The sequence below is a fragment of the Medicago sativa genome, chromosome 6, assembly GCF_051527215.1.
Source record: "Medicago sativa cultivar Bolivia chromosome 6, Bolivia_mono, whole genome shotgun sequence".
NCBI lineage: Eukaryota > Viridiplantae > Streptophyta > Magnoliopsida > Fabales > Fabaceae > Medicago > Medicago sativa.
In genome coordinates, this window is record NC_140754.1 from 43,706,290 (window position 1) to 43,778,378 (window position 72,089).

Consider the following 72,089-nt stretch of genomic DNA (forward strand, 5'->3'; position numbering starts at 1 on the left):
TTTTTAACAAATTTGTGTCATATTTTGTATCAAACATATTAGAAAGTTTTGGTTAGGGCAAAATTGGGGTATAACAATGAGCCATTACCATATGCCAATTGATGATATAAAGATGATAAATCTCGGATCAAATAAGCAAAAATTAATTTGAGACTGAGATAATGAATCAGCACTACTCAAAAATTAACCACCCGTGTTGCTAAATTAACATATTCCAAAGCTAATTGTTAGTAGTTTAGGTAGTAGTGTTAGTTTAGAGTGTAGTTGAATAGTGTATAAAAGATGTTTCTCATAGTTATGTTGCTCCTTCTCACACTCTCGCTTTTCAACAAAATTTGCATGATGCTCATTTTTAATCTAGCTATTCTTCTCCACATATCCAACTTTGTTATAGTGTACATTTTGGTTTTTCATGCCACTGACATTTTTTCTCGACAAGATTTGTCTTCTGCATATGCTACATGGTGGATACTCATCTTGATTTTTCTATAAATAATTCTAAAGATTTATTTGTATCTAGAATTTTCTCCACTTTTTTGTTTCCTCTAAATCCTTTCTTTTGAGACCATAATTTAAGCTTTGATTAAAAGGGATTTTAAACTATTTCGTCATCATGCCTACTCGATCTTTGCTCATAAACTTCTAGTGAGCCTATTCATCCTCAAAAAATGTTATTTGTTGTAATTTCGGTGAGGGATTCTGCCTCAATCCAATTTGTCAAGTAGTCGACAACCAATACTAGGTATTTGACTTGTCCCGCATCTTTAGGGAAAAGACCTAGTAATTAAATCGATTTCCAACCATGTGAAAGGCCATGGAGAAGAGAACCTTGTTATCTCAATAGCAGGGGCGATATGTATATCTCATGCTTTTGGCATTTTTTACATTTGGCAACATACTGTTTATCATCTTGCTACATAGTTGATCACAAAAAATCTTCTTGCAATATTTTCTTTGCGAGGGCTTTTCCGCCTAGATGATGTCTACATATCCCTTAATGAGTCTCAATAGAGCATATTGGACTTATAATGGACCTAGACATTTTATCAGTGGGATAGTGAATCCTCGTTTGTAAAGGATGTCCTTGATTAGAGAGTAAGCACAACCTTTTCTATTTATCTTGGATGCTTACGCATATCTTGTGAAAACTCACCATTCACAATGTAGCAGATTATGGGAGTTCTCCAATTTGGGTCATTTATATGTTGTTTATATCTACGACCTCTTTATTCTTCCTAACACTTGGTTTTCTGAGGAACTCTAATATCACTGATTTGTTTCCATTTTTTGTTCGGGTATTAGCTAGTTTAGAAATAATGTCACCACGAGCATTATGTTGACACTTGGTTTCCAGAGGACCTCTTCTAGGCTCTCTTCTTTAACTTGGAATTCCCCTTGGACTTGGGAAGCCACCGGTTCAGAGTTAGTACATATTTTATGACCTTTGCTCCCAACTAGGAAGATTTCTATTCCGCTTTGTTGTTGTAATTATCAAAGATAGTCCGAGAGATACTTATATGATAAGGACATCCATGTTTTCTATGATTACCCCTACGTCACTGCCATTTGAATTAGAGGATCCATCGATGAATATTGTCTAGAAAGCTGTTTTCTCATCCTCATCAGGTGATGTCATTTCAGTATAAAGTATGAAAGAACTTAAGCTTTAAGTGCTTTTCTCGCTTCAAATTTGATGTCAAACGTAGATAGTTCTAACCATCATCTCATAATTTATCCCACAATGTCTGATCGGAGTATGATGTGCCTTATAGGCAGTAAGTTCGAACAACAATCACTTGGCCAAAGAAGTATTGCATATGTCTTCTGGCGGCCAAGATGATTTCAATAGCGATTTTTCTATTTTTTGGTACCTTATTTCTGGACATGTGAAGGCTTTGCTCGAGAAATAAGTTGGCTTCTGGCCTTCTCTAGGTTCCCTAACAAGTGCAGCACTAACAGCCTCAACAGAAACAAAAAGATACAGATAAAGGATCTTGCATTGTTTTAGACGATAGAGCACTGATGTTTGTGGCAGTGCTTGCTTGAGGTGTGTAAAAGTAGCTTCACATTGGTCGCTCCACTCAAAGAATGGTTATTTCTTGAGGAGTCTGATGAAAAGAAAATTTGGTTAGGCGGACTTGACGATGGAACGTGATAGTGTCGTTAACATTCCATTGAGAGTTTGTATACATTTTTTAGAAGTTGGATTTGCACATTGGTCCAATGCTTGGCATTTGTATGGATTATCCTCGATTACTCACTGTGTAAGGTAGAAACCTAAGAACTGGTTTGGTTAAACGCCAAAAGTGTGTTTTTCTAAGTTCATGCGCATACTGTAATTTCTTGCTTGCTCAAATACCTTTTTAAGGTGGATGGTATGATCAACCTCCTGTTAGGATTTTACGATCATGCCGTCCATGTAAACTTCAAGCATGCCACCTATCTGGTCTTTGAACACCTTGTTCATCATTACTTGATCGGTTGTACCTCTATTTTAGACCGATGATAATTACGTTGTAGTAATAGTCCCTTGATTCAATCACGAAGGTTGTTTTCTCTTTGTCGATTTCATCCATGGATATTTAGTTTTAAAACTAGATGAGTTTTCTACTAGTTTGTCTATACGTAGGGAAGGAGAGACACATCTTTGGGGAGGGCCGCATTAATATCAGTATATTCAACCCACATGTGCCACATTCCAATTGTTTTTTTTTTTAATTTGTACAACATTGGAGAGCCAAGTTGTGTACTTGACCTCATAAATTAAATTTTTCTCTAGAAGGTCTTTTACATCTTTTTTGCAGCCTCTTCTTTTCTAGGAGACTACTTCCTACGTCGTTGAGCCACACGACTACCACTAGGACTAACTATCGGCTGGAGACAAGCTACATTGTGATCTATTATAGCCATGTCATCATCACTGCACGCAAAAAGATCAACATTTTCTCGAAGACAAGCGGAATATAAGATGTACTCAAACAAGTTCTTGGACCTCCTTTTCGATCTCCACATTTTTCAAAAGATATTCACCAAAGGGGACAAACTCGAAATATCCATCAAGGGTGGGCCTTAGAATTTCTATGTCGAGCGGGTCCTTTTGTGCTCCTTCAGATCCATCTTGTTGAGGGCTAATCTCGACTAAATTTTAAGTTCAACAACAATCCATAAATTTTTGAAAATTTCTGTTTTGACATCAAAAAGTTCATAATAACACAAGTAAATGACCAAATTACCCCCAGCGGTAGTTAACTGCCGCTGGCTCCAGAGGCAGTTAACTGCCTCTGGCTTTGCTGCACTTAAGTACAGTTCAAGTTGTGATTTTAAGCGTTTCGGTCGAAAAATCAAAATAAATCGAAACTTATTTAGAATTCTACGAAACTTTATAGACCCTATATATATATATATATATATATATATATATATTTAGAGATGTCTGCAAAAAACCAGTTCAAAATTCAATTTCTAGGTCGACGTTTTGATGTTTTGGTTTCTTGAGTTATTGGCGCATTAAAAATTCATATTTAATCCATCCGTTGTCGAAAAATTCTAGTTTTTATCAGGAAATGTTTTTTTATGTTCTTAATTTGTGTGAAAAAAAATAATGAAAAAATTCAACCTCTATATAACTTTTTCGGACGCGCAGTTCGAAAAATATTGCAATTTTATGCGTTTCAATAAAAAATTCAAAATAAATTGAGGATTAGTCAAACTACTACGAACATTTACAGATCCTCTATATGTATTTTTATAGAGGTGTCTGCAAAAAAACAGCTCAAAATTCAATTTTTATGTTGATGTTTTGATGTTTTCGTGTCTTCAATTTTAGGCGCGTTATAAATTCATATTTAATCCGTCCCTTGTCGAAAAATTCAAATTTTTTGTGGGATATGTTATTTTTTTGTTCTAAATATGAGTGAAAAAAATCGTGAAAAATTTCAACCTCTAGGACACTTTTTCGGACTCGCACTTGGAAAAAAAATTGAGATTTTGCATGGTTCGGTCGAAAAATCAAAATAAATCGAGACTTAGTCGAAATGCTACGAAACTTTATATACACCTCTATAAAAATACATATAGATCCTTCAAAAAAAAATACATATAGATGATGTGAAAAGTTTCGTAACATTCCAAATAATTGTCAATGTTTTTATTTTTTCAATTGCGATTTTGCACGTTTCGGTCGAAAAAATAAAAAAAATCGAGACTTATTCGAAATTTTACGAAACTTTTCACATCATCTATAGGTATTTTTATAAAGGTGTCTGTAAAGTTTCGTAGAATTCTGAATAAGTTTCAATTTATTTTGATTTTTCGGCCGAAACGCGTAAAATCACAATTGGAACTGCACTTAAGTGCAGCAAAGCCAGAGGCAGTTAACTGCCTCTAGAGCCAGCGGCAGTTAACTGCTGCCGGATATGCCAGCGGCTGTTAACTACCGTTGGGGGTAATTTGGTCATTTACTTGTGTTATTATGAACTTTTTGATGTCAGAAAAGGAAGTTTCTAAATTTTTTTGGATTTCGCTAAGAGTTAACTCAAATCTTGATAATGGAATACATTAGTGGGCCGGGTTGTGTCTTGTACACCAGTATTTTGGTGGATGATACTCCCTTCGGTTTTATTTATAAGAAAAATTTGATTTTTTAGATTGATTGAGTAATTGATGTATTTTGTCAAGAATATTGATCAAATACATCATTTATGCAATGAATCAATTATTTATAAGAAAAATTTGATTTATTAGATTCATTGAGTAATTGATGTATTTTGTCAAGAATATAGATCAAATACATCATTTATGCAATGAATCAAAAAAGTCAAATGTTTTTTATAAGTAGTACCTTGAATTATCAATCTATATATAAAAGTTGCCCCAAGCAAACAATTTCGCCCTAATTTTTCAGAAGCCCTAATGTTTATAATTACTGTTTTACCCTATTCCAAACTTTAATTATGAAAAATAAAAAGAAAAATTTGGCTTTTCATCTTTTTGCGCTACAAACATGGTTGTTTCCGCTAAACCCTAACTGTTTTACCCTAATCCAAATTTTAATTATGAAAAACAAAAAGAAAAAGAGTTGTTTTCATCTGTTTCCCCTACCAATATGCCGCACATTTCTTCCAAAACCACAAACAGATAAACCACGCAAATAGCAAACAAATAAACAGATAAACATGAGAAATAAACCACGGAAATATCTCAAATTGTTGTTTTGGCTCAAAGTTGTTTCCTATCACACATAAAGCCGCAAATCAAACAAAAGACTTGCTTCCTATATTGTTTCCAACCCTAACAAAAATTCGTTCTCCTTTTCTTGACCTATGGCTGGAAGAAACATGGAAACTCTCCTCTCCTATCACTGCCTAACTGGTATTATTTTTGCTATTTTATGTAACTATTTTTTGCTGATGTTTATATTATTTTTGTTTCCTTGCAATTTATGCATAACCAATATTTCACTCTTAATCAATTTTGGTTGTGTGGTAGTTATCTCATGACAAATGTTTTGTATTGATTTTAATTTTGTACCTATTTTTGTTTGTGCTTTTATTTTGCTGAATTTTTAGAGTAAAATTGCGTTTGGACTCTATTATGTTTTTCATGCTTTATTGGCTGTTTTTGGATGTAGTTCTTGATTACTTCAATATTATTAGGGAGAAAAAAGAGTGGAGGGGACTGAGAATGTGGCAGGTATATAACTTTGATGTGAAGGATGGTGGTGTGGCTCGATTTGAGTTCATATGTTGAAGATGATGGAGAGTGGCACTTTGATGAGAAGGTGATGCTCTGTTAGTGTGTGTTATGCTGCGCCATGTGTTTTAGGTATTTAATTTTTTTTTCTTCTGCTACTTCAGTTTCAAGTTTGCCTTTGGTGTTATTGTTTAGCCGTTTTGTAGGATAGTGTTTGTTCATTCAGTTTTACTGTTTTCCCAATTGAATTCATTACCCTCTTCTTTAGGACTTCTCATGTATAAATAGGGACCGTTTGTTTTATTTTGATTCACATTATCTTAAAATTATTTATATCTTTCCTTTTTATTACTCTCTCTAACACTTATTTGTGTTTTTTCGCAGTCTATTTTCCCTGGATTGTGTGATAAAGGAAGGTTAAACCTGAATTGAGAATGGCAGGGTCCTCATAAATTAGTTTGCTTTTCTTCCTTTATTTTATACCTTCGTGGCTGTTATTGTTACTTGATTATTTTGTTATAAATCTTAGGCATTTAAAATTGAAATTATGTAGGTGTATATAGAATCATCCCCAAAGTTAGTCTATCACAATTGTTACAGTCTTTTTATATTGTTATAATTTATAGGCTGGTTCAGTGTTTATAGCCATCATAAGCTTCGATTTTAATTGAAGTTAGACACAAACACATCCATTGTCGGCTTCAGTGACTGTACAGAAGAAACTGACATATGCATCATAAGAAAGTATTCACAAACCTATTTTTGGAACTATTTTTTTATTTTTTTTGTATGTTTATGTTTGTGATGAACATATGATTAAGTAGAATGACTCTTTAAGGGGCAGTTCTTGCAAGTAAGAAATCAAACATTTTGCAGATAAGGGATCTTCAAATTGAGGGTTTATCTCCAACTGTTATTGGTAAATTAATCTTTCTTTAGTTGTTTTTTCATTTTGTTTTTTTTCTTTCATTGAAGACCACTGCTGTAGGTTTTTTTTATGGAACTGAGATACATTGAGCTTTTTAATTTTATTTTATTATTCTGCTTACTGGTAGTATTAAGTTGAACTAAGCTTTAACAATATGTCATGGCTTCATTTTGTAGTATAAATGCACAATTAGAGCTAAAGTTCTCTTTTTGTCTCTTACACTCATACAATAAAAAGAAAAACCATGACCATGTGTGTTAGACAAATTTCAAGTCTGCAATGTCAGGATCGATCAATTACTGAGATAAGTTCATGTTTAAGTTTGTAATGTTTGATTTGTGGCAGTTGGCAAATTTTGTTGCGGTTGGGGTTCTTAAGCAACTTTTTGTTTCATTCTCAACTCTGTTCTCACATTAACATCTTTTTCTGCAGTGTATTCTCAGCTATTTCTTTCTCTCCCATTCAAGCAAATATCAGGTGAGACATTAAAACAAAACCGAACATTGTCCCCCATTATAGTTGCAAATTTTAGTGATTATGAGCAGGTTAGGCATTGTGATAGTGAATGTGATTCGGAACATTGCAAGACAGATTGTTTATTCTTTCTCTCCCATTTAAGCAAATATCAGGTGAGGCATTAAAACAAAACCCAACATTGTCCCCCATTATAGTTGCAAATTTTAGTGATTATGAGCAGGTTAGGCATTGTGATAGTGAATGTGATTCTGAACATTGCAGGACAAATTATTTATAAAGAGATTGTCTGGTCTAATTTTGATTATGCAGGATGGTATGTAATTTTGTGTTTGATTGTGCAGGATGGTATGTAATTTTGTGTTTGCTAATCTGCTAATGTATACTAATATCATTTTTTGCAAACAGAAATTCTATACTGAACATGCCTTCATGATCTTCCTGTTATAGTGTAGTGCTTTTATAATTCTTTTTCTTCGGCGTATTTGCTAATATGCTTTTACGAGCTTCTGCGGTTATTTATTTTTCTCTATTTCTGTTAATCTTATTCTTCTTCTGCAACTTTTTTTTTTAAAATTCATTATAATGCTATCATTCAAATACATCTGCTAAAACTATCATCATATTTCCTTTAAGTTTGTGTGCTCTTTCAATTCGGCTGAGTTTTTTTTTTTAAAAAAAAGATCTATAAAAACCGCACATTCTATCGTTTTTTTTATAGTTCTTTTATTTTTTATGCTACCATGATAGAAGAATAAAAGGATTCATGGAATTAAGTGTTTTTTTCAATTCATATTTGTTAATGTGCAGCGCAACTGATTGGATGTCCTTGATCTCGATTGAAGTACCGTAATTTATGTGTTCACTTCAATCAAAATGAGGGAAACCATTTTATGCCTTTTCATTCAGTGTATCTATATAATATTATTAATATGATGTTTTATAAAACTTATGTGACTATATAATTATACATTTGCATTTCTCACGTGCTGTTGCTGTTGTTCCAAATCTGTTGATTGATATATTTAACAGTCACCTGAAACGATTTGTTGAACTAAGTGATCCTAATTATAATTAGTTTGAAATAATGATTGAAGTCAAAGACAATAGATATTGTTTCGCCCATGGATGGATTGAGCTTCATCGCATTTATAACCTGAAGTATGATGGTTAAATCACTTTAATATGTGTTCAACCTGATCGGTTCATTATCCAGGTGCAAGATAGTTATGGAGATGAAATTTCCTACCCAACCCATGTTCCTGTTTAAGTTTGAGATTGAGTCGTGTTCTTTACCCGGATCATATAAAAGCAGCAACTTTAAGTACTTTGTTGTCAAGTGGTTGAAGAAGAAGGACATAACCTCCTGTCTCCTGGTATTTGTCTTTAAAGTTACATTCATTTACATCAAATATTTAAAAAAAAATTATTACATTGCTATTATTTTAATAGTGTATCTTTCAAATTAATTTTTTTTTTTTTTTGCAGACATTGTCTTATGATAAGTTTATGGATTCGATGCTTTCAAAGGATTGCAAGACATTTAAGCTGATTGATGATACCGGACATGCTTGGAACTGTACGAATAATTTTGAACGGTCACCTTTGAGGCAATGTAAAATTGGTGGAGATTGGAAGCATTATTGCATAAGTTTAGGACTGTGTGAAGGAATGGTGATAAAGATTGGTGCTCCGTCCCTTGAATACAATGAAGTTTTCTTTATCACATTGAAATATTATGGATTGGATTGATTGAAAATTGATGTAATAGTTAAATCATTTCTGTTTGGATTTTTATTTTTTTAATTAATGCTTTGTATTTTGGTGGTATGTTGCGAACCTGTGGTATAATATCTATGGTACTGGCGCACAATTTTGTGTTATGATTAATTAATTGATTAAGAGTTCATCATGGTCTGAAAATTGTTACTATTATAATTTAAAAGTGGTCTGAAAATTCTCCTAACAGCGAGGACATTGTTTGCATTATCAGTACTTCAAACGTGGTTTACAAAGAAGTTTTACTAATGTATCAAAATGAATTCCGTGAAATACAATTGTCTTTATTATCTTAATGTGAATGTTTTGGTTAATGAGTTATGTAATATGTCAATTTGTTTTTGAATGTGAAATTTGCTATTTATATGACCCGTGCGGCAGCACGGGTGAAAAGTCTAGTTTGTCAAAAATATATACCTAGAATTAGGTTTTTGACTCAGCGACGCATATCACTATTTATTTTTTTAATTAAAGAAATCACTAGAGGATATATAAAAGTTTGGATGTTAATTAACTAATTAATATAATAGTGACAATAGAAACCTATAAATATATTTTTCCTTCGTTTCAAAACAAAACTTCGAAACATAACCCTAGATGAACTCACGCACTACTCTAGCCATGGAGTGGAACCCTCAAACTGTTGAATACCTCTGCCAATGCTTCCTCCAAACTCTTTCACCGGACCGGGAGTCTCGTTTCTGCGCCGAATCTCACCTATCGGAAGCCGCTAACCGTCACAACTTTGGCCTCTTCATTCTCCGCCTTGTTGCTGAACCATCCATCGACAACCAAATCCGTCTAGCCGCCGCTGTCAACTTCAAGAACCACCTACAACTTCGATGGTTATCCAAAGACAATCCGATCCTTGAATCCGAGAAGGAGCATATTAAAACCCTAATCGTCTCTCTCATGCTCTCTGCAACTGCCAAAATCCAATCTCAGCTTAGTGAAGCCCTAGCTATCATTGGTGACCATGATTTCCCAGAATATTGGCCTTCACTCCTCCCTGAACTCATCTCAAACCTTCACAAATCATCGCAGGCTTCGGATTACGTCACCATTAATGGTATTCTCACCACTGTTAATTCAATTTTCCGGAAATTTTGTGTGAATTGCAAAACCAATGATCTCTTGCATGATTTGAAATATTGTCTCGATAATTTCGCGGCTCCTTTGCTTGAAATTTTCCTCAAGACTGCGTCATTGATTGATGCCGCGGCAGTTTCAGTACCGGCACCAGCTTCCGCGATCATACGACCTCTTTTTGAGTCGCAGAAACTGTGCTGTTGGATATTTCACTCGCTGAATTCTCAAGATCTCCCTGAGTTCTTTGAGGATCACATGAAAGAATGGATGGCTGAGTTCGGAAAATACCTTACTAATGGCTACCCTTTTCTTGAGGGGTGTGGACCTGATGGTCTTGCTCTTGTAGACGAACTTAGGGTTGCTGTTTGTGAGAATATTAATCTCTATATGGTAAAGTATGAGGAGGAGTTTAAGGGGTTCTTGAGTGGTTTTGCACAAGATGTTTGGAATTTGTTGAGGAACGTGTCACAATCGAGTGGTCGTGATCAACTTGCTGTGACGGCTGTCAAGTTTTTGACCACGGTTAGCACCAGTGTTCACCATGCTTTATTCGCTGCTGATGCGACTATACTCCTGATTTGCCAAGGCATTGTGATCCCAAATGTTATGTTGAGGGAAGATGATGAAGAGCAGTTTGAGATGGACCCTATGGAGTATATTAGGAAGGATATGGAAGGTAGTGATCTTGATACACGGAGAAGGATTGCTTGTGATCTGCTTAAGGGGATTGCCATGCATTATGGAAATGCTGTAAGACAGATAGTTTCTACGCAAATACAGAGTTTGTTAATTTCCTTTGCTGAAAATCCGGTTGAAAATTGGAGGCACAAGGATTGTGCTATATACTTGGTAATCTCTCTTTCAACCAAGATAACTGGAACTAGTTTTGTCTCCACAGGTCTTGTTGATTTTCAAAGCTTTTTTGAATTCGTCGTTGTCCCTGAGCTGCAAAGTTTGGATGTGAATGGGTATTCAATGCTTAAGGCAGGTGCAGTCAAGTTTTTTACTATGTTCATGTCTCAGATATCAAAAGATATTGCATTGATGTTTTTAGGAGATTTGGTTCGTTTCCTTTCCGCTGAGTCAAATGTCGTTCATTCTTATGCTGCAATATGTATTGAGAAACTCTTATTGGTAAAAGAAGAGGGAGGTAGGCCACGCTATAGCTCGGCAGATATCGCCCCAATTTTCCCAATGCTGCTGAACAATCTTTTCAGTACCTTGAAGAACGCAGAGTCCGATGAAAATCAATATGTAATGAAATGTATTTTGACGGTTCTTGGTGTTGAAAATCTACCACTTGATCATTATGCTCTAATTTGCATTGAGGGGTTGGGATCACTTCTTTCTGAAGTTAGTAAAAATCCAAGAAATCCAATCTTCAATCAATATCTCTTTGAGTCCGTTGCCGTTCTTGTGAAGCGAGCTTCTGAGAGGGATCCATCTCTTGTGTCTGTTTTTGAAACAAGACTCTTTCCTAGGTTTGATATAATATTGAAAAATGACGTAACTGAGTTTTTGCCGTACACATTTCAGTTGCTTGCACTTCTAGTTGGATTAAACACACCACCTATCCCACCAATATACATGCAGATATTTGAATGTGTTTTGTCACCTCACTATTGGAAAAGTTCGTCAAATGTTCCTGCCCTCTTTCGTCTACTCCAAGTCTTCCTGCAAAAGGCACCTAATGAGATAAGCCAAGTGAATGGACTGAACAAATTACAAGTCATCAGTGAAAATGTTGATCCTGCGAATCAGGCAGCATTTCTTCAACTTTGCAACAATTTCATCTCTCATTAGTTTGAGTAAGTTCGTACTTTAGTTATTTTCTTCTGTTTTGATTGTGCGAATGGTTTACTGTTCATTACTCTTCATTGATTTACACTTGATATATTTTGAGATACTGATACATAATATTGTCCTTTTTTGTTTCAAATTGTTTGTTATTATTCTGTTTTCATCTCAGTTCTTTTCACCTAAATTACCATAAAGATTTTTATTTTGACGACCCTTTTATACCATGTTCACTTTATATAGGGATTCATCTAGGGGATCTTAAATTTTGTTATTGGACCATACTTTCGACAAATAAAAACTTTTCTAAATGCTAAAATGAAATATTGTAATATGGACCATACCTTAATCATGTATTCTCAATTCATTATTGCCCATCATTGCTTCCATACTAAACCATATTGTTGAGTATTTAAATCTGTTCAATTTGCTTTTCTCCTTCTTTTTTGTTTAACCTAATGCTTGATCAATCTTTATATGTTTGGTTTGTCTGAAGAGTAAAGAAAGTGTTTTCTTTTCCATCCCTTAGTTTGATGGGTTTGAAAGTGAGAAGAGACAAAATTATGTTACTTTTAAAACACATATATGCTTCTGAAGGGTATTACTATTGATGAAAAATTTAGAACTTTGTCATATCCTTTCAAGTTATGAGCGAAAGAAAGATGTTACTTTTAGGTCATGATTATTTATATAAGGGATCTCTCTAACATGATATTCATTCTACTTTTCAGGACTTTATGCGGGAATCTAATTAGACAATCTACTAGTGTCGATGTGTCAGGGTCATGTCTTGTGTTTGTGTCTATCTATCTATGTGCTTCATAGGTTTGAAGTGTGATTTGGTCTGTGCTATGCTGTCTATAAAGTCTCTATGGGAAGGTAATAGCGTAGTGGTTTAGGGGTTCGGCGCGACGCCGTCTCCCTTCAAACCGCCTTCAGAAATGATGATTGTCGCGGCCATCCTGCTATCTGCTATACTACGCCTATAGCAATCAAGCTCGCAACAGCTGGGCCTAATGGAGATGAGGAGTTGGAAGTGGAAGAACAACAGTTTGAATCAAGTGATGAACAAGATAATTTTGACGTGTTAGTATCATGTCAGGTGTTTGTGTCTATGTATGTGCTTCATAGGTTTGAAGTGTCACTTTCGTTGGTACTATTCTGTCTATAGCGTCTCTATGGAAATCTAATCGGGTAGCGGTTTAAGGGTTCGGTACGACATCATCTCCCTTTGAGCGGCCTTCAACACTGGCGGTTGTCGTGGTCGTTAATTGCGGCCATGCTCTATGGCTATAGCAATCTTGACTCACTACAAAGAGGAGATTGGTGGAACTTACATATGTGAAGATGAAACAGATGCCAATTTGGAAGCATGATTTTGAAAAAGATTCAAATTTGATTTTAAAAGCTTGTCACTTTTTTTACTTCCTGAACTTGATTTTGTCATTTTGATTATATATTCAACTGTTATAATTGTTTTGTAGTTGCAATTGGATATTTTGATAATCTGGTGTTTTTAGTTCTTTAGTAGAGTTTTATTCTACTACATTAATATAATGTTTTTATCTAATGTTTTGAGTTATCTAAGGTAGTTACTACTAGGTTTTTTGCTTTTACTTTAAGTACCAATAATACTCTAATCAAAAGTCAAAACACCAGGCATTGCTTGATATTTAGTTCTATAGTGGAGTTTTAACAAGTATTAGTTTTTTGCTTTGGCTTCTTATCATTCTATTTTTTAACTTCAAGCTTATACCGTCATCATTTTTTGGTCCGCGTAATAGGATATAGACATGATAGGATTAGAAGTTGGATAATAATGTGATATGATAGTGACATGATAGATACTACATCAGAGACCTCTCACTTGATACATCGTCGGTAGGATCACTACTACTGTACTCTCCACAAATACAAAGCCAATTACAAAAAAACAAAAGCATGACTCCAACAAAGGCAGCCAAGCATACAACATGGATAAAATAAGGAATCACAAAAATAATGCATCTTCTTTGCCTCTCAATCATCATTGGTAAACTATGAAGGACGGACTTTGTCACAAACATCTGACATGTCGATTTTGTTAATGTAAAAAAGATAGGAAATTATTACTGCTATTTATATTTATTTATTTTAGAAGAACTAAATCGAGAATCAGAATACATATATGTCCATCAAACTTGAACAATTTATTTCTTCAAAAGAAAATTATAAAACAAGATTCGATATTTGACCTTTATTTATCTATCAATTATCAAAAAAAGGTAAAAAAATTATTTATCTATCTATTATCAAAAAAGGTAAAAATGTGTTAGTCAACTTTAATGTCTATAAACCATCATTGATCAACATTTTTCAACACATATAGTCAAGTAAAAATTAATGTGATCGTCAACTTTAATGTCTATAAGACATCATTGATCAATATTTTTCAACAAATAATTTACTCTTAATCCACGGTGTGTGGAAGCAGAGAAAACAAAACTCAGACTTTCATCTGACTTGTCTGACATGCCTCGTGTAGGTGTCCAACACCGGTCCAAAAAGTGTTGAAGTAATGAAGAAACAATTTTTTTGAGACACTTGTTTGATTTGTCCGACACGTGTCGTACGAATGTCACAAGAATGTTGGACGCTGACGAATGTTCGACACCACAACACGTCTAGTTCTAGATAGGGGTGTTCGCGGTGCAGTTTGATTCGAGTTTGATGCTAAAACTCATCTGAACCGCAAGATAAAAAAGGCATGCAGTTTGGTTGGTTCGGTTGACTTTTAAATTAAAATTCGAACCAAATCAAACCAAACCAATGCGGTCTGGGTTGGATTGGTTGGTGCGGTGTTTTCGAGACCATATAATTTTTTGTTACCAACATTAAAATCGAGTTAAAAGGCTATAACAAAATATATTTTCAACAATGTTTTAAATTTCATTTGCAATTTTATTTTCACAAAACAAAATAGACAAAATTTAAAATGTGGCCAAAAAAGAATCCTATTATGTAAGAAATGTAAAAACCAAGATTTATCATTCTATAAAATTTCATTCTGCAAAAGTTTTAATTTTTTAAATAAAAAGTAAAGAAACTTAACGAGAGAAAAAAATATGACATAGGTTCAATAAGCGTTTTACTATGTTACAGTTTGGTTCGGTTTGATTTGGTAGATAAAATAAACACCGCAAACCAAACCATGCGGTTGAGTAAAAAAGTGATCCGAATACAGCCATAACAAAGACGGTTTTTTGCGGTTTCGTATTGAGTTGTTTCGGTTTACGGTTTTTCTATTGAACCGGTTCGGGTTTGAACACCCCTAGTTCTAGAAGTGCTCGTACTTCATAGATTGTCCCTCATGAATATTGTCTAATAAATTAATGTTTTTCTCCAATATATAGAGTATACATGAGATGCTTCAAGTTTCATGTTCCATCTTTGTTGACTCAATCCATTTCAAATGTTAAACTTTCCTTTTGTATTTTGTTATTATATATGCGTTTATTTAAATGAACTAATGAAATTATTTTTATTATTCAAACAAAAAAAAAAAGAACTAATGAAGTGTCCTCTGTTGGTTAGTTGTGACTAAGGTTGAAACGTTAAGCAAGAAAGCATGCAAAAATTTCTCAACTTCCCACCAAAACCTCCGCAGTCAACAACTTATAGAAAGAAACAGATCCCTCTTCCACCATCATCTTCTCCACCGCCATTTTCACGCTTCGCTTCTGTGACTGCTGATTTAGATGCAATGGCACCGTGGTCTGATATTCGTTCTTTGCTAAAATTCTCTGCAGTTTTCCGCGTGATTTTAATCATATACGGAGAATTGCAAGATTCTTTTATGGAAGTTAAATACACTGATGCTGATTACATTGTGATTTCTGATGCGGCTTCTCTTGTTGCTTCTGGTCATTCTCCTTATTACAGAACCGATTATCGACATTCCCCATTCCTCGCTTTTCTTCTGCTTCCTAATGAGTTATTTCATCGCTCTTGGGGAAAGTTTCTCTTCTCTTCGGCAGGTATAGCTTGTGTATGAACAAAATAGTTTATATTGTACATAACTTGTGTTTTTAGATTATTTTCGTAAGCTCTTCATGCTAACTTGTGAAAATAACTTACTTGAAAAGGAAAAAAATAGTAATAATTATGTTTTTTTTCTCTCTTTTTAGCTTGGGCTGTGAACACTTAATTAAATTGTTTATCCAAACATGACCATAGTTTATTCAAAAAAAATTATGTGATCACATGTTATTTAATATTTATCAAGTGTTCAATTATACTGGTTATGCAAAGGCATTCCAGTTTGTTGATTTTTTAGAGCTAATTGAATAGAAATGTGGCAGTGATTAAAGGGTTTTTTGTGGCAGTGATTATATATAATGTTCTTCCATAAGTATGAATTAATGTGGTTGGACAATGATTATGTTAAATGGTCTTCCAATCGTTACATCTAACCAAATGTTTATCGATTCTTAAATGCAGATCTACTTGTGGGATATTTTATCTATTATATTCAAAAAATGCAGCAGATTCCTGAAAACCTCTGCAACTACTCGGCAATGGCATGGCTTTTCAATCCATATACGTTCATCGTTGGGACACGCGGGAACTGTGAACCCATCGCTTGTGCCATCATCTTGTGGATTATTGTCTGCCTTATGAAAGGTACAATTTCTACAATTCTGTAATAGATTATATTGATGGTGTTTTTAGCTTGTTGTAGTAACGTTGGTGATTTCGTTGTCTGGAAAACATCGTAACATACCAAAATAAGCACAATTCAACATGAGATTTTGCATTCTGTAATATAGTGTAAAATAGTTAACCAAAATATAAATGTTTTCAGTATGTTAAAACATATTTTTTCATAAACACTTTAACAATAAGTAGCCAATTTTTCAGCGATGTTCCTTATTCAACTGAAATTATATTACAAGAAAGATGGACATGTGAAGAAATATTAAATTGTTTTAGTATATTGTTTTCGAAACTATGAAATAAGTATATTGTTTGAACTTGGAAGATTATGTTTCAATTAATTATTTGTCTTGTTGTTTCTTGCACACCAAAGAAAGCTTCTTTTTTTGCGAAAAATGTTAAATATTTGTATATATCTTCTTGTAGGTAATGTGCTACAGTCAGCATTTTGGTATGGACTTGTTGTCCATTTCAGGATTTATCCCATAATTTATTTTATTCCTATATTCCTTGTACTTGATCCAAACTTCATCCCATCTAGTCGGAAACCCGTCCTACGTAACTGGAGGGAAGTTCTCAGAGAGTTACCAGAAGATGGGAATGGTTGGTTCTCTCCATTTCATTTGTTAAAAACTTTGTTCGCAATGAACAGGGTGATGTTCACATTGGTATCAGGAATGGTTTCTCTCTTATGTACTGGTATGTTCTACTACTTCTATGGGTGGGAATTCATACAACAAGCACTACTGTGTCATCTTACTCGTACAGATCCAAGGCCCAACTTCTCCGTCTTTTTCAATGAAGTATTTAACGATTATATTCCAGTGAGAGATAAGCTTTACTCCTTTTCAGCACAGTTTTTGGTTCAGCCTTTACTTATTTTGAACTTTGCACGGGATTTGCCATTCTGCTTATTTGCGCAGACTGTTTCATTTGTGTTCTTAAATAAGGTTTGTTAAGTAAATACTACCTCCGTTTCTATATAATTATTGCTTTGTCGATAACACCCTTAACTATTTATCGCATATAGAAAAATACGTCCTAAAAATCAGACTTTCGCTTATCTTGCAGGTGGTTACAGCACAATCCTTCATTCGGTTCTTTTGCTTATTGCCTCTCATAGTCCCTTGGAGCGAAATGAAGCTTAAATGGGAAGGATTAGTTTTTACTCTTTTGTGGATCGGATTGCAGATCAATTGCTTAATATGGGGATTTCATAATCCTCTTGAGTTCGAGGGAGAATATATCCATATACATGCTTGGTTTGCAAACTTATTTTTTGTTTTGTCCAACATGATGCTCCTTTTGTTGTTAACTAGTCATCATAATGGTTCTTCTCTTTTTAAAGTTTTAGAGAATACCAACTCCAAAGATGTTGCTAAGCTTGAGTGAGTGACATTGACTCGTCAAGAATGAGTTTCACTTTTCATCCTCACAATTGTTACGCATGGCCGTTGACGCGCTTCAACTTTGGAAGGTTAACATGCAAGTTCATGACTATTGCAACTGATATTCATTTTGAAACCTCTGCTGTTTTCTGAAACTCAATAATGGATGAATCATTATATTATTATTGTTTTGTAACCTTGAAGGATTATTTTTTTGGGCAAATGAATTTATTTTGATTGCTTCCTTAGCTCTTCGTTCTTTATTTGAACGTTTAGAATTGAACTCAAGATCTTTCAAGAAAATATTTCCTTATTAGTTTCTTCACTAGATTTGATAACTTGTCAATTAACAAATTGACATTTAGTTTACTCCGATGTTATCTTTAGTCCCGACGTTATCATGTGACAGTTAATGTTAAAACCAGATGTGCATATTGAACATTATGTGTTATATCGAATGCACATTTGGTAAGGCTCAAAATTGACTTATTGTTGTTAGAGCTAACTTGGAAAATTTGTGGTTCTAACATTCACAAAAAAACCTAATTCTTGGTCTTTTCTACGTGTTCATCTGATCTTTGTGTATTGGCTTCTTTTCAAGTAACTAGTTGCATCTAGACATTATCATTTATCTTTAGTTCATCTGATCTTTGTCCCGGAAAGTCTCCTACTATACCTGTGCAATTCAACTTTAGATCTCTCCCTTGTTCACATCAAAAGAAATAATTGAAATTCAATCTTGATTTTTTTTTTCCTCAATTTGTGCATCAATTCAATTCTGGCTACTCTGTTGAGTTCTACTCTACTGCAACATAGGGTCGTCAACGATGGTTTCAATTTTCAAATACGATTTTGTTGCTTGAAAGTTGCACTTGTGCAATGTTGTGATTAACTCACATCACTGGCACCGCTATATTTAACTTAACATCTGTAACAGCCAAAATCACACGAGTATTTTGGTCCATCCAATGCGAAATTAGATGAGTCAAGGAGATTTAAACCCACTCATCAATGACACGTCAAGAAAAAAATGCGCCACATCAAAAGAAAAAATCAACGAAGAGACCAAATTAAAAATGATTAGTAATGACAGAGTCAAATTGAAAGGATGACTGAAGAGACCAACACTTTAAAATCCCTATATTTGGAGGGATGAATTTTAACTATGTTATATAAAGATGTGATATTTGAAGATGTGTTGATACAAAGATGTGTTATACATAGATGTACTATATAAAGATGTGTAGTTTTCGAGTCATATAAAGATGTGCAATGTTGAGTCATTACTTGGTATTCAAGTATTGAATTAAAGATGTGATTTAAAGTTTGGGATAAATCAGTAACATAACTCTAATATCCAAAACTGATACCACATGCATATAGAGTTGAGTTAGGGACATTGCATACATAACTGCAAGTCTATTTGAAGATGTGTAATTTAAAGATGTGTTATTCAAAGATGTGTTACAATATAAAGATGTGTTATTCAACGAAGTGTAACTATTTTAAGATGTGATATTCAATGATGTGCTTTTATATGATTATGTGTGAATGATCTGTATTTTACTAATGTCTACTTGACTTTCTTAAATGTTGTTGATGTTTATATGTTATTATAAGATGTGGATTGATACCTATTGATCTTTATTAAATGAACGTTTATATTTAAATGAGAATATTATTTGACTGTGACGTATACATGTTTAAATGTAATTGTTGTGATATTTTATCCAAAGCTATACATGTGCTTATGCATCTCTTGTGTTAGATATATATTCTCACCCTGTATTAGAATGTACCTTCACTTGGTACATATACGCAGGAAGAAGAAACTTAGTAGCAGTGAGTCTCGGAGGATGGTGTTGGAGTCTTCTCCTTTTTGTTTATCGCTTTTAGGAGTCTTTATCTAGTCGAAGCTCTGATCAGTAACACTAGGGATTGGGTATTCTTTTTATTTTAGATTTTGTTTTCAGAATTCGTCTTTGAATTTGGTTTTAATGTCGATACAAGGATGTGGCAATTACTTTGATGTTTTGAAAATTATTATGCTGCGACGTTTTTAATTTAAATCAAGTATTTTTGAAATGAAGAAGATGTGTGACACCCTTGCATGTTTAATTAATTATTGTGTTTTTATTAGAAAATAGTAAGTGGGGTTTAGGGTGTTGTGTTACACAACCAACCATACTAAAAGTACTAAATAGATTCCTAACTATTTTAAATCCAATCCTAACACAAGAGAGATTTTAATTACACATGGGTTGCATGACTAAAAATGGGGAGTTGTTGAATCTTTGAAAGCATCAACAAGCTTTGTTTGCCCTCTAATGGCTCCAACACCTACTTGGCCTCTCTCTCTCTCTCTCTCTCTATCTATATATATATATATATATATATATATATATAGTATTATGGGTTTACAATTGATTACATTTACAACTATAACTTGCAGTTCTATATATAGAGGCTTTGAAATAGAAGATTCGCTAAGCGCATAAATGCTTGCTTAGTTCACTAAACCAACTTTGCTTTCTAAGCGCATAATGGCGGTAAAACTAGATGTTCTTCGGATATTTTCCCTTAAACCGACTTTTCTCGCAAAGCAGAACTTTTGTGCTTAGGGAACTACCTTTTCTTTTCCTTCAAAAATCCTTAACCGTGTTTGCTTGATAAGCAAGACTTTCCTTCTTAGAGAATTAACTTCAGCATTTTCTTCTAGAATACTTTGTTTATGCTTGGTTTCACCTCAGCATGCATGCTTAGAGAATCATGATTGTCTCCAGATGTCTTTATTATGCTCTGACACAACTCTGACGCATGCCCTTTGTAACGCCCTCCTTGTTATTTAATTATTTTTCTTGAGATAGAGTCGAATTATATGATTTATTTAATTATGTGATATGTTGATATTTTATTGAGTGACTTTATTTTATTATTTATTAGAATATATTTAGTGGGAGAATATAATTCGTGGAAGAATATATTTAGTGGGGGAATATAATTAGTGGAAGAATATATTTAGTGGAAGAATATATTTAGTGGGAGAATATAATTAGTGGAAGAATATATTTAGTGGGAGAATATAATTAGTGGAAGAATATATTTAGTGGAAAAATATAATTATTTAGAATAATGAGGCTTTGAGGCAGAATTGGAGTTAAGAGAAAATAAATAGGTTAAGGTTTATATAAAGAGGAGAGTCAGAGTTAGAAAAGAAGGATTACGTGCAAACTGTTTTTTTTTTTTGGAGAAAGAGGAGAAACCTAGAGAAGAGAAGAACCAGAGAAGAGAAGTCTGTAGAATCCTTGCAATCAATCAATCTAAGGTAAGGGTGGGACTATCATTCAATAATCTTGAGTCTATGATTTTGGAAATTTCATTTAACATGTGGTAGGTTTAGTTTTTGAGAATTGGAGAATTAGGGTTAAAAGTGATAATTGATGGTTTATGTTATGTTGTTGTTGATTTATGGTTGTCGATGATTGTTGTTGTTAATGTCATATTATGAATTTGGTATGAATTATGTTGAGTTGGTGTTGTTAATTGTGATGATTTTGAATGAATGTGAAGTTTGAATAATATAAGTTCTGATTTTTTTTATCTCTGTCCCGAATTTTGAAATAGAAACTGGTATTGATCGGTACATAATTGGTCTTAGGTGTAAACACGAAAGTTGTAGGTATGGATGTTAGTTTTCCAATGTCGTTGGTATGATGTCAAAATGATTTATAGAACTTGAGTTATAGTCAAATTACTGCACATAGGTCACAGTGAATTTTTATGGACTTTCTGCACAACATTTTCTAATATGAAATGAAAATTGGTATTGATCGGTACAGAATTGGCCTTGGGTGTAAACATGAAAGTTTTAGATAATTTTGTTAGCTTTCCAGTGGCTTTGGTTTGACGTGAAAATGACTTTTAGTTTTTTAGTTATGATGAAAATACTCCGAGGAGGTCTTAGCGAAATTGTACGGTGACAACATTCTCTGTTTCATGTTTTTGTGTCTTTTTCACACGTCTCTGTTTTAAATTGGTCTTTAGTATAAACATGAAAGTTGTTGATAATTGTGATATCTTTCTAGTATCCTTGGTTTGACATGGAAATATGTTATGTATAATTTATTATGTTCTTACAAAATTGCATGATGAATTGTTGATGTTTGAATACGATGTTATATGATGAATTGTTGATGTGGATTGAAATTAGTAATTAGGATTCATTGCCAGCGGACTCAGGACATGGGGTTTCTTCCAGCACCGTTCTCCATTTCATTTTTGTCTCAAATCTCAATTGATTGAAGCTAGTTATCAATAAGGTGGATTGATTTCATTCACGTGTGCTAGTTGCTATTGAATCCACTTTTGCTTCCATTCATCTACACTTTGGTGGTTTTGTTTCAAACTCCAAAGCCACTCACTACAAGTGTTTGTTTTTTTGCCTCAATCAAAATTTAATTGTGTAGCTTTCATTTGCATCGCAAATTACAACAATTCTCTGAATTTGATTCTGTCAATTGAGGTCGTGCAACCGCGCTAATGTCATTGGGCATTACAAAGGTTGAGTCACGCGTGTATCAATATTAGAATCGTTCTGGTGAATTGTCAACGGACTACAGATGGCATACACGTGCCCTTGGTCGTGTGTGTCCGAAGCTGCACCATCCGTTTCAGCCATGGTGCAATCTGCTGCAGCACCGGTTTCAATGGCACCTAAGTCTTTTGCAGCAGCTCTATCGGGAGCATCAGAAATTGAAGAAGTGCCCTTACCCACACCGTGTATTAAGGGCGATGCTTTGAGCATTAAAATCGGTCAAGAAGAATACTATAAGGGTTTAGAAGATTGCAAGAATGCATTAAGGGCTCGTCTGACCCTTAACAAAGGAGACAAACCATATTCGGCACGTGATCTTAGCGCTAAAATTGATAAATTATGGAAGACATCAGCTGCTTGGAAAATGGTGCCTCTTGGTAAGGGGTATTATGACTTTCTTTTTGAATCGGTGGGTGATTATAGGAAAATATGGGCCCTAGGTACGGTTAACCTCAAGCCGGGTCTGTTACGGTTTTCACAATGGACAAAGGATTTCAAATATCAGACACAAAAACAGACTCATGTAACGGTTTGGATACGCTTGATGGAGTTACCTCAAGAGTATTGGAGGGAGAGAACGTTGAAGGAAATTGCTAGTGCGGTAGGGACTCCAATTGATATCGATGGACCAACTAGAAACCGTACTTTTGGACACTATGCGAGAATTCTTGTCGATATTGACCTCTCAAAGCGAATTTATGAAGAAATTCTTGTTGAAAGGGAGGGTTTTGCCTTCAAGGTTGAGGTGCAATATGAGAGGCTTCCTTTGTTTTGTCAGCACTGTTATTCTATAGGACACAGTGTCTCATCATGTCGGTGGTTACATCCGCAGCCACCAAAGGACAAGAATGACCGTGGGAAACAAATTGTTGTTGCCGAGGCTGCACCTAAGCATCCTCCTCGGCAAAACAAAAGTAGTAATGATGTGGGTGCTTCTTCTTTGGCCATTGGTAACAACGGGACATGGGTTCCTATCCCGGTTGTGTCGACTGTTCCTACCACACAGAGAGCTCAGGTTTCTTCTACACCTGTACCTACTTCATTGGTCTCAGTATCACTGGCTTTACCGGCTTCAATTGCTGCCCCTTCTTTGAATCGCAGTCCACAGTTAGAGCCAGCTGTTTCATCTATTGTGGCTACTACACAATTCGACAAGTCTAATAATTTCAGCATTCCTCTTCACAATGTGTTTGATTTAATTACTCCTAGAGAGTTGCCACTTAATAGGCCAGTGCTTGAGCTTGTTTCCCCTGATGCGCACATTGACGTGCAACCTGTAGAATCGACGAAGTTGATTCAGAAACCAAGGGAGGAGTTGGAGAACCCCTTGGTAACTGCAGATACAGAGTCGCTTCTGGATAGTGTGGAACACAATCATATGAGTCCTCGGGAGCTGGGGACGAGTCCCAAGGAATCTAATGAGCGTGGTACACACTCATCCCCTCTTGGGTGTGAGGACATACGACCTAACGGGGTGGAACAGACAACTCAGACGTCGTTGGTGACCCCAGTGACTGATGATGTTTCTGAACCACTTCAGGATGGTGTGGAACAAGATCATGTGAGCCCAAGGGAGCTGGAGGAGAGTCCCAAGGGTGCTCGTGAGATTGTTACAAGGCCATCCAATGATGAGCATGATGACATGCATGAGGTTCCGGTTCATACTTTGCAGGACGTGGTTGCAATGACTGATGACCCTACAGTCACGCAAATTTTTCCTCTGGAGGTAGCTTGTTTACCTCCAGAGGTGGTGGGTATGCAACGACAAGAGGTTCACCCTAGTAAAAATATCCAACATGGTCTTGATTTGTGGGAAAGAGTCCGAGAGTATGATGCAAGGACAGCAGCGGAAGCAGCTCAGTCTCAGTCCAAGTCTGACAAGTCCCTTCCGGTGCTTACAAGAAATCAGAAACAGAAAGTTAAGGTTCAACAGATAATGACAAAGCAGCCTCCTAAATCCCGTGCACGGGGAGATAACAAATCCACTGCTCAATGAATATCCTCTTTTGGAATGTTAGAGGTATCGGTAACTCCGAAACTCGAATTGCATTGAAAAATTTCTGTTTATCACACAAACCTTCCTTAATTTTTGTGGCGGAACCAATGGTTAATTTTGCACAAATTCCTGCTTGGTATTGGCCTACTATAGGAGTGTCTAAATATTGCATTAATAATAGAGGCCCTTTGCTTCCCAATCTTTAGGCTCTTTGGGGTAATGATTTATGTGCAACTGTTATTTTTTTGTCTGATCAATGCATTGCTCTGGAGATTTCTTGTTATCAGTCAACTGTATATATTGCTGCAATTTATGCTAGTACTTATTATGTGAAGCGTCGACAACGTTGGGCTGATCATACTCATTTACAAGGTTGTTTCCAAGGATATTTTTCGCGAAGGAAACAGTTGCGCAGATAAGTTGGCTAATATGGGTCACGCAATCACTGGTGCCATTTGTTAGACACTCTCCCCGTCGGTGTGGTCCTTGTTTTTTTTTTTAGGGATAGATGTGGACTTCCGAATTACAGATTTCCTTGATTGTTTGTTCGGGGTCTACTGTCTTTGATTATTTTTTCTGTTTTGTTTTTGCTGTTTCCTTTTGAGGGTTTTGGTCTAGTCCCCCCTCTTTTTGTAATTATTTTTCCCCCTTTTTTTAATAAATTTTTTTGAATGTGGTGGCATAGGATGGAGGTGTCTCGGGGTGCCAACCTAGTTGGGATGTCGATGATACCGCTTGATGTCTGTCCACATTCCTTGCTTATCAAAAAAAAAATTGTTGATGTTTGAACATAATATTAACGATGATCTGTGAAGTTGTTATAAGATGATTTAATGTTGTTACTGATGATATATATAATTGTATATGCATTATGTGAATTATAAGTGATGTTTTGAGACGATGATTACATTTTGATATTGTTATATCTTGAGATTATTGATGTGCTGCCATGTTGCTGTTTACTATTGATTAAAGCTGCATGTGTCGGTCTAAGATGTGAGATATTGATCCAAATTATTGGAGTCATATAATACGTCCATGTTAAGTTGTAAGATATTGAGTCCATGCATACTCATTTAAAGATGAGGGCTCATGCCCTACGAGCTTTTGCTCAATAAAGACGAGGGCTCATGCCCTAGGAGCTTTTGCTCAATAGCGACGAGGGCTCATGCCCTAGGAGTATATTTATGCTCAAAAGCGACGACGACTTATGCCCTAGAATGGTACCACATGCATGAGTAAAATGATAGAGTTTCATAGTCGACTTAAGTTGCATTGTCGAGTCAAGTTGTTAAGTTGATTTATGAAGTTGATATTGATGTTGATTATAAAGTTGATTATGATGATGATAATGATGCTACATGACCATTGTTATGATATGTTGATAATGTTTATGTTGTTAAATATAATTGTTGAATTATATGCTTAACATTATTGTTTGTGAATCTCACCCCTTCTGCTTGGAAATGTTGCTCTTCGTATGAGTAACTTGCAGGTAATCGAGAATAAGTAGCTGTTGTTTGCTGTCGTGAGTGGCTATCTCTCACTGTGTCTTTAGATGCTCTGATACGTAATGGGATGGGAACTTTTGTGGCTATTTTCTATTCCTTAAGTATTGCTTATGATTTTCCATGGCTATGATTTAGTTTTTGGATTATTACGAGATGTTTGATGAGGCCTTCGTGACAAGACTAATTATGTTGTTGAATTAAAATCCGCTGCGAAGTTTTTGAATATTTATGTTGACCAATTTATGAAGGATGAATTGTTATTTATTCCATTTATGATTTTTAAGAAGTGTAGCATTCCGTTTATGTTGAATGACTCTGATTTATATGTGAAATTTTTATGTTGGGAAAACGGGGTGTTACACCCTTGCCTTTGATTACTCTGCATGGGTGTAATCATTGTCTTAATCCTATAAAATTGTATATAAGCTAGACATAATAGCTTCGTTACACACTATACAAATCGATAAGTGCTATTGAAAATAACAGTAATTTAACATTTATTAAAGGTATCTTTATTTGTTTGGCATCATTTTCGCAACAGGCAACCCACCAAGGATAATTTACTTAGACGAGGCACAATAACTCATGATTCTCAGCTTTGTGTTAGTGGTTACACAACACTGAAGCAACAAATCTATTGTTTCTGGCTTGTAATGTTTTTAGTTCAATTTGTCATCATGTGCGTAGTTAGCTTGGTATTTTTCGGTAGATCATTTTGGTATTATGAAACAATTTCTTCAGTTTGGTCATTCAACAGGTGTTTCAAAAGTTTGGTGATCTATAATGCATTGAACTTGCCTCTCTTGTGCATAGGTAATTTGGAATGAACAGAATAGCAAGATTGTAACAATAACACATGCTCAACACATCAGCTTATGGATGAAATTAAGTTGTTTTACTTTTTTGTGGTTGAAGGAAAAATATGCTAATATTGCTTTTGATTATTGTAGTTGGTGGCTTTTTCCTTTTGTTTGTTTGGACATTGATTAATTTATTCCTTTTGTGTTTTTTGTCCGCTTTCTTTATTTTGACTTGCTTTTGTTGTTAAACATTTATGTTCTTCTCTGGTACGTCTTGTGGAAGAAATAATGCTTTTTCGATATTAATATGTTGGCTTAAATGCATTTTTTACCCCTTAAATTTTAAAAAATTACGATTTTGAACCCCTATTAAAAAATGTCATTTATCTTTAGGGAAATATGCTCTTTTGACCCTATAACTTAAGAGAAATATGTTATTTTAGCCCTCTGTATTCAAGAAAATAAGCTCTTTTGGCCCCTTATCTTTATAAAAAGTTGTGATTATGGCCCAAAATGGCAACTTTTAAAATGTTAAGGGTCATAAATGCCTTTAAACCTACTCCCTCCGTTTCAAAATGAGTGTCGTTTTAGATGTTTACACACATATTAAGAAATGCAATGATTAAAAGAAAGAGAATGGTTATTTTACCAAATTATCCTTATTTACTATTGGTTAGTTATAAAAGTAATACTTTGGAAGTAGTGTGAAGAGTATTAATTGGAGGGTACAATTGAAAAGAAAAAGTTATTATTGCATTGGAAACTGAAAGTGACATTCATTTTGAAACAATTTTTTTGGCTAAAGCGACACTCATTTTGAAACAGAGGGAGTGATATATTTCATTTTGTCTTGTTAGAAAAAACTAATGACTCCACTAAGAATATGAAAATTATCATAAATATATAAATTAGATAATCTAAAAAGGCATTTTTTTTTTAACAAGACATCCAAAATAAAAACTTCATGAGTTACCAATTGACTAACCGTTATAAAACGTAAGGATAAAATCACGAAACAAAAGTGGTAAAACTAAATGAATTTTTTTCACTGCTCTATGGAGGAGAAAATAAAAAAAATTGATAGTGACTTGTAAATAAAAAGAAGCAAAAAGAAAAAAGATTTTTTTTCAATTTCAACCCAACAAACCAACCTGTCATGTCTCATTATTTAGCAGGTTAGACGATTGGGAAGACACCGTACTTGCTGGATTCAAAATCTTGGCCCATCCTCACAAAAAAAAAAAAATTTGATTAAACGGGTCAACCGACGGGTTCAACCTATTTTACCATCCTTTTCACATACAACATCATACATGCGCTCGACGAAAAGTCCCTTAACCATTCATACGATAAGATAAGAAATAATGTGTCTATTTATTATGCTAATAGCAATATCCAAATGAAAATATAATAATTTCACAATAAGAAATTTACAAAAAATATTCAAACTTTTCTTATAAGATATGTAGTATGAATACAAGAAACTATGCTACTTAAAGCATTACCTCATTTACAATATAATTGAAGATCATTTATACATTCAATTTCTTAGGCTTTTTCACAAGAGTTGTACCATTTAGATGAGATGATAGATTCTGGCCAATCTTAATGTTATCTTTATCCTTTTAAACTTCGTTGCTTTTCTCAAGGACTTTTTTACGAGCGTGAATATTCCAAAGTCGTGAATCATGTATGTAATTTTGCTATATATTTTTTTAACAACTTTATAATTTTACTATGCTTCAAAAGAAAATGTATATTACTATTCAATTTTAAAGTGTTAAATAATGTTTATCCGTCCCCTATCATAATTTAGCCAAGTTTTGATTTACCCGCTGTAATTTTTTTTCTTCAAATTCCCCCTTACCAAATTGAAGATTATTTGCTTTTAGACCTTCATGAAGGCTGATTGTGCAAAATTGAAGAGGTGACGTGCTGACTAGAATATGACTGTGTAAAACTGATGATGTGGCGTGCTGACTTGACTTTTCAATTCTTTTTCCATTTAATATTTTCCACATGCCATTTCAATTAATTAAAAGTTATTTAAAACAACAATTACGTACTAAAAAAATCAAAAGCAAATCTTCATTAAGTCTGCTCAATAATTAAATAGGACGAATTATATATAGCTGAAAACCAACTTATTTCATCAACTAACATAATTTTCAACTCAAACTCATTTCATAGGGTGTATGAAACAAGTTCAATGACTTAAGTGTCAAGTTAAATCTCGAACTCTATTAAGAATTGGTTCACTGTTAGCTTTAATCCTAAATTATACATTACTAAGAAAAAGCTTGATCCAACTCCCACGCCTCTAAGGAAGGATATATACATTACTTTCTAACTTCCATTATTAGCTTTTTTTCTTTCTTGAGGTGAAATTTCAAGTATTAGGTGTTTAACAAAAGAGACGTATATCAATTAATTAACTCTTACTCAAGGAAAAAAAAAAATATATGTCATGTGCCATTTATTTTCTTGACATTATAGTTGAGACGTTTGAAAAAGAAAAAGGAAAACGATACAGTAATGTTATTGTCACTTTTCCATACGTACAATAAACTGCATGTTTAATGGTATAATATCATACATTGATAGATAGATGATACTTCTTCTACATGTAAGTCAAAAAATTGCCTCTTCCTTTCTCCCATCAAGTTTCTATAGTTTTTGGGAATATACTTAGTAGTCGTCTAGCATATATACGAGTGTTTCTATATTTAAATTTTCATATAAATTAATGATTTCTCTTTGCTACAGATGATTAATAGATAACTTTCCAAACAATAATTAATACGATTTAATTATAATATACGTATATCTACACTTGGAACTTCCCTAAAAAAAATATCTACACGTGGAACATTTTATGCAATTACTTTTTTTTTTGAAGGAGTTTTATGCAATTACTGAACTGCATACTGAACTATGCATATATCAATATTGTTGAAGTAAAAAAATCTATATAATCTGTATAAGCATAACTCAGTTAACAAAAACAATGCATGTTATATTTAGGGGTTGGGTTTGACATAAGCACCTATATATAAAATTACAGTTTTTTCAAGTTAGTTCTCATTAAATTTTCAAACATTTTTATTCATACACCAGTTTTTGTAAAAGGTGGAACTAAAAGTTAATAGTCTCATAAGTCCTAGCTCAACTGGCAAAATGCCGAAATTGTTAGACCGGACGTCATGACCGGAGTTCGAACCCCGGTACCTCTACTTTCTGTGTGTGAGTTTATGATGGCTTTGCCATCTCGTCTATCTACCAAAAAAAAAGAAGAACTAAAAGCTAATAAAAACATCTGACTTTAATCTTTTTTTTATCTATAGTTGAAATGAGTTTACGTTTCCTAAAAAAATGATGAGTCATGCTAACATATGCCCTTACGTCCTCATGAGCTTAGCTCATTTACTAGGGACAATGCATGATATATGCAAGGTTCGGGGTTCGAACCCCGGCCACCACAAAAAAAAAAAATGTGTCCTTAAGGAACATGTAAGGGATTCCATAAATGGTAAATACTTATTACAAAATATTTATTTTCAATTTCTGAAAAAATAAATTGGCACAATTTCGTAGACTAAATTCTGCTTTAGATTCCCTAACATGTGTCATAAGAGCACAGGTTAATATTTCCCAAACAAGATTAAGTCATACAAAGTTGGTTTGTAATTAATTAATTTTTTATTTTTTTTAGGGATGGTGTGTAATTAATTGACATTGGAAAGAAATTTGTATGTGTACCAAAATTAATCCAGACACATTGACACCTCCTTCCGTTTCACAATACTTGTCTCTTTTGAAAAAATTACACATATCTAAAAATCAATTAAATTTTATTATTTTTGATGAAATTCTTTGAATACGCTTACCCATTTATTATTACATTCTATTATTTCTCTCTACAATAAATAGGTAAGGGTATTATTGATAAATCAATAATTAATGTTGCTTTGAAACTTGAAAGTGACAACTAAAGTGAAACAAAATTATTCTCCAGAAACGACATGAACTGTGAAATGGATGGAGTAAATTAAAGATTTTAAGGCAAAAAAAATTAAATTTTGACATAAAAAGTGGAACACTTTGGAAGAAAGATTTGTCCCAAATTATACGTCGCTTTACAAATCAATGAAATATTAGTGTCACTTTTCTTATTTGTTTATCTATAACTATTTATTGCTTCTTCTTCTTCTTTTAATTCTTTCATTTATCTTTTCTGTACCATTTATTAATTAGGGTCAATTTGTAAAACAACTCGTAATATTTATTTCTCATACAAAATTAATTATATTTCTTAATACGTGTGAAATAGCCAAAACTTCGTACAATTTAGTAGAATATATCAAAGATAGAAATTGTGTATTAGAAATAGTGTCAATTTATTTCTTTTTTTTTGAAGAAGCTAAAATGAAATTTATTTAAAACAAAAAGAATCCTAGCAAGCACAAGGAATGCTAAGCTAGGAGACTTAAAAGCAACATACAAAGGAAAAAGGAAAAGTGTCCGTATATATGCGGAACACCCAAACAAACACTCATCTATCAAATACAAACTTCTACAAGCAAACCAAAAACACCCTCCACCGAAAGCCCTCGAAACCAATAAAAACTAAACACCAAACCAAAAAGTCATCTCCAAAAACCAAAGTCCAAACGTGCAATAGCAGGAACAAATCTTATACCAAACCATTAAAAAACCTCTCCAAAATAACCATCAAACTTACCAAAAACCCATGTAACCGCACCTTAAACAAGCCATACCATCTAACATTCGTGTATTTGAAAACCCCATCAACAACAAACTCATGGAAGAAAACCCACAAAAGCACCACCACCACTAGCCACCAAAAGCACCACCACCACCAAAAAATACCATTAACCACCAAAAAAACCACCATTAATCCTCACCAAAAACAGCACCAGCGACCACGAAAATCAATAAACCCCACTGAGCCTCCCATCAGCGACCACCACACAACCACCACGAAGACAACAACGAAAATAGCTCGATGCTCTCTATCACCACTTCATCACCACCACCACCACACAAATCCATCACCACACCGCAGATCCGCAACCACAGATTCTAGATCCGCCACAACACCACCACAAGTCGGACTCTTCTCTCCACCGATCCACCAAAACAACATCGTCGCCACCACTGCAAAACCACCACGTCATCACCACCTTCACCTCCTATCACTGCCAAAACCGTGACCTACTCCACCACAACACACCAACAGAAAATAGAACAAGCAACAATTCAAAACGAAAAAAAAATCGCCGTCATTTCGAAGAGGAACAAAAACAACCAAAACACACAAGACCATCGGAGAACAACAACCTTAACGCCGACGCCGATAGATCTCGCGTTTAGAGGTGGTGCGGAGGACTGGTGTCACTCGTCACACCACCACCCTAACCAGCTACATCTTGTAAATTGAGGGTTTGGATTGGGGTGGAAGAAGGTGTAAGCGGTGGGTTTTGTTTTTTTAGAGAGATGCAGCTATCCAATTTATTTCTCATAAATATTTAAATTACTTGTTCTCAATAAATATTTACTTTAATTCTTTTTTAATCCTTAACATGTTTCCTTTACGACATATAAATATGCGCATCATTGACAAAATAATAATTAATATTACATTATCTTTCAATAAAATAATAATTGATATTACATTAAACCTTAAAAACGACAAACAAATAAAAACAATAATTTTTATAAATACGATAATAAAAAAGATACATAGGAAAAATCATATCATGAGTACTATATAATGAACTTGAACTTTGTTATTCATATTGCGAGAACAAAAGATAATAGAGTTCTAAGATAAAATCGTAAAAAAAAAAAATGGCAAAACACATTTCCCAGTACTGTCTCTTGGCAATTTTATGCATTGCGTTGGTTCTAGCTTCAGGTTAGATACATATGAACTTTCAACCTTAAATTCTATTTCCTTTTCTTTCACTTCAATTTTTGTAAAATAAAATAATTAGGAAAATATTTGTTGAATTAGTTCAATTGTTTATTATATTTGATCCAAAAAAAATTGATATAATCTTTTACATTGTTGTAATGTAGTAAACAATATATAAATATAAATCTATAACTTAATGTTTCAAAAAAAAAAATTTGCTTAAATATGCGTTTTGATTATGTGAATTTTATTTTTGTGGTAGGACCAACACCATGTTTGAGTTTCTGCCATTCTCATACATATTGTGATAGCCAAGATAATTGCGACGCAAGGTGCCGTGATTTGAATTATGCACGAGGAAGATGTATTGGACTTCTTTGTTGCTGTGAGTTATTTATGAAATAAATCACATTATTATAAATATTTATATATGTTATAATAAACATCAACTAAATAAGAAACATCTTCCTCCAAAGCTTTTATTTATATATGTTTTAAACATATATATCAAGTATGTATTCAGAGCATAGAATAATGTGTTGGACCAATAAAAATTTGCTAGCCACAAATCAGATTTGGTGTGTCTTCGTCTTGTATCATTGAGCATTTTGCTTTATATATGTAAGACATGTGTATGTGTAAATCAGACAAGTTTATAAGCAATGAAGAGTTACTATTTCGCAATATTATTATATTTTAGTTAAAAACCAGATTGGTTTTAATGTTTTGTCTTGTGTCATATTAGGTATTTTTAAGTATCAAAAACTTGAACGTTTTGATCATTATGTTTAACTCCGTTGTTGCCACGCAACTCTAACACAACAAATTAATTTTTTTTTTCTTTCAATAAAATATAATTTCTATCAAATTTTATTAAATTATAAATCTCAAATTAGAGTTCATGTTTTTTAAACCTTTTGGGTTTCCTATTCAATTGAAAATTTTAAAGGAAAATATTGAAACTACGACGGTGCAGACTTGTTAGCTATTGTTTCAACCGGAAAAAGAAACTTAGAACAATTGTTTCAACTGCTACAACATGCTTCAACTTAAAGATGCAAACAGCCATATTCCAGAAACAATTCCTTTATTCTTTATTTTCTTTACTGTTTGATAAAAGAAAATGAAAACATGGAAAAGAAACTTTGAACAATTGTTTCAGCAAAAGCAAAACCTGGAACAATTGGGAGTTTTAAGTTATCAAAGAAAGATCGATAAATTTGAAACATTTATACTTAAAACAAGTGCTTTTGTTTCTCTCAATTTTATCACAGTTGACTGTATTCTACTACTACGACAATGGTGGTTTCGTCTACCATTAGCAAATTTAGAGTGAAATCAATTGAAAAACCAACGAGATGAACGTGGTATGTGACGTCGGCAATGAGAGGATGAGAGGTCACGATGTGATTGATTGGAAGGGTAGCGATGGGTGGTGCGACGGGAGCCATGGAGGTGTTGGGGAGGCGGTGAGAGATGCAAGATAGGAAGTGGATACGAGAGAGACATGGTGTTTTATTAAAAAATAAATGTTTTGTATATTTTTAAATCTCAACTATTGAATTATTTTTTGCCACGTGTCTTTCATCCAAGACTCTAAATAGATTAAATGGAGCAAGATATAAATGGAGCACCTGGACTCACCGAAAAGTATTAAGACGTATTAAGACGTGCACGTTTCAAGGTTAAAAAATACATAAAGGATTACTCCTAAAAGCGAGTCAAAACTAAAAAACCACGTATATAATTATTTAAAAAAAAACACGTATATAATTTGACCATTTTAAATTAGGACAGTTCTTTACAACGTTAAGGTTATTTTAATTTTTTTATATATTCACATTGACATCACGTTAATGAATACCGATACCAACAAAATTATAGACGAATATGAAATAAAAAAAATTATAGACGAATATCATGGTGTTAATTAATGGTATGTGATCAGAAAAATGAAATTATCTCATTAAATTTCACCAAAGAAATTATTAAAGTTGAAGTGTAAATTGAATCTCTACGAGATACTTCTAAGCGACATAGTGATTATGTTTTTATTTTAACAAGCTAAAACAAAATATATTAATCAAACAAAAGATTCTGCCCAGTAATAAACAAGAAAGGAACCAACAAAGCTAACAAGCTAAGTAAAAAAAAAATCTAAACACATAATAGGATTAAACCACACCAATAATTAAGATCACAAGCTAAATTTGGATTTTTAGCTTTTAACCACCAAAATTATACATCTTTACTTTATCGAACAAATGAGATATCGACTCCTCCATTTTCAAAAAAAAATAGTAACAATTTGTTTCCTTACGAATAACTGAGAACCAAACACATATGATAATGCTTCCCGTTGTCCTGCAACCACTAACACATGTATTTGAATTTATTTTTTTCTTAGTCTCACACGTATTTGAATTCGGTTGAATAATTTCACATCTCACTGGATATTGTCTTTGGTAGGAATCTGTTTTCTTAATAAGTGCCACACAAGAAGAGACATTCTTTGTGGAATTCTTTGTTCTAAAAAATATCATTTGTTTTAACCTGAGGAGTTGGCTCCATCTCAGTCTACATTTTTATTTTTTTTTAACAAATCAAAATGGAATATATTGTTCAAAAGAGGATAAAATCACCCCGCACAAGGTGTGCTAAAATGGTGAATTACCCAAAAATCTGTTACAAAACCAAACACCTATGAAAAGAGTGCCACCACCGAAACAAACAAAAACAATTACATGACACCCATACAAAGAAAAGGATGCCTCCACCAGTAAAACCAAAAGCTAAAGGAATAACATTCGAAGATAACCATAAAAAGGAAGTCCGCTTCACCTTGTCAAGAATAATATGAGGATCGATTACTGCATTTTCGAAGACACAGTTGTTTCTATCCTTCCATATTGCCCAAACTGAAGCGAGCAAGATAACCTTTAGATAATAGTTTGAAGCTCTCGGCATGCCCGCCAACTGAGTAAATTGAATATAAAATTCTTTAATACACCCTGGATAAACAAATGAGATTCCAAGCCAATGACATATTAAAGATCAAACATTCCTAAAAGGATTGCATTCAAGAAAAAGATGATCCGTCGTCTCGATGCTATCACAACCAGCAACACACATATTATCATTCGGTTAATGAACAAGCCGTCGCACCAAATTTGCTCTTGTCGGGATTTTGTCTTGAAGAAGACGCCAAGCAAAGATTGAAACTTTTGCGGGAACAAGCTTATGCCAGACAAATGGTAGTGGGAATGCATTGAAGTAGTACTTATCCCCAGGTACTAGGTTCGATTCCCACGGGAGGCAAAAACACTAGTATGGTGAGGGGGCTAGTGATTAAGCTTGTGAGTAACAGTGCAGTGCGGTGGGTGCAGTGCCTTGCGAGGGGCCCACCGGGCTGTTACAACCGAAGCTATCGTCGTTCCCACACATTCCTTTATCCATTTACGCCAAAGAGTTAGGAAATTCATGTTTTGCATCACCGCATTTAAATATTTTAAATCAACTGAGTCGTAAGCTTTCTCAAAATCTACTTTAAACAATAACAACTCCTTTTTCAACCGTTTAGCTTCACCCACCACCTCATTAGCAATAAGAACACTGTCAAGAATCTGTTTTCCACGAACAAAGGCTGATTGAGTGTTTGACACCACAAAATCCAGAACTGTTCGTAACCTGTTCGCGAGGACTTTAGCCAAAACCTTGAACATGCATCCAACTAAAGCTATGGGGCGGAAATCAGCTAGCTTTTGGGGACAATCCACCTTTGGAATCAATGCTTTTGGGGACGCACCAAACTACCTGCTTGAGAATGGGTTAATTTTCGGAAATTTAAACCCTCCACACCAGACCGATCAACTGTCGATGCACGGTAATGAGTTGCAAAATGATTATGGACCGCCGTCCGAATATTCTGAACCCCTTCTACAAGAACGCCATCAACTTGTATCAATTGAATAGAATTTCTTCTTTGTCTAATTGACATAATATTATGAAAGAACTATGAATTAACATCCCCTTCTTTAATCCGATTCATTCTTACCTTCTGCCAATCCATACTTGTATGTACACGAGACAAAGAGTGCAAATTAATCGACAAATCATGGAGTTCCCTAATTTCCTCTTCAACAAGCTCGGCTTCCTCCCCTTTAGAGTCTAGAGAATTCATTCGGTTCTTAGCATCCATAATCCTACCTTCAATGTATTTTGTATGTTACATGTGCCAATCTTTTAAACAAGCTTTAATCCTTTTTAACTTCATTCTCAAAACATGACATCCCCATCCATCCATGCTGAAAGAATTTAAATTAGCTCGGACAAACTCTACATAACCATGATATTTCGCCCAACATTTCATCAATCTCAAAGGACGACGTCCCCAATTTGTATCATCAATGTGCAGCAATAACGGAACATGATCAGATAATCCTCTCTGATGAGCCACCTGGATACAGTTTGGCCATGAATCACACCATTTAACAGAGCAGTGCACCCTTTTCAGATTAATTGCACTCACTCAGGATTGCTGATGTGCAAGAAGGAGAGGGTGTACCGTCATTTACCTGAGCGGGTAAAGAGGAAGTTTGGGTATATACAGGACGTCCCCAGACATCTGAAAGATGTCCCTGAGATTCCTGTAGAGATGGTGGCTACTGTGTTCAGAGATCCTCGTCCATGGTGCTACACTGATTGGGGAGAGAGGTGTGAGAGAGCATGGCAGCATGAGCCTGGCTTGGTATGCCAAAGTTTCTCACCCTTAGATTATTCCACTTGATGACGGATCTCCTCCTAGGCCGACGAACAGGGAACAACTTACAGTGAGATGTCGGATCGTCGAGATGACTATGAGCGTCGAGATGACTAAAGAGGAGTTGGTGTAGGAGATGATCTGGATTGGCAGTACTGCTCGCCTTTCCCTTATGTGTCGGATTGCCAGGCAGCGTAGGGGGCATAGGCATTGTAGGCAGCAGGGTTGATTAACATTAGGCTTTTTTCTGTACATTTTGACTATGGTGATGGTGATGTATTATTATGACATTTCCGTACCTTGTGATATTTCTATGACATTTTCGTACCTTTGATATTATTTCTTGTGTTTTACTTTTATCATATTAAAATTATTTTTACTTTTTATATGTTTTAGAATTGACGAATGTGAAATTGGATGAAAATAATGAAAAAATATGTTGAAAATGTTATGTATAAACAGGTTCAAATGTGGGGGAAAAGGGAAGGAGAAATCTACTGGTTGCATGAACATGGAACACAGCGGTAGTTAACTTCCGCTGGCCTTAGTGCTAGTTAACTACCATTGGGGGCATTTTGGCATTTTCCATGTGTTATTAGGAACTTATTGAATTCAGAAAAGCAATTTTCCATTCCAATTGTGTTGATTCTTGTGTCGGCCCTCCATGGAGTCCAATGGCTCATGGAGATGAGTAAATTGTTGGCTTATGCGCGTGACAATTTTATCAAGGACAAAACTTAGATGATGTTCTATGTGTGCTGTTTATGTGTGCTGTTTTTGTCGTTCCTCTTACAAAGAGGTAGTTTTTACTCCCTCCGTTCCCTTTTAAGTGTATTTTTAAAAATTAAAACTAAATTAGTGATGTGTATTTTTGCACATTTTCTTCCTATTATACCCTTATTTTAATCCACCAATAAATTCATATTTTTTTTTTGCACACACTTTATCTTACAATTAATTTAATATGTTATCTTTTTCTCGTAACAAACAATTGTAAGTTATTATATTTTTCTGCAACAAATTCCTATTTTTATGCTCTCTCTCTCTCTCTCTCTCTCTCTCTCTCTCTCTCTCTCTCTCTCTCTCTCTCTCGTAACCAACAATCGTTGATTTTCTAAATATTGTGCACATTTTTTAATAATTATTTAAGTCAATATAAAAATTATCTTGATGAAACTTCTTCTTCATTGTGATCTTGTTCTTAATCTTGTATCTTGTCAAATGAGTCTTCAATTATTGCTCCCTCTTCATTTTTCATTAGCACTTCCAATGATTTTTTCACTTTTTCTTCCTTTTGAACTTTCATGGAATCTTTAATTTTTTTTCTCTCTCAAATATGTTCTTTTACTTTGCACTTGAAATTTTTAACAATTGTTACTCATCTTATTTATAGAATTTTAACTCTTCTTGGAACCATTGTTTGTAACAAAATTTTCTTTAAATTTGAAGATAACAAGAAACAAACGTTGTTTAAAAAAAACTTTAGTTTTCCAAATAAATAGCATTAATTAGTTTTATTGAAAAAGATAAGAGTAGTTGACAAAGGTTATAATTGATAAATCATATTTTTAAAATACCAAAAAAATAGTTAAATAGTAACTAAAAATTCACTCTAAAAAGAGACTTACGAACGAGAGTAATTTTTAAAAGACGTTTTTCTGCACTTTAAAAAAAAAATTGCCTCTTCATGAAAGCAACAAGAAACTAATTGAAAATTTGTGAAGCAAGGTTGCCAAGGGGGGTCCTTGACATGACATGTTAGCACTACCGGCATGTCGAATAGTAACAACTCATACTGTTCACAATGGCTAACTTAAGTAACCTGTTAAAGATCAAAGTTTTTTGAAATTTTCATAATCTTAAAGGTTTAATTCATAATCTTAAAAGGTTTAATGGACACATCATTCAGTACACGGTGTTAGGGCACAAGCACTCACTCAAGGACGAATATGAGAAACAGTTTACAAGAGTCGAAGACCAATTTGAAATATTGATATTCTCATCGACTAAATTGAGAACGCCTCACGAAATCAGAGACCAATTTGATTGTTTAATCAAAAGGTAAATATGACATCAAATATGTAATTTCATCAAACTTGGAGAGAGATCAATTTAATTTACCCTTTTTTTAATATCTTCATCCGGATTATTTACCATGATGAAGGTGTTTGAATTAATCGGTTAATTTAATTTACCCTTTGATGAAGGTTGGTATAAAAAAAAAAAAAAAAAAGACAAATAATGGTGACAAATATCACTTAGAAAACAAGAATATTATTGGAAAATGAGGAGTTCATGTCCAAGCAAGAACAGACCTAGCTAACAGTACCCTTATTGGGGTCAACGGTTTCCTTGATGAAGCTCATAACAACTGAGGATAACACGTCTTGATGACTACTGTAGGCATGATTAGCTCGTTTAATGATATGCAACTTGTGATTTGGTATGACCTTAGCAAACTCGTGCGCACTTTGAACGGGGATAATTTTGTCAGAAGAACCATGAACTGTAAGGACCCTGCCATATATGATGTAATTTTGCATTAGCATATTTATGCATCAATGTAACTTGATAAGTTTATCAACGAAGAAATAGAGCCAAAAGTAAATGGAGAAGAGATCAAACAGCTTTTCCCCTAACCTGCATTCTTTGTCAATCTGCAGGCATGCTTCATGCATATTTGTACCGATGCGATCCATTAAACCTTCCTTAGTAACACAGTAATCCAAATTTCCTGCAACAGTAGATGTCATCAAATGATCATTTAATAAATAACATAGTAATTCAATGCGTATCTGTTTCATAGATTGAAACAAAGAACTTATAAATTTTCATTATCTGAATTCTAAACTTCTAAACTCAAGTAATTTTGCAAGCATTGAACAAGATAGTTCATGAGATAATGGATTGGTCAAAACTCAAGAGTTACATTGACAAGTCAATTTTTAAGAACTATAGATGAAAATATAATACTATGGAAAATATAATACTCAAGAGTTACATTGACAAGTCATATTTGTACGATAGTGTCTTAACAAGTAACAACTATCTTAAAATGAAATATAACGATCAAGTTCATAGATGGCACGGTTTTAGATGAAATATAACATCTGAAGGATGGGAGCATTTAGAGAAATTTACAGGTTTATCGTACTACAGAAAGGTATTCAAAATATAGTTTACATCAATTTAGTTTGCGAGCGTGTGGTCGCTGTGGAAAAGGTGCAGGTATATTGTTTAGTGTGTTATTCTGCTCCACATATCCAGATAAAAAAAATTGTGGTGCATAATGGAAAATGATCAATGAATGATTGTATAAATTTGCACATATCCAGATATACATTTTTTTTTTCTTCATATAAGCAAACAAATCAAGATACCTTTACTATGTCCAACGATTGCACGGATTACACGATTTGATTTGCGGAAATGTTGAACAACAGCGTGTAATTCATCCACCTCTCCCCAATAGTTACCATACTGGAACGAACCTTCGCTTTCCCTGGAAAGTAAACCCACAAGCTAAAGTTAAGAGAAAGCAAAGAATGAAGCATAGCTAACAATGAAGACAAGGTATCAGAATTCAGAAACTTCAGTACATGAAGAAAATACCACCCAATTTACACTAGGCAAAGAAATAGTGACAAAATCAAGTCACTCTTAGAATGTTACCATCTAATACCGAAATAAAATTATTTTAAGGAAATTGAGTTACTGAAGATAAATTAGTTGTACAACTAAAGTAACAATTCTAAACCAACGACCAATATTGTAAGAGTAATTTCTTCAACATTAGTTATTTATGAACACAATATTTCAATTATCATACAGTTATATGATTCATATTCATCCATCTAATGAATTTGAAGGCATGCTCAGACACCTGACACACGTTGTTATATTCAATAATTCAATTTTCTCAAATTATTACCCGTGTCAACAAGTCAATGTGAATGTCAACACAGGTATATGCTTTAAGCATGCCAATCATGCACACCAAACGGGCGCAAGTTCAGAGTTATAAACTACATGAAATCCCAACAATCCTAATAAGAATATATGGATCGTTCCAAAAGGGCAACCCAAACATACATGGCATGGTCCATCTTCTATATTTCTCGGCATTTAGCCTATCAATTTGTAGTATAGTTCAATTTTATAAACATTTTGACTGTGCATGGATCGATTAAAATCGACAAAATGGAATTAAATAACACATATTGCATCATCCATCACTATACATCCAAACATAGTATAAATGAATATTAACTCAATATGATTGTGTTATGCATCATCATAAATAAACATACCCATTTCCAGAAAAGTCAAAACGGAAAGAACTAATTTGTGCCTTTTCCAATGCAGCAACAAGGTTCAACATGAGATTGGTATCCTAACATACAAAAAAATAATAAAAATAATCAATGAAAACAATCTGGCAAAGGAACAAACTTTAGAATATATATTTAAGTAAAAATAAAAAAAGGAAAAAGAAACAAACTTTAGTGCAACGAAAACCATGACATAAAATAACAATGTCGTTGGTTGTTCCACATTCATTTACAGTAAAAACTCTTTAATTTAATACTCGGTAAATTAATAAACTCTCTAAAATAATAAATTTGTCCGGTCCCGACTTGGGCCAATGTAAAAAATTGAAAAACTCGATAAAATAATAAGATAATAATTTTTCGGGAGATCCCTTTATAATTTTCGGTCCCAAGAAAATCATAAATTAATAATTCATAGAAACTGAAAAAAAAATATATTAAGTATACATTGAACACATTTGTTCCTCTTATTTACATTTACTGTACTTCAAAAGTCATTATTGATTTCCAATGCATATGAACACAGTAGTTACTAATTTACGTTGAGTCCCAAGGTTCGCTGCAACGTAATTCTAAGAGGCACAGACTAATTTGTCTTTTTGTTTGGTATGTACAGTATAATTACTTAAAAACTCTTTAAATTAATAATTATTAATTTATCGATAAATTAATAACTCTCTAAATTAATAAATTTCTCCGGTCCTGACATTATTAATTTATAGAGTTTTAACTGTAATATGCCAACGAGTTTTTCGCCGCGCTTGTTGGGTATTATCACTCTCTGATGACACTGATCAGCTACAAAAACAAATGAGAGATTATGTAAACATATATAGATATACCTGTCATGTTATATCAAACAAGAATATAAATATACCTGTCATGATTGTAGAATCCATTGATTTTTGAGATAGTGTTCCTTAGAGTGTGTATTTGACCTAAACAACGGAATATTCAGAAGCATTAAATTACCACTTTTTATGGAACCAGAAAAAAGGTGCTGGTTTTTTTTTTTTTTGAGAGAAATAAAGTCATAGCATTTCATTCATCAAAATGTGTTCAATACAATATGGTATTTCTACCACCAATTGGGAACTAGCTGACAACAAGGCCGCCTTTGCTAAGGTATGGGCAACCTCGTTTGCTTGTCTCCGCACAAACTCGACACATGAGTTTACATAAAATTCGCTACAGGGAGATTTACAATGTTCAATAATATTCCCAAATTCAGTGACACCGCAATTTTGGGAATTGAAACCATCAACCACTCTCTTAGCATCCAGCTCAAAATCTACAGGCCCTAGGTTTAAATTATGCACCCAATCTAATGCGGACAAAAGTCCTAACGCTTCACCAATATGCACCTCACAAATAGGACTAAAGCATTCTTGTTTAGCTAGAACAAAAGTGCCATTTTCATCCCTGATACACATTCCTATCCCAACCATGTTTGAAGCCTCTGAAAAGGATGCATCAATATTACACTTAAAACGACCTGGACTCGGTTTCACCCATTTGGAAATACGCTCTGATTGTTGGTTGGTAGATGAAACTCCTCGAATTAATTTTGCTGAATTCCAGTCTTGTATCAATGCCTTTGCACGATCAAAAACCAAAGCCTGCGTGTCCGTCACTTCGTTCCATATTTTGTTATTACGTTGTTTCCAAATGCTCCATAAAATACAACAAAATACAGCTGCATCTTCTCTTGTTAATACCTGTAGGGAACTAAAAATAACGCCACTTACATCTTGATTTTGGCTAAAGAAAGCGCTGACAGAAGGAAATATGTTCCATCTATTCCAAATATGCAGACTGTTAGCGCACTGAAACAACAAGTGCAAACTATCTTCTTCTCTAAATTAATAAATTTCTCCGGTCCTGACATTATTAATTTATAGAGTTTTAACTGTAATATGCCAACGAGTTTTTCGCCGCGCTTGTTGGGTATTATCACTCTCTGATGACACTGATCAGCTACAAAAACAAATGAGAGATTATGTAAACATATATAGATATACCTGTCATGTTATATCAAACAAGAATATAAATATACCTGTCATGATTGTAGAATCCATTGATTTTTGAGATAGTGTTCCTTAGAGTGTGTATTTGACCTAAACAACGGAATATTCAGAAGCATTAAATTACCACTTTTTATGGAACCAGAAAAAAGGTGCTGGTTGAAACATGAATTCTTGTTGCTTTTTCTATCGCTAATTATGCAATCGTCTTGTTTTCTATCGCTAATCAACAAAATCAATTTTATCGTCTATTTTCAAAATCATCTCTTGATTCAGATAAGCACAAGAAACTAAAACTAACAATTTGAGTAAGATAGAAACGATTGATATATAATAGAAGAAAAAGGTGTTAACTGACCTGAAGTGTGAAGGAGCGATGAGAGAGTTCGTGTTTTGGCAATCAGGTCCAACTAAATATAATGATTGAAATTAGGGTTAAATATGTTTTTGATTTAACCCTTTTGTATATTTTGTAACAAAAAAACACGTTTTTAGATGAGAGAGAATGTAACTGTCGAAAAAAAGATTTAGGTACTTTTGTAACAAAATAGTTGCATCCAACAAATTAAATTACTTTAAAAAATAATAATTTTTATCATGATAAACAACACAAAATAGATAATGATTTTTATTATAATTAAACGGGCGCTATTATTTTATTTTTTTTAAAAAAGGTGGTTTTTATCATGATATATAATCACAAATTTTAGGGGAGGCTTAAAGGACAATCTTTATTTAAAAAAGTCTTGATGATTTTAAAAGACTGTCTAGATTTACAATTTGAATTTCAACGGATTTACATCATAATAGATAGTTGCTCTCACAAAAGACACATTTATTCATGGTTTTTAGCAATGTGCTTAGGCGATTATTTTGGCGATTTTAGTGTGTTACAACAATTAACTCTATACCTTTCTTTCCCACTACGTTTCCTTCCTCCACCACCTTTCCTCCAAAAAATCATGACCATTGCCACCAAAAACGACCAACCCTTCATCCTTTCTTGGCCATGTCTTCATCTAGATTCCCCACCACCATCCCCTCAACCCACGAAAGCTAACCCTAAGCCTTCTTCCCAGCAAAAAAACCTTTGCGCAAGATGTTAACAACATATCAGTATTCCGGTCAGCCAGCTACCCAAACCTTGCTTAAAGGGTGATCTCTTCTCTATTGAGATTCCTAATGATGAGTATAAAGCAGGATTGGCTGCATGCAAGCACAATCTTCATGGAAGGATCATCCTCCCAAAGGGTTCGAAACCTATCAATGTTGATGACTTGAGAGGGAAGCTAGCTAGCATCTGGAAATATATTGGCAGATGGGGAATTACTTCTATTGGTAAGGGTTATTTTGAACTTTCTTTTTCATCCATAGAAGATTTAAGAAGGGTTAGATCAGTTGGATCTTGGAATCTTCATCCTCGTATTTTGAAATTATTTACCTGGACACAAGATTTCAACCCTAGAACTCAAAATCAAACCTTTGTGCAAGTTTGGATGCGTATTTATGGATTATCTCAGAAGTATTGGAGAAAAAACATCTTGTTTGCCATTGCAAGTAGTGTTGGAACAAACGTTTTCACCATTTAGTATTACTCGTGAGAGCTGGTATATATATTAACTAGAATGAATGGTACAATACGTCTCTCAATTTAAAGAATATAACTTTGGTTTTGACCGAACACAATGGCATGTCTCCATAACAACTCTCAAATACACTTTCTAAAGAACAATGTCTCTTGCATTAGTTTTGATATAGATTTATTATTTGTTGAACACTTGAATGAACACTTGAATGTTCAACTTATTTGTTGAATTTCAATGTTAATGATTACAGTTGTAACATGTCATTTTTGTTGATTTGCACTTTGTACTTTTATTAATGTATCAAGTTATTTGTGCTATGGTAATTGATGTATCATTTTAGTTTTCCGAACGTTTTCCAAGCCTTGATAGATTGCTATAGGATTTTATCATCATTTTAGTTCCTATAGTTCCTTTTACATTTCTGCACTTAACAAATTCACAATTAAATATATATTTTTTATAATAATCAAAGATGGTTTTAAATATGTAATAAGCAAAGGATTTCTTTGATACATTTTTTGTTTGTTTTTGATTTAGTTAAGAAACAATTTTTCCGAGCACCGCACGGCTATATACGCTAGTTCAAGATTATTTCAAAGATACTTGCAGATAGGTTTGCTTCTATTATGCCAGCAATTACCTCAGTTCAACAAAGAGGCTTCATTAAGGGGAGAAACATTAAAGACTGCATTTGTCTTGCCTCTGAAGCAATAATTGTGCTACATAAGAAGACTTTTGGTGGCAACATGACACTTAAAGTAGACATTGCAAGGCATTTGATACTTTGGATTGACACTTAAAGTAGACTTTTGATTTACATAAATATGTCAATTTTTTGTTTTAATCCCTCTAAAAAAATTCTTCAACTTTTTGTCCCTCAAAAGTTTTTCATCTTCACTTTTGAAGAAAAATTTACAATATGATAAGAACCTCTCCCTAAAACAAAATTAGAGTTTTTTAACAAAACATGAATTAAATATGAATTTTTATATTATTGGAGGTTTAAAATTCATATTTAATTTATGTTTTGTTAAGAAAATCTATTTTTTTTGAATTTTTTTTTACAATATTCTACACAATTTCATAAAAAAAAATACAAAAAATAACTTAAAAATATGGACCAAAAGTAGTGATTAAAAATTTAAAAATTGAAGTAAAATTTTATAGGGATTAAAACGAAAAGTTGATATATTTATAGGGATAAAAAACATATTAAATTATGAAAAGTGACTAGGATATGATTAGGAAAGGTTTAATTTATCCCTTTTCTATTGTTGCACCACACAAGGGATTTGAGTAGAATATGATATTTTTATCACTAGTATGGGCACCCGTTCCAAGCACGGGCTAGAATTTCGTCATCCTCAATAGAGATAATATTGTGATGTATTAAGTGTCAGTTAAATCTCAACATTGGATAAAATCTTGGAGGTTGACGAACAAATAAGTGAATAATAAATCATATACTTAAGTCTTAAAATTTTGGATGAAGATGTAACATCATTCTCACTTGTGTGATTGCTCTTTCTGCAATGTGTCGATTCACATAAGTGTTGGCTCCTCATAAGTCCAAATGGTGATATCATATCCACTTCAACATTTTTGGGGAGCAGAAGTGGTTCGTGGTGGTGGATTTCAGACACAGAGAGTCTCATACTTAATGGAGAAATGTTAATGTGTCAAGTGCGAGTTAAAATACACATTGAATACAATAGTAGATGTTGAACAACATATAATTGAGATGACTCATATATCTAATGTCTTAAGATTTTGGGTGAAGATGTGATGTCAATCTTAATTGTGTGCTTGCTTTTAACCTAATGTTATGACAACCGAATAAAGGTCCCCACAAAAGTCTCAACATTATGATGATTTGTTTTGTTACACATTTGAAATTGATGTCACATTTTTTTTAATGGATCTATTATTTTGGTAGCATAATTACCCAGTAATTTTCAACTCCTTCAACAAATTCATAAAATTACCAGCAAATCATTATATTCCCTATACCCTCACAAATAAAGCACACACTCCTTAGTTTTTCCCTTATCATTTGTCTCGTGGACAATTTTTTTTCTTCTTTTTATTTCTTTTTCTAATTTACTTCTCTTTTCTATTAAAAAAACGGACAAATTGACACCCTTCTATGACACCGCCACCAACCATATTTTTTTACCTTGTCATGCCTTTGAACTTATTTGATTATCTCATCATATCACAAATACATATAGTCTCACACTTGAGGGAAAGACGTTAATGTGTCATGTGTGATTTAAACTTCTACATTATATGAAAAGTAGATATTGAGCAACATATAAATGAGAGGACTAATATAGCCAAAATCTCAAGATTTTGAGTTTAGATGTGGTGTGAATTTCACATGTGGGGTTTCTCTTGATCAAATATGATGATCAAACTCATCGTAGGCACTCTTAGAACTCCGAACATCTTGACGAATTGTTTTGTCAGTTTTTGGATTTCGTTTGCTTGATTTTTTATATTAATTATACGTTTTTGGAAGTCGCCTAATTTTTTTATATTAAATATACATTTTTGGAAGTCATTCACTTTTATCCAACCTTTGTTATATTAAATATACGTTTGTGTTATGCTAAGCTGACAAAGCGACATTTTAAAATTATGTGACATTTTTTTATTGAGTTTATTTTTTTTGGGTAGAATAATCAATTGTAAATCTCCAACTCCTACAACTAAATCATAAAATTACCAATAACTCGCTCTATTTACAATACTTCCACGGACCAAACACTCACTACTTTTTTCCTATCATTTCTCTCATTTTCAAATTACTTTTTCATATTCTTTCTTTTTCTAATTTCATTTCTCTTTTTTCGTGAAAGTTAGAATTATAAACTTCTCCATGAAATTACCATCAATCCACTTGTTTAACCATGTTATGCCTCCTTATGACCTTATTTGGTTATGTCACCATATTAGATACAATAGTAGATGTTGAGACACATATAAATGAGATGACCAATATAAGAGTATATTTTTAATATTTATATTAAATTTAAATTTTTGGCTGTTGTTTATTTCCATGCAATTTTTTTTATTAATCCCTATTATTTTAAATTTCTCCACTTTATGTCTTTGGTCGGATTTAACCATAGAAAAACTCTAACATGTTATATATGCTGAATTAATAAACTATGTGCTTAATTATTAGAATTTCTTAAATGTTATTGTGTTTTTTTAATTAAGTCTAATTTTTGGGAATTTAATTACTCAAAAATCTCCAACTCATTTGACTCACTTTATTCTTTATAACCTCGTGGACAAAACACACTTTTTTTTTACCATTTTCATTTATCTCAATCTCAAATTTCTTTTACATCTTCTTTCTTTTTCTAATTTTCTTTTTCTATTCTCATGAAAGAAAGTAATGTACACCCCCCTTAATTAAATCACCACCAACCCATCTTTTTTATATGTTGTGCCTCCATTTGACCTTATTTGATTATGTCATATAATTATGGACACAAAGAGTCGCACATTTGAGGGATAGATATTAATATGTCAAGTATGAGTTAAAGTTCTACAATTGATGGAATAGTAGATGTTGAATAACATATATGTGAGATGACCCATATATACGTGCCTAGATATTTTGAATGAAGATGTAATATTAATCTCACTTGTGTGGTTCCTGATATAGTTTAATACAAGATACAACCCAATGTAAGCTTCATGAGATGACTCATATTCCAAGAACAAAAGATGAATTGTTGTGATTGCTAGCTACTCTATTTATAGTCTTATGTCGACTTAAAACCTAAGCAACTATTAAGTAGAATGTTCCACAAGAAACTAATATGTAGCTTGTCTTTAAAGCAAAAGCAGCAAAAGGCAAATTGAGGGCGTGTCAAGCTTCTATTGGTTGGCTTCATATTTTTGTATCAAATCTTCATATTTTGGTGAAGGATCTTCAGATTCTTTGCATAAGATATTTTTGTATGAGATTGATAGAAAATTAGCAAGTGTACTAATTTATATCGAAGTAATAATTTAATTCGTATCCACAGGGACTGTTCTAATCTCTACTTGGCAATTCTATTAATATTCAAGATGTATGTAAATAGGGTGGGGGTTGCCTTAGGCAAATTGGTTTTGGTTGCAATGATAAATAAATAACTGAAAAAAATAAACTTGGTTTTTAAAATACGTTAAGGGAAAGGATTAGATCTTTCGAATCATCTGTCCATTACTAATTAGTAATCTGCACCTAAATCATACAAATGCTATTCAGTTTACGACAATTAACAAAATAGCTCAGGTCAATCCCTTGACTCAGAGCCCTCTTCTCTGATTATAATTCCCTAATTCCTTAGGTGAACCTATAATCATCAAAGGTTTTAAGTCCGTTAATTTTAGAATCACAACCTAACAATTTTCTATCCCTAGATCATCCGTTAAGTTGAACAATATAAATATGTCTGAGTTATATAAGCTGGTGTCAGCAGTCCTATAATCTCTAAGATCAATTATACTGGGTCAGAATCATAAAAGCATTACACACAATTTATACTGAATAAACTAAAATAACATTCATGATAATTCAGAGTTGCAGATTACATAGTCATTAGCTAGAACAAAATCATCTATGACCTAATCAATGGAAATTAGTCACTCATGATAAAAGAATTAAACAACATGAATAAAAAAAAGAAAAGAAATTACAACAGAGACGTTACGGTACTCATGAAGTTTTCTTTAATCATAGATGCTTGCATGATGTAGCTTCCGTTCCCAATTAGTCCTCATCCCAAAACGTGATTCTGCTCCTTTTAGGTTCCTGTACCAAAGCGTGAATGTCCTTGTCGTGTGTGGCTTCCACTTATATATAGTTCCTGTAACCTCGTTTCTCTTTTAATCCAAGTGACCTAAGTGTAACAAGTTTTCATCCTCGGCCAACCCTAACAAAATTTAGCCAAAAGCCCAATTGCTTTTTAATTCATGCGCCCCATGCTTCACTTGCTGTCTTTTTTTCTTGTTTCAACTTCTTTGGCCAATCACATTTACTCATAATACCATACCATGTTTTTGTTTTATTCACTTTCCTAACTATACTAATTGACCAATAATAACAATAACATACAATTTGACTCAATAAATCAAAAACTACAATTTATTTAAATTGACTATAAATTAAATACTAAACTAATAAAAATAGACCAAAAACTTAACTAAAAAGACTCTAAAAATAGTGAATGACTGACTGTCATCAGAGATCTTCATATTTTTGGCATGAATTCTTGCACAAGATATTTTTATATGAGATCTTCATATTTTTGGCATGAATCAGCTCCAATTCTCCTTTCTTTTGCTCCAAGACTCCATCTTTCAAATATTTGTTCCTAAAATAAAATAACTTGCAATTGAAGTAAAATAGTTCTAGAATGAAATAAAAACATATTAAATCTAAATAAAATAAACTTAAATATTAATTAAAAGACACTAATTAATGACTCATTATTGATTCATCAAACTCCCCCACACTTGAATCTTTGCTTGTCCTCAAGAAAAGGCATAAACACAACAGCATAAACAAGACTAACATATGACAATTCAATTAAAAACTTATGTCTCCTCAAAGGCTTTTATTTCAAGCGTACCCTAATCACAAACTCAAGCATTTCTTGCAATCTTTATTCAACCCAACAATCAAGTTTCAAGTGAGTGTGTGTGTAGTCCAACCATTTTCTTGCTCCTGTATAAGATAGATATTATGAGGAACAAATTCTAATTTTAGCACTGAACCAACCGTGAAAAATCCTTTCTTCATTTCATATAAGAGAGATGGGAATTAGCTAGATTTATTTGACAATTTAAATGCATTGGGGGCTGCAGATTGCTTAAGGGATACCATATTCTCATAGGAAGTCAGCAAGAGGGTATCCTTTCCTCCTAGATTCAATGATCACCCTAGTGCTGCAAGATTTATAAGTTAAAAGACACCATCTTCACGTAGGAAGTCAGGGAGGGGGTATCCTTTCCTCCATGTGTTAATGATGCCTCCTAATTATGCATTTTGGTTCTTTTCCTCTTTTAGAAGGATTTTTGGAAGCTACTTAGTTATTAGAGAAACATCACCTTCACATAGTAAGTCAGTGAGCGGGTATCCTTTCCTCCATGATCCAGTGACGTCTCCTTGTTTTATCTTGGTTTTCGGGTGTCAAACATTGATTACGTTTGAACCTTTTGAATCTTTGATATCTCATTTTTTCTTGGGAAGGGAAAAAATAAGCAAAACCCTTGAGAATCGAGGTCCGGGAGTTGTTTTCGCTACGGGAAGGTGTTAGGCACCCATAACGACTATAGTATCCTATAGGAACCGTCTTTATTTTCTACGCGCGCGCTTTATTTTTAAATGCTATTTGAAAATTGATATTTACACCTAAGGTTTACTAAGTGAAGAATTGGAGGGAGAAGAATGTGTTTGAATTTCTATTTTATTTGAATTGAAGGAATTTTGTCCTTGCCTACGTACCCGTTTAAGGGATCAAATCCACCGTAGTTCTCTTCCAAAAAATGTTTTTGTTTTTGTTGGTTGATTTTAAGTTTGAAAATTGGAGTTTGAAGAATGAGAGAGAGGCCTTAAAGGCATGAGAATTTAAGAAAAGGTGAGGTTTGATTTGTTATTTTGAAAAAAAGTCGAGTATGATTAATTTTCATTGAAATTTGATTAAGAAAATAAAAGAGAAAATGCAATGGGATTTTGATCCCAAGGTTTATTTGGAAAAAGGTTTTCAAGTGATGTTGTTCAAGTTTTTTGGAAAATTGATTTTTTTTAAATGTAAATCCTAAACATTCACCTAAACATGCAATCCTAAACATACATCTAAACATGCATATCCTAAGCATATATCTAAAGTAACCATGTGAGGTGTGTGCTAGTGTCGGTGCTCGTGTCGGTGTACATCATTAGAGTCCATTGTCCTTATTACATCATACCCTAGATACATTCTATGGTCTTGCAAGAATTTAAATTGCATGAAAGTAAAGTACAAGAGTTCCTAAATGTTACATTCTAAGTCTCGGTAAAACTTAAAGTGCAAGAAATAAGATGAAGGAGGAAATGAAGTATGGAATGCTTATGAATGAATGAAACATGAAATGAAATGGTTAGTAGCATAATATGTAAGAGGGTAAGAAAGTTCAAGCAAGTAAACCTCACAAAATTCCAAGGTACACCAACAACAAAGGCAAAATATGCCTAAAACTTGACCACAAAAGCAAAGCCAATACATGACTCATAATCCTCACATCTCAACCAATCTTTAAAGGTTTCATTTCAGTTTTAACAATGAGGATTAGAGAAAAATATCAAGCCAAGCAATTATGGAACATTCTAGGCCTATTTTACACTTTTCTTTCACACACAAATATTTACATGACTTAAAAAGCAAGCAACTAACTCCACATACTCATATGCAACAAAGAACACACACAAACAGTAGCTAAAACCTCACAAAGTCACATGGTATAGGTCACAAACATTTATCAAGAAATTGGAATTAGAATCAAGCAAATTTTCATCAATTTTTAATACAAAACATCACAAAATAGCAAGAAGACTACCACATTATCTTTTACCAATTTTTTAATATGCAAAAATGATTCCAAAAACACTACAAAATTATCAAGAAATGTATATGAACTCTTTAGAATTTTTTAAAGGATTTTTAGACACAAGAACATACAAAACTTCACAATTTTTAACAAAAATAGTAGACAATTAACAAGAAAATACCACACATTTTTTAATCAAGATTTAACACATGATAACATCACAAAAATATCAAGAAAATGATCAAGAACACATAGAAATTTTTTAGGAATTTTTCCAAGAGTTTTTTGAACATACAGGGGTGCAAACAGCAAGGTACAGTGTCAAAATAGCTAGAAAATAAAGAAACAACGAAGTCCAGTACAACAAAAGGCCCAAACCCACGCACCCATGGATCCTGGATCCTCAGGAAGCAACAAGAGCCACAGGATTGATCCAGGTGGATCAAACCTGGATCAAACGGCCAGGACACAAGAGGAATGGACCGGTATCAGACCGGTCCGGTTCAGTTGGTTATATAAGGACAGGGCGGCCGGTCCAAATCATTTCCCTCACTCGTTTCTCTCTCTAGGTTAAACCTTAGAGAGAGAAGCTCTCTTCTCTCACCTTATGATCTTCATCTTCTCCGATGGACACAACGACGGAGGTGTGGTGGTTCGCCGGCGGCGCCGCCACACCTGAACGTTTTCTGGAATTTTTTTACATCATTGTGTTCATCTGAGTCTCCTCTTCATGATTCTGGGATTGGTTTTTCGAATTGAAGCTTAGGTTTGAGCAGATCTACACTCGAAACCTTCGGCTTCTAGGTTTTCAAACTTTTTCAAAACTTCTTGAAACGAACCCTAAACTACTCTACTTTCTACGCTAAATCTGGATTTGAACTCTATTTTTGAAAATAAACGGTGAGTCTTCATGGATTTACGCTTTAGGGTTTCGGTTTTCAAGCTTGTTGATCTGTTTTCAAACCTTTCGAACGAACAAGTCTTAGGACTTGTTAATCCACCTTGTTTCACCGTTTATTTTCGATTGTGAACTTTCGATGAAGATTAGAACGAAAAAATGAGAAAGTTCCTCGAGTTATACCTGGATTTGAACGGAGATTCGAACAAAGATCCTTAAGAGAGCCTTTGATTCTTCTGGTAAACCCTTCGTTGTTGTTCGTCTTCCTCTTCTCTGGTTCACTTCGAACTCAATCTCTCCTCTTCTCTCTTTCACCAAATCCTTCGTGATCGCAAGGAATTCGTCCTTGCAATTGATGAATACTTGCTTGAATTGCGAGGGTGAGGATTCAATGATGATGATTTTCACAGAAAATCACTGAGAATCTTCTGCAAATTCGAACTAGGTTTCCTGAATTGAACACATTTTGCTTTGATCTTCTGGAAGTTTGTACTGATTTTGTATGTATTATGATGAATTTGATGGATAATTCGTATGAATTTTGGAGTTTGTGGTGGTTTATAATTCTGTTACGGTGGAGGAAGTGGTGGTGGAAGGTTTGTTACGGTGGTTAGGGTTTGGAGAAGAGAGAGAAAGTTTGTTAGAACTTTCTGTGATGATGTGTCACTGAGTGAATGGTACCGTCCCTGCACTTGATGAGTTGGCCTCTATTTATAGGCCAAGTGTGATACTCTGGACCAATATTCTTGTGACACCTGTGTTTGGACCTGTTTGATTCGAAACTGGACTGAATTTGAGCTTGGAGGACCACTTTGCAATTTTGAGACTTTAAAGGGCTGACCTGCAATTTTCAAAAAGGACTAGACTGCAAAAAGAAAAAAATTTAAAGACTGGAGGACTTAATTGAAATTGACTTAAAATGGACTTAAAATAAAAATTTGACCTAAAAAGGACTAAAATTTATATTGGGCAAAAAAAACTTTAAGAGAAAATTAATAAAAGGACTAAAGTGCAATTTTTAGGGATTTTAAGGACTTAAAATGAAAATTAAAATAAAATGAATTAAAATTGGTAACCGGAAAATAACGTAAAGTGAAACGATTAAAATTGACAAAACGGACTAAAATGAACCAATTACCTAAATGAGGTACTTTAAAGTAACCTCTCTCTGCCGAAATTTCGTGTGAAATGACCAAAATGCCCCTAGGGACTAAACTGACTTAAAATGACTTAGATGCAATTTTAAAATGGATTTTTAACAGGGAATTGAAGCAAGAGGTTATTTAAACCAATTTTAAAGACTCAGAGACAATTTTTTTAAAATTTGAACAGAGTTTTGACACATAAAAAGACAAAATGCCCCTAGGGGCTAAACTGACTCAAAATGACTTCAAATACAATTTTTGAAATGGATTTTGACATAGAATTGAAATGAAGACTTATTCAAACTATTTGAAAGGACTAAAACAAATTTTTAAAAGACTGAAAGAAATTTTAACATAGGAAATGACTAAAATACCCTTCTATGTGAACTTTGCAAGTAATATTGAAATAAAATGCAGAGAAAGATGTAATTGATCAGAGACATATCAAATGACTTGAAATGCAAGAAAAGAAGAATGGAGCTAGTATTTTTAGGTCCAAAATTAGGGTATAACACTCCTATGTAAATATATTTGCTTCCGCCCCATTTTGATTTATCTTTTTATTCCCCACACAAACTTATACTACTTTTACTCTGAAGACTTTTAAGGGTCAATGTACCACTAAAATTAGAACGTGTTCTTTAAAATACATATTCATACACTTGCTCAAGGGATGCAACTTGTGCTTTTCTCATTGGAGAATTTATTCACAATAAAACAAGATGTGGGTACATCAAGAATACTTAAAACACAAGAATTCACTTTCATGTACAAGAAATAACCAATTTAGAGGAGACAACAAAAAATTTAGGAGGAGATCTCTCTAATCCACTATCAAAGAGTTTCTTACAAAGATATAAAAGTTACAAAAAATTAGGCTTCGACTATAAATAATAATTTCTACATTTTACCCGAATATCTTCTCATGGACAAGATACTCAATGATTTATTCCCAAGGTGTTTTGAAGTGTTTCTCAACCCTAGAAATTTCCCCCAAAAGGCACTTATATTTATCACTCCGTAAAGGATTTCTCTTTTGGTATCTCTAAGGTTGTCTTTTGCAGTATGTCAAACCTTAAACTCGATCTCCATATTGCTTAGCCCTTACAACTTGACGAGTAAGAAAACTAAAAAAGCGTGTATGTCCGCATTGCACAAGTCATAAGAAAACTAAAAAACGTGTATATCCGCATTGCACAAGTCATAACAACGGCAACTATTCAAAAAACAAAATTCATATGCCTTGTGTAGAATGATTTGAATAGTTGCCAAAACTTTATAACCTCAAAAACATGATTTTAAGGCATGTACACCAAAAAAAAATTACAAAGGGAACCCATAATCAAATATAACTAGTAGCTAGAATAACTACAACCAAGACAGAAATGACTTGCTAAATTCTATTTGCATAGACACAATTAGTAGATAAACTCTTCGTTCATCAACAGTTTTGTTATCATCAAAACATACTATAGAGATATTGTATTTTTGAACTTACAGGGTTCTAACACACACCTCCCACATACCAACTTCCCCCACCATACATTCTTTTTTTATTTGAAACATTGAACAAGCGAGGAAAACACATCCATAAAGAAAGATTAAATATCCACACGAATTAGCACTCATTAGGGCTGGAAATATTTCACACTGAACTGATCTAAGATCGACTCGAATCGATAAGAATTCGTTCGGCTCGAAACTCGACTCGAGTTCGATACAAACTTTTTTTTAGCTCGACTTCGACTCACTTATAGTTCGCGAACAACTTGGTTCGGCTCGTTAGGTTCAATTAATTAAATTTGAAGGCCTTTTTTGCACAGAACCTAAAGATTTATTGGCTAAACAATACATCCTCCGGTCACAAATATAAACAAAATTTCATATTGTAGATTCATTCAATAAATGATGTATGTTGTCTACAGTAAAGACCACATACATCATTTTTTGAATGAATCTAAAACATGGATTTTTGCTTATATTTGTGACCGGAGGGTGTATAACGTAATTTGCTTCAAGTTCCGAAAAAAAATATATTAATTACATTTGGTTGTGGGAAGTTGGTCATTACAAGACCAACCATACGCTACACAAGTGCACTGCCCTAACTTCTTTTCCTTTTATTTATAACCAATTTCCATCTCTTTACTCTCTAAACTTCCGATGTGGGACATCATAGTGAAGACTACACTGTCATTTTTTATTTTTTTACTTTCAGTCTCTATTTTAATGGTTTTGTAGGAATATGATTTTTTAAAACAAAGTTACTGAGATAGTAAAAGAAAACGTAATTATGATGTGGATAGAAATTCTTCATCAGTGGCCAAACTAGCATGGCTCATCCTATTACCAAATTCATATCAATTGTCATGCAAATGTTGGGAAATTCAAGAAAATATTGACAGAAGCTACATGATTGCATGTTGAGGATTAAAAGTTGATTTAAAAAAGAGAGAGATTCAAAGTCATATCCTGATGTTGAGAGAGTAAAAAATGGATTAAAATTGGTTCTAATAAAAGACGTTTTGAGTAAAAAAAGAAGGATATTGGAGAATTTAAAAATTACACGACAACTAGAACAAATAACATAAACAAAAATCAACTCATGAATCAAACGAGTCGAACTATATATAGTTCAAGTTCAGCTTGTTTACTTTACGGACTTCATTTTGAACTCAAGTTCAGCTCATTTGGTTCATGAACCAAATTCAACGAATTAATTGTCGTGTCGAGTTTCGAATTATTTTCGAGTTGACTCGATTCATTGTCAATCCTAGCACTCATCCAAAGGGCGCATATCCTTCCACCTCAAAGACTTCGCTCTTGCCACCACCTCGTTATTGATTTTTAAATTTTCAGCAATACGAGATGCATATTTTGAAAGAAGAAATTTTTTCCACAATTTCAGTTCATGCAACAATAATCTCCACTTTCATTTTGGCAGAAGACTAATATTCACCATTCGTAAATCCATCACCTCAAACAGATCCCCCACCCCACCAACCACCCCCTACCCCCAAATTAAGCTTCTAATTGGATATGAATAACTAAAAAAATATGTAAATTATATAATTTGTACTCAAATTATATTATAATGTTGATTTATATAATTAATTTTGTTTGAGTAAGGTTAACGTGAGAATTTCATTATAATTAGATGTCAAGACCAACCTTCACACACTTTCATTTAAAGCTTCTTCATCTGCGTAGGTTTCCCAAAGAGAAACGTTATTTTGACAACAAAGTTGTTGTCCAACACTGTATTTATAAATAGTGTATATACAATTTATTTTTTTATCTCACTCAAAGTCAAATCAATTGTGATACATTATGTATTTTTATACGGTATCAAATACATTTTCAAATTTTTTATGTTCAAATAACACCCTTTTTTCTCAAAATAAGTAAATAAGTTGCTCCTAACAAAAAAAAAGTATTGTATTAAAGTTAAATTATGCATGATTTAACTTTTGTCCCTCTTACAATGAGTTTTCACTCTTCAAATTAAAAATTATAATTGGATGCAAACTTTGCCACACTAAAAGCTATAAACTTTTTCTCTCAAAAAAAAAAGCTATAAACTTTTATAGACCATCCATGTTGTCAAAATTCAATGATTAAATTTGAATTTTTGTCACTTTACTTGATATCAACTTATGTTCCATCTTTCAAAAAAAAAAACTTATGTTCCATTATTCTAAAATTTTACGAAATTATTAAAATATATCATACTTCAATTTAACATCAAGAGACCAACATAAAATTACATTGATTATTATTATCATAAAGAAACAACAACCCATTTCAGGAATCAAGAATACAATAATGGTGTCTCATGCTGATGCGAATAAGTTTAACAAGGATTGATCGTTTTTTTCAAAAATAGTTCCACAGGCAAGAAGCGATTTGCACACACACTTCATTCGTATCAGAGGTCTCATCGGAGACTTCATGAGGATCTCTTCGATCAATTCATCTGGTAAAATGGGTGATAGGTTAATGGTGGAGGTTTCAGACACCGATTGAGTCAAAATAGTGTCATTTTGACTGTGGTTGATGTTAACCCCATCACTCATTGGACGTTCGCTCATTGGACTTGGAACACAACTCTTATGACATCAACTTTTGTTTATACTAAGGGTAATATTTATAAATGTTTATCCAGGACACCCTTTAAATAATAGCTTAAATTAAATAATATATTAATTATTATTGTTGTATTAATTATTATTTCTATATATATAACATTTAATAGCTGGATTAATTATTAATTTATATGACCCCGTGAGCTTAGCTCAATTGGTAAGAACAATGTATAATATATGCAAGGTCCGATGTTCGAATCCCGGACACCACCAAAAAAATTATTAATTTATATATATTGTGACAGTCAACAACACTAATCTTATAATAATATTAAATAATTTAATCTGAATAATGTTATATAATTTAAATGTTCTATAATTTTAAATATAATATTATATTTATTCCCTTATAAACAATAAAGTAAATACATAGTGTTGGACTATCTTTTTCACTTTCAATTATACTCTTAAACAAATTTAACAATAAGAATGATATTTTGTTGGTGTAATTTAAAATGATAAGAATTTATATTTTATTTGTTATATTTTTAATATCATTGAAAAATATAAGTATAGTTTTTTTGGTTACAACATAAAAGTGGAAAATATCTATTATCTATAGGCATAATTTTAATCAAAATCAAAATAATTTTGATCATAGTTTTATAAAAAATATTATCCGTGATTTATATGCATCAGTGCAATAAAAAGTACAGACAGGCTGCCACATTGGTTTTAAATAATTTTCATTTGATCAAAGAAACAACTAAAACATCAAATGAAATATTTAGAGGATATTATCAAATTATATTCACATTTTTCTGAGATATTTATGGCAAATAGAAAATAAATATTAAACAAATAGAAATAAAGAGAAAACATTAAAATTCACATGTGACTGACACACGTATATAAAAAACAATATATATATATATATATATATATATATATATATATATATATATATATATATATATATTTAGAGAGAGAGAGAGAGAGAGAGAGAGATAATATCATTTAAATTTGAATTATGTTTTGTTTTGAGAGAAAATTTGAATTATGTTTAAATAGCTTAAGTTATTAAAAAATATGTTCAAATAAAATTATAAAATATAATAAGTAGTTTTTTGAGTTTTTTTTCTCTCTTTCAGTCAAGCTTTGTTGAGATATTTATGCTACATGAAATACAATATATTAATTATAACTTAAATAAAATATTTAGTAGATAAGATCAAAGTAATATATGAGGTATGTTGAGATATTTCTGTCACATAAAAAACCTTTATATATATTAGCGAAAAAAGGGCACGTGAGTGCACGTCTTTCCACTCTTTTTATTGCGCTAACATTTGAGAATTATGAACTACGTTTTTTATGTAATTTTGATTTTGATTAAAAGTATAAATATAAATGTTTGTTACTTTCAAATTATAACAAACTAACTAATCATGTTTATCTATTTCAATGACACTGGTAATATAAGAAAAAATATAATATAAATTCTTATATTTTTATTGACCCCAACATCAATTATTATTATAGGAAAGTTGTTTAAGGGTATAATTGGGTAGAAAATTATGACAATATTTTTCGAAAAAAAATTAGAATTTTTTGACTAAACATGAATTTATTATATTTTTTTAATACAAAAAACATCAAAATTCATATTTGTTTCACGTTTTGTTAAAAAATTCTAATTTTTTTGGGAGAGATTGTGATAATATTTTATCCATTTCTGGAAAATTTTATTAAAAAAATATGAAGGTTAGACATGAGATAACTAAAAAGTGTTGAAACAAAAATCTTTTTGATGAATGTTTTAATGATAACAAACCTTATGGAAGAAGCATTAAGTTTTATGAATGGTGATCTACTGATGTTTGCACTTGAGTCTTTTTACAGAAGTTGAAAAGAAAGAAGTCTCTTACAAGTGCATATATATACTCATTGAAAGAATACCAAAACAGTTGTATCACAAGCTCAAAGAAGATATAAAAAGAATATTGTTTGAATCAAATAAGTGTTGAGTGAAGATTCAACAAGAAGATGAATTTTGTGAGTAATTGATTCATCATCATTACTGCATGGGTTTCAACAATGCCTTAAAGATTCAAGGAAGAAAAGACATGTCTAAACTAAAACATCTCAAAGATACTAAATGGACAAGAAACATTGTGTGTAATCACCGAGAGGAATTATGAGATAAATTATATCATCAACAAAATAATTCAAGGTTCATTATCCAAGAAGGTATTGTCATATCATATAGAAGAGAACATCATCAACTCTGATGAAAGAATGTTCTCATGATAAGGATGCCTATTACACTCAAAATTATTCTCATCATTTCATCAAAATGATTAGAATCAACTTTGAAGAGAAACCAATTCATGAATGAATTATTTATTAATTCACTCATTAATGATATTGGTTGGAGAAATATCAAAGAAGAAAATTCATGATCATATGCTTGGAGATTTTATCATAAAAGACTTATGATGGTCCAAGAATCTTCCATCACTATTCAAGATATGATTTGGAGAATAGAAATCAATCAAAAGAATTTTGATTTTGAGAAAGGTTTCTCATGTTTCTACAAATATCATTCTGGTCATGCAAAGTGAAGAAAACATCTTAATTTGATGTTTTAAAAGATGACAAAAATATTACAATTATTATTTTGTTATCCACTAATGTGTTTTGTGAGAATGTTTCAGAAAGAACGAACTGAGAACGTTCTGGGATATACGAAGCAAATAAAACAGTACATTGAAAGTATACAAGTGAGCACAAGAAGAAAGCATGGCAAAATATTTAATTGAAAGTTGGTGTCTTGGGGCCAAAGAAAGGTTCGACCCATTTGGAGCAAAAAAGCCCATTAAGGAATATGTCCACAAAGTTACTACCATGTGACATCGTCAAAGACATCATCTTATGACATCATGCACTGACATCAAGGTTACATCATCATAAGTGGCCTCCAAGCTTCTACAATCAAAGAAAGCTCTTAAAGTTGTTTCTTGTGATAAAATCATATGACATCAAGATGACATCAACACATCTTATCAAGTGCCTAGAAAGCTTATCAACACATCTTTATATTATGGAACATGTCTGTGTGTATGAATTTTTAAAGTCTAAGTGGTTTGTGTGACCTTTGATAGGTCCGCTAGCATGTATTTGCTGATAGGTTTGCTAGTTAGTAAATATTCCTTGAATGTCTTATGCCCAGATCCTGAATTTATTCTATCTATGCATTTTGCATGTATTCAGGGGGAGTAATGAAATATTCCTGTAAGTAGTCACTCATAAGTTCATATATTCAGGGGGAGTGATACTTCTATGTGTGCTTGTGCTAAGTCCAAGCTGGGTGAAGGATGTTGAGTCAGAAGTTCAGACATCTGTGTCTGTCACTTGTAAGTATGGGAATTTATTTTTCCCTTGCTTCTATATGCTGTTGGTGACAGTACTCTGAAGGCATCCAAGTCTGTCACGTGTAAGCATAGGAATTTATTTTTCTGTGCTTCTATGGTTGGTTGGTGACAGCACTCTGTAGGTATGAGAAATTTATTTTTTTCCTTGTCTCTATGTGTGGTAGGTACTCCTGTCTGACGTTCTGAAGGATGTTGGAACATCCTATATCTATGTGGGAATTCTCTTTCCCTGTTTGTAGCATTGGAACTTAGTTTTCCTCTGCTCTTGAGAGAACTTGCATCTCTCTACATCTGTGTGGGAATTTGTTTTCCCTGAATGTAGCATAGGAATTTATTTTTCCTCTGCTATTATAGTGAAGGATGTTGGAACATCCTCTGTACAGGAACTTATGTTCCCGAGTTGTAGCTTAGGAATTTATATTTCCTTTGCTATTAAGACTATGCTATTAATCTGATCCGCTGCTGCATGTCTTTGATCTAGTGTAATACCTCTACCAGCTGAAGCTGTGATTGAAGACTCGTGAGGTATTCTATGTATGCACACTCTTGCTATCTCTATGGTGATACTGCTTGCTTCTCCTTCTTCTTGAATATGTGTTCGTGATGACTTGAGGAAGTGCATCTAAGGTATCTCTTTAGATTCTATGTGCTAGCTGTTTCTTCATAGGTATGAGTTCATGCTCTTGGAGAAATGGTCTTCTGTATCCCTCTGTTTTATAAGTATTGGCCTTAAAATTTGTCAAAGGGGGAGATTGTTGGGTATTTGTGTTGGCTGCATTATTGCTAAAACAAATATCCTTTTTCTGTAAGTTGGAACCAAAGTGCCAACATGTGGTTAGGCAACTCTGTAAGATGTTGGATACAATGTTCCAACATCCTGGCACGTGTAGGTCCTAAAACCCTAAAAATAAAAGAGACCATTAGGATAGTGAGATGTGATCTCAGATCTAGGAGTTCCTAGGTTGAAGTCTATACGGGTAGGTCCTAGGTCATATAGTGTAAACGAGGAGTTTGCTGAGAGCTATTGAATAAGGACTACACTAGTAGATTTCCTTTCTGGCTTGGTAGCCCCCAGATGTAGGTGAGTTGTGCCGAACTGGGTTAACAAACTCATTGTGTTCTTTACTTTCCTGTCATTTATTTTCTTGTTTTTATTTCTGTTTATCACGTGATGTTGGAACATTAAACGGGACATTGCAAACATTAAAACATCTGACATAACATATTAAAACAAGTGCGCTAGAATTTTAGCTTCCCACCTTATAACCAGCAAAGAAATTATTAACCGATAAAGATTCCATCAACACGTAGAATCCATTTACAGCTAAAAGAAACAAAAAAGGCGAGAGAGGGTCACCTTGCCTCAGACCCCTCCTCAAAGAGAACTCATCAGTTGGAGACCCATTAACCAAAACTGAAGATGTGGCCGTTCCAATGCACTCTTTTATCCCTTTATGCCAGAGAGTTGGGAATCCCATTTTCAACATCACCTCATCTAGGTAACCCCAATCAATTGAGTCATAGGTTTTCTAAAAATCCACCTTAAAAAGGACCAATTCATTCTTACACATGTGCGCTTCATCAACTATTTCATTAGCCACCAGAATGCCATCCAAAATCTAACGGCCTTTTATGAAGGCAGACTGAGTATCCGAGGCAACAGAACCAATCACTGAGCGAAGTCTATTAGCACGCACCTTTGCCAATATTTTATACATACTACCCACCAAAGAAATCGGTCGAAAATCATTCAGGCATTGAGGGATATCAACCTTAGGAATAAAAGCAACGAACGTGTAACGCCCTACTTCTATTAAAGCGATAAAACAAGCGAATAATACAAATATTAAAGAAATAGACGTCACGTCTCCAAAAGCTCTTAAAACATGCATATTAAAATTTCTCAAAACGTCGCAGCGGATAAATTGCATACATCTCCAAAATAGCCATGTCATAAACTCAAACACATCACTGAATAAAATCTCCTATCCCGACGCATGGATAAAATCTTAACAACATAATCAATCTAAAATAACATAAAGACTGACATCCTAGATCGGAGCTTGAACTAAGACTCCCAAAAATAGATAATGGAGGTAGCTCCCGCTATCCTTAAGCACTCACCAAGCAAGCAACAAACTATTCTTGCACGTCGTCTACCCATTCATACAAATAGGTAGGCGGTCCACCACAAACCATTGGGGGTTAGCTTCACATCATCATAATCAAACATAAATAATTGAAAATGTATTCATCAAATTAAACTTCAAATAATTCAAAATAAGATATAATTCAACTTCAACATTATTCATAAACATCAACAATTCACCACATCACAATTATGCAAATCACCAATCACATCAAACACCAAGCACAAAAGCAATTAGGACTCATGCCAAAACATGTTATGCACCTAGACACGACACCTATATGCATGCGGTACCGACACCAACAACGTCTACGCCGTCACCCCAAGATGCCAACAACACATCATAATCACCTCAAATGGATATAAATATCCCACAACAACGTCTAGCCCGTCACCCCACAATTTATGAATGCATGAACATATGACACACTATGCACATATTCAACAACAACTCAACATCATTGGATATAATATCCTATATCACCTTCAATTTGCATACATGCATTCACCAACAATATCACCATCAAAATTAGCATGTATGAATTCACCAACAACAATCAACATTTAACATGTTGAACAATGAACAAAACTTAAGCATGTTTATCACCAATCATTCATCAAATAATCATCACAAAAAACAAACACATTTCATACATGCAGACACCACATTTATCATCATCAAATTGCATATAAAAATTCAACAATATAATTCAATACATGCAATCACCACATCCAAATATCAACATTAAGCATGTACAAATTAACCATCACCAATCTACATTTAGCATATTCACATCAACAACATCGACAACATCATCACTATCAAACTATCATCAAAAGACAACACTTTCAAAGAAAGTCGACATTTAAGGAATTTAACCAAAACTAAACAAACATATCCAAATGCATCAACAAAGCATATGCACTACTCGCATATGTTAATAGTAGCTTAGGCATACAAATATCCTAGGAAAATTCCAAGAAATCACAAAATCACACCAAGCTCGTATCATTTTACAAAAACGATCTTTTTGACATTTTTCAAAACAATACACCTCAATCAAGTATGTAAACTTACAACTCGATTCAAATCAATCATATAATCATGAACATAGGCCACTTACAAACTATCAAATCTTAGTTCAAAGTTTCACCCAAGTTCATTTGAGAAAATCCAAAATTCGTATATGTTTTATCTTGGTTTTTGGGTGTCAAACATTGATTACGTTTGAACCTTTTTAACCGGTGATATCTTATTTTTTCTTGGGAAGGGAAAAAGTAAGCAAAACCCTTGAGAATCGAGGTCCGGGAGTTGTTTTCGCTACGGGAAGGTGTTAGGCACCCATAACGACTATAGTAACCTATAGGAACCGTCTTTACTTTCTACGCGCGCGCTTTATTTTTAAATGCTATTTGAAAGTGATATTAAGCCTAAGAGTTTTCTAAGTGAAGAAATGGAGGGAGAAGAATGTGTTTGAATTTTTATTTTATTTGAATTGAAGGAATCTTGTTCCTTGCCTACGTACCCGTTTAAGGGATCAAATCCACCGTAGTTCTCTTCCAAAAATGTTTTTGTTTTTGTTGGTTGATTTTAAGTTTGAAAATTGGAGTTTTGAAGAATGGAGATTGAGAGGCCTCAAGGGCATAAGATTGTGAAATTGTGAAGTTTGAATTGATTATTTTGCAAAAGAAGTCTAAGTATGCTTAAAATTCATTAAGTTTTTATTTAAGAAAAGAAAAGGAAAATTCAATGGGATTTTGATCCCAAGGTTTATTTAGAAAAACATTTGAGTGATGTCGTTCATATTTTTTGGAAAATAGATTTTTTCTAAGTGTAAAGCCTAAGCATTCATCTAAACATGCAATCCTAAACATACATCTAAACATGCATAACCTAAGCATACATCTAAAATATCTATGTGATGTGTGTGCATGTGTCGGTGCTTGTGTCGGTGTACATTATTAGAGTCCATAGTCTTTTACATCATTGGCCTAGATACATGCTATGGTCTTGCAAGAATTAAATGGCATGAAAGTAAAATACAAGAATTCCTAAGCTTTTACATACTAAGTCTTGGTAAAATTTAAAGTGCAAGAAATAAGAGGATGAGAATGAAATATGGAATGTTTATGAAGGGATGAAACATGAAATGAAAGAGTTAGTAGCACATGATAATATCAAGAAAATAAAGCAAGTAAAAGTTACTATAACAAAAGCAAAGAAACTACCACAAAACATGGCAAAAAATGATGCAAAGCATAGCCAAAATTACACCACAAAATACAAAGCTCACATGACTTATAACCCTCACATTTTAACACATTTTAAAGACATGAACTCAGATTTAAAAATGGAGATCAAAGGGATATGAGAAACCATGCATTTAAATGGTGAATTTAGGCATATTTTCATTATTCATTCACAAACAAGTCTTGCAAAGCAAGTAACTAAACACAAGGCGCACACACATGGTAAAAGCACATTCAAACAGCAACAAGACCTTCACAAATCATATATCATGCACCAAGACATCCATCAAGAATTGGGATTGGAATCACACAATTTTAATAGGCTTTTTTTTACACAAAGTTTCACAATTAAAACCCTAAGACACCATATTATTTTCTTACCAATTTTCCAATACAACAATTATCACAAAAAGACCACAAAAAAATAAAGAAACATGTATGAATTTTTTATAGAATTTTTCAAGGACTTTTAGACTCAAAAAATGTACAAAACTTTTCACAAATTTGACACAAACACATCACATAAGCAAGAAACTATTACACACATTTTTATCATTTTTTCATGCAAAAACACTACAAAAAAACATCACAAATGGATCAAAAAATATTTAGGAATTTTTATGGAGTTTTTGCAAGAATTTAAAGCAAGGCAGGGGGTGTAGAAACTAAAATACAGTACTCAAATAGCAAAAAGACATGCAAGTACGAAATCCACAACCCAATCAGACCCAGGCCCAAAGGAGAGATGGGTTCTGGATCATCCAAATGCTCCACGAGCGTTGGATTGATCCAGATCACTCTTAACCTAAATCTAACTGCTAGGAACAAAGCAGAAGTGAACCAGGATTGAACCGGTCCGGTTCAATTGCTTACATAAGAGTCTTTGGACCGGTTCAATTCATTTTTCAACTTTCCTTCTCTCTCTAAGTCTTCGTTCTCTCATCCACTCCGTTCACTTCTCTCATCCTCTCCGTTCACTTCTCTGCCGGTTTCTGGAATGAAACGGCCGTAGAAGATGAAGATTCATCGGAATCTTCATCAACTCCGCCGTGAATTCCAGTTTCCGGCGAGCTTTGAACTCCGATCTACACAAACCTAAAACCTAACTTACTCTATTCTGCACACTGAGTTCAAATATGTGTTCAGATCTTGTAAAAGAACGGTGAAACGGCGTAGATCTGCAAGTGAAGTTTCGGTTTCAAAATTTTTGAAAGTTTTTTGCAGAAAAGAGTTTCAAACCCTTCGATCTACTTCATTTCACCGTTTAAATCATCATACGAACCTTCGATGAAGCTTTAGAAACGAAACAGAGAAGTTTTGTGTGTTCACCTGAGTTTGAATGGAGATTTGATCGGAGATTTCTTCGAAAGGCTTTGCGTTCGTTCTTGATCTTTCTGGTAAGTATTCGAAACCTTCGAAACCGAAAATAAATCGGTGAATCTTCTTCTCTTTCTTCGCCGGTTCAATTCCTCTTCAACTTCTCTTCTTCTCTTCCTCAAACCTTCTTCTTGTGATTGTCTCTGACTTGAATTGCAAGAAGATGAAAGAAAACAGTTCGATGATGATGATTTTCGTGGAAAATCACTGAGAACGAACCTAATTCCAAAAGGATTTTTTTGAATTGAATGCTTCAGCTTTCATTTTCTAGAAATTCGTATTGATTTTGTATGCTTGGTGATGAATTTTGATGGAGAATTGATGCGAATTTGAGAGTTTGTTGCGGTGGTTTATAATTCTGTTGTGGTGGTTTTTTGATTCTGTTACGGTGGTGGTGTTCTGTTACGGTGGTTAGGGTTTTGAGATGAATGAGAACGTGTTTATTGAGTTGGCCAAACATGAATGGCTCTGTGTGATTGATTCTGACACCGTGATTGATGATGTGGCCTATTTATAGCTGACATGTGTGATGATTGAGTCAATAGCTTGCTGACACCTGTGTTTGGACCTGTTTGATTCGAAACTGGACTGGATTTTGGACTTGAGGGCCTCTTTGCAATTTTGGAACTTTAAGGGACCAACCTGCAAATAAAAAAAACTAAAAATAAAATTGGACAACATATGGACTATTCTGCAATTGACTTAAAAAAGAAAAAAAACAAAAAGTTTGACTCAAGGACTAAAATGCAAATTTGAAAACTTTGAGGACTTAATAATAAAAATGACTAAAACTGGCTTAAAAAATTTAAATTGAAAATAACGTAAAGTGAGACGATTAAAAACAACAAAACGGACTAAAACGAACCAATTACCTAAATGAGGTACTTTAAAGTAACCTCTCTCTGCCAAAATTTTGTGTGAAATGACCAAAATGCCCCTGGGGACTAAAGCGACTCAAAACGACTCAGATGCAATTTAAAAATGGATTTTTAACAGGGAATTGAAGCAAGAGCTTATACAAGCAAATTAAAAGACTCAGAGACAATTTTAAGAGATTAAACAGAGCTTTAACACTTGAAAAGACTAAAATGCCCCTAGGGGCTAAACTGACTCAAAGTGGCTTCAAATGCAATTTTTAAAATGGATTTTGACATAGAATTGAAATAAGGACTTATTCAAACCAATTGAAAATACTCAAACAATTTTTAAGGACTAAAATGAATTTGGATGCAGGAAATGACTAAAATACCCTTTTTCATGAATTTTGCAAATAATATTGAAATAAAATGCAAAGAAACATACAATTGATCAGGGACAAATTCAAATAACTTGGAATGCAAGAAATATATTTTTGGATGACTTGAAATGCAAGAAAACATAGACAAATACACTGTTGAAAAGATTTGTAAAGCTAAGTTGAGAGATAAAGCAGAGTAAAATGTCAGTGTAAACAATAGCAAATTGGCAATTCTTCAAGAATAATAGACATACATCAAAGATGAAAGAAAATTTTGAACAAGTATTTTTAGGTCCAAAATTAGGGTATAACAGTATAGTTTGGTAAAAATTCACATCTTCCGGTTAACTCTAGAGAAACAAGGAAACCAACTCATTTGCCTCCACTATGCATATACAATATTCACATTTGTGTGAAGTTGTATGTAAATGTGTGTCTCATCGACCAATTGTGATTTAAAACGTCAATTCGACAATTTTCTGCTCAAAGCAAAGTTAACTCAACATATATGAAAACCAATTCATTATCAAAAGAAACCAAGTTTGATCCAACAACACATAGGTTAAATACCCTTAAACATCTTAATTAAATTCCTAATACTCAAGTTTGAAGCTTAGAAACAAACCATAAGTTTTGGGTTGACTTGGGAATAGTTATGCTAAGTTTCCTTAAAATTTCTCCAAGACCTACTTGGAGTGTTTTCATCATATCACAAAAATCACAAAACATTTTCAAGTAAACCCAAAGCCATTGGAAACGTAACAAAATTATCTAAAACTTTCATGTTTACACCAAAGGCCAATTCAAAATAGAAAATGGTGAAAAAGCACAAAAAACGCAAAAACCCAACTCCTGACAGCACGCATGGTCATGCCGTGCACACGCACGGTCGTGCCAAAATAGACAGAACTACACACACGGTCCGTTCTGTGAACACGCACGGTCGTGCTCGTCTGACAGCACAATTTTTTTTGGTTTTTCCACTTTCACCTTTTCGCGCGTAAAATTCAAAAATTATGGTGATGGAACATGATTGGCTTTTTTGAAAAGAAAGTTTTGACTATGCACTGATTGTGGCGTGGAGAAGAAATAAAAAATTTGGACCTTGGGCATGTTTAATTTTGGACCTATTCAAAAGAAAAGAAAATAACCTAAAATAAAAACAAAACAAAATAAAATAAAATAAAAATAAAAATAAAGATAAAGTAAATGATGGAAATAAAAATAAAAAGAGGGCTCGAAAAAGAACCAAAAATGAGGTATTTTAAAATACCTCTTTACCAAAATTTCCTTTGAAAAGTCAAAGACTATTCATGGTCAAAAGGCGTATGAATGTAGGATATTAGGTCAAAAATTGGGGTATGACAGATGCCCCTATTTAAGTTTCTTCGTCCGGAGATTTGAAGATGGAATCTTTGAGTTGACGGGCCGAACAGACTTAAATACAGAGTACGCCAGTTTTGACCCAAGATTCTATGAAATGATCATGATGCAAGTATGAATGCAAGATGACAAAGATGATTTGACTGGGACAATAAACAAAAAACGGGATACCCAAATTCGTTGAAGAAAGAGATCCGACTCTGCTAGGGGATAAAAATGGTTCACTAGGGAACAAATTGACAGGTATTACCTACTATCAATATGGGATAACTTAATAAAGATAAAACATGAAATAAAAGACACACTAGGGATGACTTATTTGGGGAAATTGAATGTACATTTGTAAACTGATTGTTTGTGGCACCTGCCACTTGAAAATATGTTTGATTGGTGACATCTTTGGACCAAACACACTGGAGATGGCACAAAAATAAAAATTTGCAAGTTATTCACCTGGCACAAAAGTATTTGCAGGCTATTTACCTGACTCAAAGGTACTTGCAGGCTATTAACCTGGCTCAAAAGGTATATGCAGGCTATTAACCTGACTCCAAAGGTATTTGCAGGCTATTAACCTGACTCAAAAGTTATTTGCAGACTAGTAACCTGACTCAAACGTATTTGCAGGCTATCAACCTGGCTCAAAGGTATTTGCAGGCTATTAACCTGACTCAAAGGTATTAACAAGGTATTTGCAGGCTATTAACCTGGCTCAAAAGGTAAATAAAAGGTATTTACAGGCTATTAACCTGGCTCAAAGGTAATTGCATTTCTAGGATTGAACTCGAGATCTTTCAAGAAAATATTTCCTTATTATTTTCTTCACTACGTTTGATAAATTGTCAAATAACAAATTGACATTTAGTTTAATCCGACGTCATCTTTAGTCCCGACGTTATCATGTGACAGTTAATGTTAAACGAGATGTCCATATTGCACACTATGTGTTATATCGTTTGCATATTATGTGTTATGTTGAATGCCCATTTTCTTCTCTTTGTGTAATGCCTTCTTTTCCAATACCTAGTTTTTCTTCTCTTTGTACTTTACCTGTGCAACTCAACTTTAGATCTCTCACTTGTTCACAATAAAAGAAATAATTAAAATTCAATTTTTAGTTCTTTTTCCTCAACTTCTGCATCAATCAATATACCAATT

General features: G+C 33.4%; 1 protein-coding gene, 2 long non-coding RNA genes and 1 pseudogene across 4 annotated transcripts; all 4 read left to right on the top strand.

Moving 5' to 3' along the window:
- Positions 1-5,574: 5,574 nt before the first annotated feature.
- LOC146915329 (uncharacterized) lies at positions 5,575-8,987 on the top strand. Of its 2 annotated transcripts, XR_015014562.1 has the most exons (5): positions 5,575-5,823; positions 6,076-6,610; positions 6,796-7,248; positions 8,310-8,469; positions 8,582-8,987. It is a non-coding gene; the product is annotated as an uncharacterized LOC146915329 (long non-coding RNA). The 2 variants fall into 2 exon arrangements; XR_015014561.1 differs by having other exon boundaries at positions 6,076-7,248.
- A 396-nt stretch (positions 8,988-9,383) lies between these two features.
- LOC146915330 (exportin-2 pseudogene) lies at positions 9,384-11,764 on the top strand (annotated as a pseudogene).
- Positions 11,765-15,443: 3,679 nt separating this feature from the next.
- Positions 15,444-18,089, top strand: LOC146915331 (GPI mannosyltransferase 1-like). The gene is made up of 4 exons (XM_085717754.1): positions 15,444-15,774; positions 16,238-16,420; positions 16,880-17,403; positions 17,525-18,089. The coding sequence occupies exons 1-4, from the start codon at positions 15,501-15,503 to the stop codon at positions 17,843-17,845; spliced, it is 1,302 nt and encodes a 433-aa protein (XP_085573880.1). The 5' UTR covers positions 15,444-15,500; the 3' UTR covers positions 17,846-18,089.
- Positions 18,090-32,574: 14,485 nt separating this feature from the next.
- On the top strand, positions 32,575-33,372 carry LOC146915332 (uncharacterized). The gene is made up of 2 exons (XR_015013309.1): positions 32,575-32,680; positions 32,943-33,372. It is a non-coding gene; the product is annotated as an uncharacterized LOC146915332 (long non-coding RNA).
- The last annotated feature ends 38,717 nt before the right edge of the window (positions 33,373-72,089 follow it).

Coding starts and splice junctions, on each gene's coding strand:
- LOC146915331 (XM_085717754.1), top strand. CDS start 15,501: ATGGCACCGTGGTCTGATATTCGTTCTTTGCTAAAATTCTCTGCAGTT. Junction 15,775..16,237: donor GTTTCTCTTCTCTTCGGCAG/GTATAGCTTGTG, acceptor TCTTAAATGCAG/ATCTACTTGTGGGATATTTT. Junction 16,421..16,879: donor TATTGTCTGCCTTATGAAAG/GTACAATTTCTA, acceptor ATCTTCTTGTAG/GTAATGTGCTACAGTCAGCA.